We start from the raw sequence: 70872 nt of genomic DNA, 5'->3' as shown, positions 1-70872 counted from the left end.
ACAAATGTTTTAATTATAGCAAAATGGGTAACATGAAAAGGGATTGAAAAAAAGAGAGTATAAAATATGAAAGAGGTATCAGGATTAAATTTGATAAGTAAGTGAACCTCTACTTGACTTGAGAAATTCTGGGACAGGCACCTCTCCGGGGACCCTGGTCAACAATTCAGGGAAATAAACAGAATTAAAATTGGGGTGATCTTGCAGCTACTCCTAGCAATACACCTGAGATTTAAAAGTGAAATAACTTTTGTTTTTTGTTTTTTAGCTCCCGATCAAATTGTCCAAATTTCACAAACTGGGATATTTGGCCCTCTCCCCCGCAGGATCCGTGGGGCTCCTATTGGAAAGAAGTGGTTGTATTTCTTTTTGTTTGTTTTGTTTTGTTTTTTTTCTGTTTTTCAAGACAGGGTTTCTCTGTGTAGTCTTGGCTGTCCTGGACTCGCTTTGTAGACCAGGCTGGTCTCGAACTCACAGCGATCCACCTGTCTCTGACTCCCGAGTGCTGAGATTAAAGGCATGTGCCACCACGCCCAGCTGGTTGTATTTCTTAAGAAGAGTTAATGTCCACGTCCTGGAGTTACTGGTCCCAGTGTGCAGGTGAACTCGGTATCCTGGCATCCATAGATAAAGCCCGCCATCTGCAGGCTGGAGGATGAATTGCGCAGCTGCTCTATTGATATTTATGATTCCTAACACCACACCTCACTCAGGGCTGGAGGCTTTGGCAGTACTAACACTCAGATTTGGTATGATACCTTAATTGCCAAACAAGGACCTTAATGTACAGTATGGATAAGAGATCATCAATCTGGGGGTTTATTGGATACTGGCACTTACACGTCAGTCATTGCCTCAAAACATGAGCCTTGTAATTGGACCGAGGTACAGAATCTCATCCAGGTCTCTGATACAGGGACTGCTTCTTGCTCTGGCAAGGAATCTCTTCAGTGCCTCAGGCCATTAAAACGATTAGCTGTTTAAAAGCCTTGATATTTGATGAGTTAACTTGTGGGGAGGAGATCTGATGCAGCAATGCAGAACCATATTCACAGTAAATAATAAAGAAAGGCCTTTTTGATGGGGGGAGGGAGAGTTGCTGCTCCAGAAAGTTCAACACCAACATGTCTCACTCACCCGTGTCCCTGTGAGGGGCATGCCGGAGGCACAGCCTCAGTCTCCAGCACTTACTCCCTCTCCCTTGCTAAGCAGTCACTTTGTCTCTCTTATCTGTCCTGTTCCTTAGATTCCAGTCATGGCGGTGACCCCCCCACGCCTTGTAAAGCTTCACACCGCATCACAAAGTGCACACCTGTTTCTAGGGGAGCATTCTTCCTTGTGGGAAAAGTTCTGAGCTTATATGAATGGCTCAATTGCACTTTCATTATACAATCAGTTCATTGTGAAAAAGTATATACATATTATTTTGTATGTATTCCATAATTAAAATATTTTATGTGTAGTCCATAATTAAAAAAAATATTTAGCGGGGCGGTGGTGGCGCATGCCTTTAATCCCAGCACTTGAAAGGCAGAGGCAGGTGGGTCATTGTGAGTTCGAGACCAGCCTGGTCTACAAAGTGAGTCCAGGACAGCCAAGGATACACAGAGAGACCCTGTCTCAGAAAAAAAAAAAATATATATATATATATATATATGTATATGTATATATATATTTGTTGGTTTAAATTCAAATACTGAAAAATAAGGTCAGGTCTGTGTATGGCTCCAGAAATACCTCAGGGATGGCTCAGATGCTGTAATGGAAGTTTTGTTTTCCTTGTAAACTCAGTTATGTTATGTAAATATGTTTTTGTTTTAATCAAAATGATTATGGATTTTAGTGTGGGCTTTAGTGTGTCCATAGCTGATACTGCCTCTTTTGGGGTATGGTCTTTGGCAGTTGGTAATGGCCGAAATCCTGGGGCATGGAATAAGGGCGTGGTCCCAGAGAGAGAAAGCACATGTGGTGGTGGCGTATGGTGGCCTGTGGTGGCGTTCGGTGGCCCGTGGTGGCCCGTGGTGGCCTGTGGTGGTGTGTGGTGGCATGTGGTGGCCTGTGGTGGCATGTGGTAGCACATAGCAGTTTGGAGAGACTAGAGACAGATGGTGTAGCAGCTTGGACACAGACAGAAACGTTTCAGTGCAGCAGCTCGGAGCAGATTGCCTGCTGTGTTTGCTGTTGATGGAGATTGGTGTTGCTCCAGAAGAGCCCAGTTGGCCATAAACTGCAGGGAGAAGTGAAGGGCTCTGTGCCCCGTCTCCCCACTAACATTCCTCCTCATTCCCAGGGCTAAGGAATTGGTAGAAGGGAGTAGAGGCTTCCATACCACAAATAAAATGGAGTTTTAAAAAAGAGCACCAGCAAGATGCTTTTAAAGTGGGAATACTGGGGGCACCTGGTGACCACTCGCATAATCTAATTTTTCATGTCAGAAGATTTTGAATGTAAATCTATGAACAGACTTTATAATTTGAGTTGATGAAAACAAATAATCTCACCAAGTATTTCATTTTAAAATGTATACCATTTGGAGCACCTTAAAACAAAAGTTGAGGGATAGTTTTTTTTTAAGGCTTTTGGGGGGGGGGGCAATTACTTAACACCCCAGCACTTCACGCATGAATATTTTGATTACTTGTATTTCTCCTCTTCCACTCCAAACTACTTGTGAGTATAAGAATGTTCCTTTTCTCACTAGGGCACATGTAGTCATAATTTAAAATTTTAAGTTAGTAAGATAAGTTTCCATGAATCAGGATAACTATGATTATCCACCCAGGATATTTCACAGGGAAGGTTTTAGTCTGTTGTTACAGTCATGTCCCGTTGGAGAGAAATTGCTGAATTTTCTTATAATGTTGCTCAACATGCTATTTTGAATAAGACAAAGAGCTATAAACAATGACTCCGCCCCCCTGTGTTCTGAGGCTACGTAGGTGTTGTCATAAGGTGAAAAAATTCTATTTTTTTTTTTTGAAACGGGGTTTCTCTGTGTAGCCTTGGCCGTCCTGGACTCGCTTTGTAGACCAGGCTGGCCTCGAACTCACAGCGATCCACCTGCCTCTGCCTCCCGAGTGCTGGGATTAAAGGCGTGCGCCACCACGCCCGGCTTTTTCCAGTTTTTCGAGACAGGGTTTCTCTGTGTAGCCTTGGCCATCCTGGACTCGCTTTGTAGACCAGGCTGGCCTCGAACTCACAGCGATCCACCTGCCTCTGCCTCCCGAGTGCTGGGATTAAAGGCGTGCGCCACCACTGCCCGGCAAAATTGAAAAAATTCGTATGCACAAGAGACATAATAGAGGGGCTGGAGAGATGGCTCAGTGGTTAAGAGCACTGGCTGCTCTTCCAGAGGACCCAGGTTCAATTCCCAGCACCCGCATGGCAGTTCAAAACTGTCTGTAATTCCAGTTCCAGGGGATCCAACACAGACATACATACATACAGGCAAAACACCAATGTACCGGTGCACATGAAATAAAAAGAATTTTAAAAAAGAGACATAATAGAATATTTTTAACTATTAGCCTGCTTCCCCAGCATATTGGCAAAAATCAAGAAGTTAGCCTGCTTAAAAATGTCTTTGCGGGGGCTGGAGAGATGGCTCCGTGGCTAAGAGCACTGTCTGCTCTTCTAGAGGTCTTGAGTTCAATTCCTGGCACCCACATTGTGGCTCACAACTTTCTACAATGTGATCTGATGCCCTTTTCTGGTGTGTAGGTGTACATGCAAGTAGAGTGCTCATATACATTAAATAAATAAATAAAATTTAAAAATGTTTTTGGGAATACTTTACATACACATATCAAAATGTCATCATGAAACCTATTGCTTTGTATAATTAATATATGCTAGTGAAAATGTGCTTTAAGGAAAAATTATTCAATGACAAACTTCACTTCAGATTATTTTGGTAAACTTGATTATCACTGTTTCTCTGGAAATTTGTTTACCCTTCTGAAATGTACTCAGTGGACTCTCCCTTCTAGCCTGGCCACTGCTTACTTCACCGTTGCAACAAAAGATTGCAAGGCTGCACGCGTGGGAGCTGATCACACTGGCTTTGTGCTAATTGCTGCTCCAGAGCGCCACCCTCCCCCAGGCCACCCACTCCACCTTTACAGGCCTGGTCCTCTCTGTGCCGGAAACAGCTACACACACACTCCAAGCTGATCACGGTACCCATATTTTTCCAGGTTCAGCAAATCATTTATTCGAGATAGTCACAGTTCATCATCCACAGGCGTGCTCATTTGGGACTGGCTGGGCCTTGGCACACATGAACATGCAGGCAGTGACGTTAGTCGCCCCTCTGTCCTTGCATACACCTGCCTGAAAGGCCACTCATTGGCACATTCTAACTCATGAGTCTACAAGAAAAATTCACCTTACCAAAAAACCAGACGGAAACCAAACAAAAAGCCAATATAGTCCTACAACGCCCCAGCTGTTTTTTTTTAGAACACTAGACTACTTCCCTCAGGGATTAATCTCCAAGGGACAGAAGCAAACGACCTGTAAGAAATGGATAGTCCTCTAGTTCTGGAATTTGGCAAACAAAACTATGTCTATACTCTACAGATCCGTTCTCAAACAGAACATGGGGCAACACCTCAGCCTGGAGAGTGTCACGTCATGTCACACTTACAGGCTTGCCTTGCCTCCATGGGTGGATAATCAAAACTGATAATGACCCTGCCTATCTGTCTCATTAGGTCCAGCTTTTTTTTTTTTTTAACAACACTTTCATGTTCCACACAACCAAGAAACCATATAACCCTACAGAATGAGCCACTGAAAAACAGACATTGCACCATTAAATGCTATTTACAAAAACAGAGAGTGGGACTACAGGGGACAGACTATAAGACACAGCAGCTATGGTTATTTAGAGTATTATATACATTAAAGTTGAATTACTACGGAGTAGTGGCCTGTCTCCAATAGGGAGTCTCTATATCAGTATCTCAAAAGAGCAGGTGTCGGGCTAGAGAGATGGCTCAGTGGTTAAGAGCCCTGTCTGCTCTCCCAAAGGTCCTGAGTTCAATTCCCAGCAACCACATGGGGGCTCACAACCACCTATACTGAGATCTGGTGCCCTCTACTGGCGTGTAAGCTAACATGCAGGCAGAACACTGTATAAAAAAAACAAATGAATAAATCTTAAAAAAAAAAAAAGAGCAGGTGTCATCTTTAACTCCTGTTTGGTGGTCTGCTCTCAGCTCTCAAGACTCAGAAAAGGGATAGGTTAAGTATGGGGTGAAGGCTTTATTTGTGCTGATTTAGGAGTAGGAAACAACTTTGGCTTACTCAGTGCAAACTATAAATCCGATATGAAATGTATCAAGACCCCTTGGAAGAAACTTTTCTAGGTGCACTGCCACCATGCCCAGCACAATTAGCTCTTTTTAATGAGGTTGCTGGTACCAGATGCAGCAGAACCTTGGTGTTTCAAAGCCTGCGGTGGTACCACAGTGTTAGAGCCCTTCAGTTAAGCTGCGTGCTTACGGCAGAGGGTACAGGCAAATAGCTGTGCCTCGTCAGTTCATGGCCAGAACGCAGGCTTCAGCGTCCACCAAGGCAGCTATGGCTGCCTGTCCAGAAGCCATGCCTGGGCATCCAGCAGTGAATCCTGTGGGGGGGGGGGCGGGTGGGGGGGGAGTCCTTCCGGGAGGAGGGAGCCCTTCCTTCCCCAGAATAAATGACAAGTCTCACGCAATCTTTGGTGAAATAGATGGGGGTGGCCCCCTTTGTTTCATGTGAAACAAGGACTTATAAACCTTGGGCAGTGGGAGGGGTTTTGGGGGTGAATGTGTTTGATTCACTGGGACTAGGGGTGCCAGGGATACCTCATCTACACGCAGCAGCACAGTCCTAACATGAGGAGGGGAACGCAGGACTTAATTATCCCACCGGCAGCAGGGATGGTTAGAGGTGCGGAAAACGCCGTTAGTCGAAAGCTAAGGTACCAAGACATCTCACTAGCATGGGGGAGAGTATTCTAGGAATCCCCAAGTGCACACTGAGCAGGTTTCTTATTAGGAAAAGGCTGGGCCTGCAATCTTCCTGAGGGCTGTGTGACACTTCTTAGAGGACTTGGGGTTTCTCCAGATCATGTGGTGAGGAGGGAACCTGGCTGAGGAAGGGAGTCTGTCATTTTAGCACTGAGCTCAGGGGCTTTCCGGTAATGCCAGACTTCGACATTAACAGAATGGTCCAACAATACCCCAGTGTTCGCATTCTATGACCAGGTGTGGTGGCCACGCCTTTAATCCCTGTGCTCGGGAAGCAGAGGTAGGTGGATCTCTATGAATCTGAGGCCAGGGTCTACATAGTGAGACCCTGACTCTATCCATTTTCTATCTATCTATCTATCTATCTATCTATCTATCTATCTATCTATCTATCTAATCTCTCCATTCACTCTAGCTCTGGACCTCTGTAACAATTGCTGTCTGGTTTTAAAAAAGAAGCTGCTGCCTTTAATCCCAACACTTGGGAGGCAGAGTCAGGTGGATCACTGTCAGTTCAAGGCCAGCCTGGTCTACAAAGTGAGTCTAGGACAGCCAAGGAGACACAGAGAAACCCTGTCTCGAAACAAAAAACAAAACAACAACCACAAAAAAAACTGCTTGCTGGGTGGTGGTGGCACACGCCTTGAATCCCAGCACTCAGGAGGCAGAGGCAGGCGGATCGCTGCGAGTTCGAGGTCAGCCTGGTCTACAAAGCGAGTCCAGGACAGTCAAGGATAACACAGAGAGACCCTGTCTTGAAAAATGCCCCCCAAAATAAAATATAATAATAAAAAAGAAGCTGCTGTGGGGAGGGGTGAACTACATGTATCTGTGGGTAAAAGTATTTAGAATTTGGTTAGGAATTCTATTGGCTTACAGAAATGGCCATCTGCACGTGATCTGCCATAACTGCAGGCAGCCTCACCGGTCTCTGGAGGCACTCCATTAACCAGAGGATGGGAGATTAAGGGAGCAAGCTCTGGGATACAACCACATTCTGTAAGGAACCCTAATAAACTTCCTGGTTCTGCAGCTTGAACTTTGGCCTGAAAGGGGGGATTCTTCGGGTGGGGATTATACAAACAGAATCTTAGCCACTGTTGAGGGGTGGCTGGCCCAGAGGGAAATACTTCAAGTAATCTGGGGAAGACGTCGTGTATGTGAAGGAGATGGCTGATGACACCATCTTTTCCACCTCAATTTGGCCATTAGGTAAGTCAAACCGGCTCCCAGGTTTGAATGTAGGACAGCCAGGGCAGGCTGTGTGACAAACTACCGTGGCATGGCTGGTATTATCCTGGTGTTACTATTTTTCTTTTTTCTTTTATTTATTTTTATTTTATTTTATTTTATTTATTTAAAAATTTCTTAATTTAATTTTTTATTTTTTATTTACTATTTTTCATAGAGGTGATCTTTGTATTTTGCTTGTTCACTTACTGTCTATTTATTTGGGAGGTGGGCACGCGTGTGTTAAGGAGGACAACGCTTAGGAGCTGTTTCTGTCCTTCCACCGCGTGGGTCCCCTGGACAGAACTTAAGCTCTTAGATTTGGTGGCAAGCTCCTTTCCCTGCTGATCCATCTTACTGGCCCAAGCTAGCCGCATTTCCCCCTGTAGTTCAGTGTCCCATTTGCTTTATGGAGTCTAGGAGACAACACTCGATCTCTTGTAAGCCCAGAATTCCCTTTTGTTTGGTTGGGTTTTGTTTGTTTGTTTGTTTGTTTTTGAGACAGGGTTTCTCTGTGTAGCCTTGGTTGTCCTGGACTCGCTTTGCAGACCAGGCCGGCCAGAATTCCCCTTTATCCCAGTGTGAGCATCCGATGTTTTCCCAGATTTGTCTATTGGTTTCTAGTGCTGGCTTTATTTTGTGATTAGCTTAATATCATCCTGTTGGGGCTTTTCCAGGCAGCTTGAGAAATCTCTGTCTGTCCTGTAGAGGCATCTTTCTCTCTCAGCAGCATATAAAGAGGGTGGCTTCATCTGGCTTCTGTGGTGTCTAATGTTGAGATGCCTTGTAACTTTATAACGTGTGATTACATCGCAGGGGACTGAATCAGCTCTGGAAATCCCTTCACTTAATGCTGCTTGTTGTTCGTTGCTTTACATCCTTTGCAACTGCTTCTAAGGTCTCCTCTCAGTGAGGAGATGGGGGCTCCAATGAGGGTAGACACCGCCACCTCCTGGACTAAAGAGGTACTACGCTCTTATGGAACCCCTGCCATTTCCCACAATGTAATTGCCCTGTCCAACTTTAGACCCGACTCAGCTTTAAACCAAGACACCTCGGCACTGTCCAGGGAAATCCCAAGGATGCTTCTGAGTAGCCGTATGTGGGCTGTCAGAGTTAGTCAGTCGTGGTCTCTCCTATGAAGGAGTGTTGTGGGACCTGACTCTCGCAGGAGAATAGTGCGCTGAGCTGCTGGGGGAGAGAGGTCTGCAGAGCTCAATTAGGAGAAAAATGCTGCGTGATGGAGGCCACAATTCTTCGCCAGTTGGGTAGACCATCATCAGAGCAGCGTTGAGGCACGAAAGGAATCTGTGGGTGACAGGACCCACTTTCACCGCAGGACTCTAAAGATGGTGCGAGTCTCCACGTTATTGGATTAAAATCACTAATATAATGATATGATCGGTAGAATGCATAAAGCCACGTGGCACTCCGGCCGCTCTGCTTTCCTTGACACCGTTGACTGTACCCTTTCTTCCACTGTAAGCCGAAAGACAACCTTCTTCCCTGAAGTTGCTTCTGGTCCAGTTTCGGTCACAGTGGTGAGAAAACGGAGAAGCTGGTGCCGATCGTGGGCATGTGGGTATCTAAACTATAAGCTGAGCCTGTGCTTCGCAGGCTTCTGGGACTGATTTTTGAGTGGAATGTGGAGGAGTTTGCAGCTGTGGGTTAAAGAAATCTTAAACCGCTTTATGCGGAGTTGAATGGCCAAGCTGGGGGCATTAGGGGGACGAGTGCGCTGAGAGGGGACGCAAAGCGTGGAGGTCTGAGAGAGTATATTCGTTCCTCTGCTTGTTGTTGCGAGCAAATATTTGGCAAGATGCATTTTGAGGAGGAAGGGTTTATTCTGGTTGACAGTTTGAGGCAAGGCGGCAGGACCAGGAGGACAGCAGCTGGTCAGCTTGCATCTTTCACCAAAAAGAAGAAGGGAGTGAGAGTGCCCGGCGAGCCGTCTCTCTTTGATTAAGTCCTAGGCTCCAGGCCGTGGGACGTCAGACCCACAGCTAAGGCAGGGCTTCACACCTCAATTAACCTAATATAATTAGATTAATCCTTCACAGGCGTGCCCAGAAGCTAATCTGATCTAGGTGATCTTTCACGGGTGTGCCTGGAGTCTTGCCTCCTGGGTGATTCTAGACTTTGCCAGGCTAACATTATTAACCACAGCAATGCCACCTCTTGTCTACTTGATGCACAAACATATCACGTAAAGTCATAATTTTCCTTCCCTTATCTTTATAGGCTCAAGTCCATCTCATAATGAAAAAAAAAAAAAAAAAGCATTAGTCTAACATCAAAGTCCTCATAGGTTTTAACAGTTCCTATGCCGTTCAAATGTACATTGTGTAAGTCACTAGAGACTCAAGGAACTCCCTTACCTATGAGATCCTAGAAAATAAAAAGTAAGTCACATTTTTCCAATTCACAATGGCACACAATAAACATTTCCATTTTTCTTAGTTACTTTTCTATTGCTGTGACAAAACACCATGACCAAAGCAACTTATTAAAGAAAGACATAGCCGTGCGGTGGTGGCACAGGCCTATAATCCCAGCACTCAGGAGGCAGAGGCAGGTGGATCTCTGTGAGTTTGAGGCCAGCCTGGTCTACAAAGTGAGTCCAGGACAGCCAAGAGTACACAGAGAAACCCTGTTTCGAAAAACCAAAACAAACAAACAAACAAACAAACAAACAAATAAATAAAACAAAATAAAGAAAGGCATTTATTGGACTTATACTTTCAGAGGATTAGAGTCCACTGTGGATCAAAGACACGGCAGCAGCAGCAGCTCAGAGCTCACATCTTGATCCAAAATCTGGAAGCAGAGAGAGAACACTAGGAATACCGTGAACTTTTGAAATCTCCAAGCCGTCCCGGTGACACATCTCCTCCCACAAGACCACACCTCCTAATCCTTCCCGAACAGTTCCACCAATGAGAACCACGCATTCCAACATATGAGCCTATGAGGGTATTCTCATTCAAACTACTCCATCCCAAAAGGGACGAACAGTGTCATAGCAAGGAATGGCTACACCAAATCCTGCCATCCGTGCCTGGCATCTGGGGGTCATGGTGGGAACATCTGGGCTACAAAGGACTTGAGTACCCACACTTTTCCAGCTTGGTCACAGGCTGCATACATAAGTCCCCAGCCCTTGGGCCAGCTCCACTCCATGCCTGCAGCTTTCCTTGGCAGATACTCACATCCCTGGTATCTCTAGCACTTGGAATCCCCCTATACCTCAGGCCTCCTCTCCATGGCTTTAAGCAGTGGCTTCTTGGGGGCGTCTTTCGGAAACGTCCTTCCCGCCTTGCATTGCTTGGCTCTCTTGAAACTTGATGAAAGCCTCCGTGATTCCTTCAGTCTTAGAAGCCGGTCCCACGCGAGTGTGTCCACGTCCCATTCTCAGTTCCAGACAGAGCCCGGCCCACTGTGCGACACTACAGCGGCAGCTGGCCTTTACGAAGTCTTCCCTAGCAGTTCCGGTTAGTTGGGCTTCTGTGTATGTTTTCGTAAGAGCCTCCTGTTGGAAGGACCCTGCTGCTGTCTGAGGTTGCAGTCCTTCCGGTCCCCGATAGCCTTCTGAGCCGTTAGGCCCTCTCCCCAGCATGGCCTCCAGCTCCCTCTGCCTGGCTTTGTTTGCTTGTTTATCGAGGTGAGGTTTCTCTGTGTAGCCCTGGCTATCCTGGAACTCATTATGTAGAGCAGGCTGGCCTCACTGGGGATGAGGAGAGTTCACCAGGCCAGACTGCCGTCCTCACAGGAGTTTAAAAGGAAGCTGACGGCCGAAGGGGTGGCTCAGCGGTTAAGGATGTGTATGGCTTTTCCAGAGGACCCGAGTTCGGTTCCCAGCACCCATGTTGCACAGCGCACAGCTCCTGTGATTACAGCTTCTTTGGGGTCAGATACACTCCTGTAGCCCCAGTGGGCACTGCACACACATGTACAAATGCACATGCCCATGCATGTAATTGTAAAAATAATCACTTTAAGTAGTTGAGCAGGGACCTTGAGACCAGTATGGGTCTTTGGCAGCTTTGCCGAGTCCCGTGATGGGATCTTTATAAAGTAGGAAAGGCTCCGGCAGCTCTCAACTACCAAGGCAGGCTAGAGCACTCGGGAGGAAACGAAGAAAGGGGAAAACAGATCCCGGGTCCTCTCTGAATTACTCAAAACAGCAAACATGATAAGATTTGTGTCAAGTTAGAGTTCCTAGGAGAAACTGTTGATAAGAAGTTACATCTGTGCTTTAGAGGGCTTGGAAGCCTGACCAGCAGTTCATCAAAGGGTTCAAGACAGGAGTGGAAGATGGGGGAGGGCACAAGTGGCCCCTACTGTGGAGGATGGAGACACTCTGGAAATAGCTCCAGCTGCTCTCCCAGTGAGGTGGCCAGGGTCGCCAACTGAGGGCCATGCACAGTGATCAGAGCTCTGTGTTGAACAGTGGGTTCATTTGTTCTATTACTGTACAAAATACTTGGGCTTTGATACATAGTGGAGCCAAGTTTGCCTTGGTTCCTGGGCGCCCCCACCTCCAGCAAGGGGGACAATGGGCTGCGGAGGGAGGGTATGAAGACAAAGGGGAAGATTAGGAGGACCTAGGGCAGGCCCTGGTCGCACTCAGTAGGTCATAAAGCAAAAGTTAGAGGCCAGCCTGTTCTACATAGTGAGTTCCAGGACAGCCAGGGCTACAGAGAAAGATCCCGCCTCAAACAACAGAAATAATATTCCTCAATAGTAAATAATAATAACAACAACAACAACAACAACAACAATAATGATAATAATAAATAAAAATAACTGCAGGAAAGGGAATAAAAATTAAAACATAAAACTTTGTTCTGAGTCCTCTAAAATGATAAGACATATTCTTGTCATTCTTTTTTTAAAAATAAATAAATGCACTTTACTACTAGACAAATTTGAGACATTAACATTCTAGAACTAAATATCACATTACTTATGGTTTAAAAGAATTATCTCACTCGGGAGGCAGAGGCAGACAAATCGCAGTGAGTTCGAGGCCAGCCTGGTCTACAAAGTGAGTCCAGGACAACCAAGGCTACACAGAGAAACCCTGTCTCAAAAAAAAAACAAAAACAAACAAACAAACAAACAAAAAACCAAAACCAAACAAACAAAAAACAAGAATAAGAATAAGAATCTCAGCCAGGCTGTGGTGGCGCACGCCTTTAATCCCAGCACTCGGGAGGCAGAGGCAGGCAGATCTCTGTGAGTTCGAGGCCAGCCTGGTCTACAAAGTGAGTCCAGGACAGCCAAGGCTACACAGAGAAACCCTGTCTGGAAAAACAAAACAAAACAACTAAGATTTATCTCAGATGATACTCAACCTGAATCCAGTGGCCTATTGGCTCATTCTTTCAAACACGATAGCTTTACTTTATAGCTAAGAAATCAATAGCTACATATCGTTGCTATATTTGACGTTGTGCATGTCCCCACTCATATTTTGCTAATGGTGTAGATGCAAAATGGGGCAGTGATATTACGTTCTTATCCTGACTCTTGGACATTTGCCACCACAAATGTTTTAATTTATTTTTGAATGTAGAACAGTTAAAGATATCTATTGAATTTTGTAGATTTTTTTGGTCATTCTTTTGATTTGGCCTGGTGTTCAATGTTCATCAGAGACGTCGCTCTGCAGTAGCTGCCCTGGTTGGCTTTTATTGTCAGTTTGACAAGCTAGTGTCGCCTGAGAAGATGGAAGCTCAGTTGAAGAACTGCCTTGGTCAGATTCCGCCTTCTGGCCATGGCTATGAGACTTGTCTTGACTGATGATGACCCCTACAGCGGGTGGCACCATGCCTAGGCAGGGGGGTCTGCACCCTCTAAGGAAGCTGACATAGAGCAAGCAAGAGCGAGCCAGAGACGGACCCAGTAAGTAAGTAGGTCTCCTCCAAGGTTTCTGCTCCTCTTTGCTGCCCTGACTTCCCTCAGGGATAGACGGTTACCTGGAAGTGTGCTCGGAAACAAATGCCTTCCCGACTTGCGTTTGACCATAGTTTATCACAGCAACAGGAAAGCAAACTAGGACAGTTGGCTTCCCTTTGTATGTCAAGAGCTTCTGTGGTCACACTTAGTCTGTGGGCTGGGCAGACTCTCCCACCCTCCTGAGTTAGGTTCCTCAGCAGAGGAAGTGGGTAAGGGATGGGAGGCGATTCTAGCCTCCAAAGCATTCTGGAAGCGACATAGAAACAAACACAGATCTGGGCATGTGGACCAGTTGCCGTACTTTCAAGACCTGCTCAGCCCTGGGCACCATGGAGAAGGATGAGGCTGCAGATGCCAGGAAGGCTGCAGAGCTTTGGATGTCTCTCCATGGCCTCACAGCAGTGAGGCCAGTGAACCTCACAGCAGACAGCCAGCTCAGAGTCCCCAGGCTTGGAAATGTGGTTATCCTGAGGTGCCAGGCTCACCAGCCTCCAAGAACGGAGCTACCCCTGCTTCACAGCCTGACCTAAGCCTTCCCCACGAGTGTCCTTTGGCATCCCGCCACCATGACCACCTCTCACCCTGGGGTCGTGGCTGGTTGACTCTTGGCTCCCTCTGGCTTGTGGTATTCTTGGCTCCCAGTTCTCCAGGAATATCTGTCTTAAACATTCAGTTCCATCTCCAAACGATGCACAAGTCTGGTTCTCTGAGAAATGAACCTCTTTCATACAGCTGACCTATCTATCCCACCACAAGACTCACGGCACCCCAAAACCTCCTGAATTTGAGACATGTAAGGCTGTCGAGTGGGTTCTTTTCACCGGGACCATCTTGAGGCAGACAGAGAGACGGTAAAGACTAAGGAGACACGGGACAGGGGAGAAGCCCCACACCCCAGAATCTGGATAGGAATCAGAAAACTGCAATGCAGCTGACGAATTAAAACAGCTTACAGATTCTCCATTCCTATAGACGAGCAAGGATGCTAACGCAATAAACACACCATGCTTACCCAGGGTCAGAGTGCTCATGACCTCTGAGATAAGCCAACAGCCCTCTCTTATCTCTACTGCTAAACAATTTGTCTTATAAACCACCTTACAATTTCATTTGCAAAGGGAAATTCTTTAAGGAAAAAAAATATTTTTCACTTAATTTTAAATTTCAAGAAAGCCTTATTTTTAATGTATTATGAATGTTTTACTTGCTCGATGTAGTATGTATGTATGTGTGTGTGTATGTATGTGTGTATGTGTGTATGTATGTGTGTGTATGTGTGTATGTATGTGTGTGTATGTGTGTGTATGTATGTGTGTGTATGTATGTGTGTGTATGTATGTGTGTGTATGTATGTGTGTGTATGTATGTGTGTGTATGTGTGTATGTATGTGTATGTATATATGTGTGTATGTATGTGTGTGTATGTGTGTATGTGTGTATGTATGTGTGTGTATGTGTGTGTATGTGTGTGTGTATGTGTGTGTATGTGTGTGTATGTGTGTATGTATGTATGTGTGTATGTATGTGTTTGTATGTGTATATGTGTGTTGTATGTGTGTATGTTGTATGTGTGTGTAGTATATGTGCGTATGTATGTCTGGATGTGTATGATGTATATGTATATGTGTGTATGTATGTGTGTATGTGTATATGTGTGTGTGTATGTATGTATGTGTGTGTGTATGTATGTGTGTGTATGTATGTATGTGTATGTATGTGTGTGTATGTATGTGTGCGTGTGTATGTGTGTGTATGTGTGTGTATGTGTGTGTATGTATGTGTGTGTATGTGTGTATGTATGCGTGTATGTATGTGTGTATGTATGTATGTATGTGCACCATTTGCTTGCCTGGTGCTCTTGGAGGCCAAAGGAAGAACTTGGAGCCCCTGAAATTGTAGTTACAGGTGATTGTGTGTTACCATGTGGGCTCTCGGAACCAAACTCAGGTCTGTTGGGAGAGCAGCCAGTGCCCTCTGCAGTCCCACTTAACTGTTAAATCTTGCTGAATCTACAAGTGTGTTGTAAGTGACATGTTTTGGGCAGTGCAGTTTACACAGCAGCAAGCCAGGCTTGTTGTTCACAGAGCACCATGGAAGTGGAGGCAGAAGGCTCTCCTGGATTTTTGAGGCCAGCCTCTTCTACACAGTGAGTGCCTGACCAGCTAGGATAGACCTTAAAATCTTACCTTGGAGGAAGAGGAGAAATAAGTAAATAAATAAATAAATAAGGAAGCCCACAGAACCGTAAGTTCAAGGGCAGCGCGCTCTCTCTCCAGGCTTCCATCTGAAGTGTAAACCACCTTCCATCTCTCTTTAAACGCAATACTTTTATTTCACTCAGACTCTCCTGAAAGGATTTGGGTGCTGGGACGCAAGCTCAGATCCTCTGGAGGAACACTCCTGACAGCCCCCATCTCTCTGGGCCTGTGTGACGGGCCTGTGTGACTTCTGATCCTATTTCACTATTTCTGGCTTTAGGGTAGAGCAGTGGTTCTCAACCTGTGGGTCACGGCCCCTTTGTGGAGCTCAACCTTTCCACTGGGGTCATCTAAGACTGTTGGAAAACATATTTACACTATGATTCATACCAGTACCAAAACTACAGTTACAAAGTAGCAACGAAAATAATTTAATGGTTGGGGAGGGTCACCAAAACATGAGGAACTGTATTGAAGGGTCACAGCGCTGGGCAGCTTGGGAACCACTGGGATAGGCTGCTGTCAGGCTTCGTCCTGTGTCTGAATGCCAGCAACCACCACTAGATGGCATATAGGACCTTCAAGCTTGGTTTTGAATTTTCTTCTTCCAATATGCTTTGTCTTGACTTCCATATCAGGGACTGGCAGGGAGTTGGAGGGTTTTGCATAGGACTCAAGAGGAATTTTGCGCAGAAAGGGAACTTCTTTCAAAAGTTCAATGTCAACTGCGACTTTAAAATTATTTATTTATTTATTTATTTATTTATTTATTTATTTATTTATTTGAGAGAGCCACATGTGGGCTGCAGGCGAGGCTATGGAGGTCAAAAGACAACTCACAGAACTCAGCTCTCTCCTTCTACTTGTAGGTTCCAGGGAGCCAACTCAGGTCCTAAGGCTTGGAGATAAGGCACTCTTACATGTGAGCCACCTGACTAACCCAGATAAAACTTTTTTTTTAATAGTGAATTAGTCTAGAATGAAGAATCTGGACAGGAAAGGTCACTAAGACCCCAAGTTGACTATCTCAGGGGCCATAGGGACAGCCTGGCCCTCTTGAGGTATGTGTCATGCATGGCAGACAATGGAGGTGCAGGAGAGTGTTAGAGTTCATGGCAGGAGGGGGCTCACGCGCCCTGGTGGTAAATACCAATATTCTCCTCTGGTAACTTGGGTCGCTTGCTGCTCCCATTTGTAGATTTTCTGTTGCCCTCCTGTCATCTCAGAAAAGTGGCAGGAACTCTGAAAGGACTGTTTTATTTAATCTTGGGTAAGCAGTCTCATCTCTGATCTGTTCAGAGTGGAATTTTCTCTCTCCTCTTCCATCGAGTTTCAGAGGATGGGCTAGGATGGTCTGTCTTGCTTATCTGTAGACTCTCAGCCCCTGAAATAGTCTTGGATGTTCATTCATGAATGATAAATTGTGATGTAGTTTCCTGAAGTGAATGGCCAGAGAGAAGTTGCCTCTCTTCTGTCTCTGCTCTTGTGGGGCTTACAGTCTGGCCAGGAGGACAACGCATGGCAGCGCAAGGATGATGGATGCAAGGAAGCACTATCCTTCTGCTTCATGGAGACTTCCGGCAGGGGTAGGGAGGAGGGTGGGGAGGAAGGAGTCCTGGGAAGGCCTGGGAGATCGGAGGGAAGCTAAAAGCCCTAGCGTGCAAGCAAGCTTAGTGTCCATGGAAGAGCAAGAGGGCACTGGCAGCAAGTGGTACCAGGAGAGGAGGTGGGATGAGGCTGGGCAAGAACAGCCAGCCCATGCGCCCGAGTCTGGGGGGACCACTCCAAGGATCTCAGCTTTGACTTGGGGTGTCATGGGGAGCCATGTAAGGGTCTTAACAAAGTAACAGATCTTTTAGTAGGAAAGAATGGCCCAGGCTGCTGAGAAGTTGAGGGGACCCCTGAGATGCTGGGAGGCCAACAAGGAAACTGATGAAAGGGAGGGGTGCTGCACCAAAAATGGGCATGAGGGTGTGTTGGGTGATCAATTCTTGATATGACCAGGTTTGAAGGCAGAGCAGGCACAACTGACTGTTCTGCAGGCCTAGTGGGTAATTAGTAAATATTCCTTTGAATATTAATAGTATACTTCCCCACAGCCACCCAGCATCACCTTTTACTTGGCCCCGAGACCACTCCTACTGCCCCACTGTGCCCTTGCCCAGTTAACTTCTCTGCCTTGTCTTTCTAAAGCTTTCCCTGGCATCTCCAAACCTAGTGAGCTCAATCAAGCCTTCTGAGCGGCACACTTCTACCATTAGACAGGCACTGCTGGGCACTGGGCCCCGTCTATACAACTCACTTCTGTGTCATTGTGTACACCAAAGGTGCTCACTAAATGCTGCCAAGAGTGGTGACCAGGAACCTTCTGTTTTGGTCCAGCTGAGGCTGAATTCTAAGCCAGGATGATTCTCTGCCCCTCCTCCAGGAAGTTTGGGAAGCACACTCTCCCTTCAGCCCTGGCCTGGGTCCACTCGAGGCCGCAAGAAGCCTGGACATTGCCCATGCTACCTTAGAGCATGCCGTGAAAGACCTGTGTGCCCCTCCCACCCTACAGCTGAAACAATCATTTTTCTAGATTTTTATTTTATAGCAATTGTCATAGTTAGAGAAGTAAATAACACATTTAAAAACCTCCTCAGGGCCAAAGGGTACCAGAGCATTTACAAACACACGGGGTAGGGGAGGCAGGACAGGAGGGCGAGGCCCTACAGCTTGAGAACCCAGGCCCTGCCCCAGACTTGGACACTGCCGCGAGCCACCAGGACTGTCCTGTGTGCTCAGGGAGCGCCACACAGGAATAGACCTCTGTTCACAGGACCTGGTGGGAGACTGAGGCCCCACTTCCCATCCAGGGAGCTCCCTACATCCCACAAGCCAGCTCCAGGGGGCCCCTGGGAAGCACCAAAGGACAGGGGCAGTGTGAGGGACACGGAGACTGGGACAGGTGTCAATAGATCTGGCCTGCCCTGGAGGGTGAGACGGTGACACACACATACGTGTGCATACACGAACAAACTGTACCTTCACAGAAAGGGGGAGGTTTCTTCTGTGGTTTTTGTCTTCTAAGTCTCCATGTCTACGACGTTATTTTAGTTTTTTGCTATTATTATTTTTTGTTTCTTCAACAGTGACAAACTGAGGTAAAACGTCTGTAACCAACACCTCTTCTAAGGGGCAAAGGATCCCAACCCAATCGACAGAGACAGTACCAGCATGGGTAGCAAGAGCAGGGGCTGACCCAGTCTGAGTCCTGTTAGGGTCAGGCTGGCTGCTGCCTCTAAACAACGGGGCTGGGCTATGTACCTAAAGTCTCCTCTGAGGACTACCATCCTAGATACTACAAGGGAGAAGCCTCCCACACAGGATCTCAACAGAGAGAGGGCGCACATGGGATGCGGGATGTCTACTGTGGAATCTCGCTTCCTGGTTATTGCAGATCAGGGTGGAGGGGCCTAAGGCAAGAGAAGTAGCGGCTGGGAAGGGGAGCCCAGCGGCTCCAGGTGGGCTAGGGCAGTGATGGGGGCCTTCTGGGATTCGCCTCTTGGCAGGAGGAGGGGTTTGCTACTTACCTGGCATATGTGGGCCCTGTGTCCACTAGGGAAGTGGTGCACCCCAGGAGAGTGGGACCAGGCCCTGGAGCAACCACAGTTTGTAAACTGGACTCAGGCAGGGCAGGGGGACCTATAGCCCTTTGTGGTGGGAGTGGAGGGATGTATAGAGAGGTGGGGGGGGGCTCCAGGCCGAGGGGTGGTTGGCGCCCCTTTTAGCTAGCCAGCCTGCCAGCCAGCCCCAATATGGAACCTCCTTGAATGACCCAAACTTTGGGAGGGATCCTAGGAGAGGTAACCCAGGCTGGCCAGTGGGTAGGGCCAGGCAGATGGCGCAGCTTCCCTGTGCTGAGGTTATTGCAGGGGCTCCTTAAGCCTCCACATTGGGTAGGGGTTCCCCAAGGAGAGCTAGGGCAGGGTGATCTCCTGTTTTGCTGCCTAAGAGCCTGAGCCAACAGCAGGTGTCTCCTGGGATTCCCTGAGGAGTGTGGTAAAACACAGGCTTGGCTCTTGGCAGCTGCCTGGTGAGGTGTCTGGACACTCAAGTCACCTGACACACCCTCACTCCTCTCACTTTGGTGACTTGCTGTCCCATCCACGGATCTCTCCTGCAAGGGTACTGGTCTAGGATATGACTCCAACAGAAACCCAGGAGCAACTGGCACAATCGCGTCTCTGCTTGTGGAGTGCTCAGGGACGGAGCAGCCGGGCTGTGCATGTGCTCCCTTGCCCTAGGGACGCAGGAGTGCAGGAGCCTCCCGTTCCTCTGCCATCTGCTCCCCCACTCCCAGGAGGGGAGCTTACTGGACTCTGTTCCCAATAGCCTCGGGGTTGCAGTAATAGCTCTCTCCCTCCTAGGTTCAAAGTCCCCATCAGCAGGTGAGGGGGTGTCACTAGGTATTTGGGTCTGTTCCTGCACACCACTTTTGCTACATGTAGGGGGCGTGGCCTCTCCCTCTGACCTCCCCAGACAGTTTCTAAGGGTCTCATGCCCGTATCTGGCCAACACCAAAGCCCCCTTTCTGTGCCCAGGTTTGGATAGAAGATTGTAGGGTGATCTGCCAAGGGGTGTGAAGCGCCAGGAGTGTCCAGGTTCCAGAGCTCAGAGTCTGGCCCACAAGCTCCCAGCCTTCGTCAGGGGCCTCAGCTCCTCTGGGCTGAGGCCGGCCATATGCAGGGTCATCTGCTAGCTAAGTCACCAGCCCACCACCGACCCGGGTGTCTGGGCCTCCTAGTCTACGCTACTCCCTCCCGCCACCTCCACGTGCTCCTTGTCCCCGGTACAGGTTGGAGAGCACGGGCTTCCCCCACAAGTGGCTGCGCTGCTCCCGGTGGCTCAGACGCAGATCTCGATGGCTGTGGCCAGCACCACCTGCCCTTTGCTCTTGTCCGGGCGGCCATCGGTCCTGCCTGGAGGCGTGGGCGGGGCCAGACCTGCCTCTGGCACGGGGACTGGCACGGGCACTGGCACCACCGGCCCCGCGCTAGGCGGCGAAGGCCGCGAGCCACTGCCACTCTCTGTGAGCACAGTGCGCTTGAGCGGCCCTGGAGCCTCGAGGCGCAGGGGCCCAGGCAGGCGGTCCCCGGGCGGTTTGCGTGCACGATGCGACGGCCTCCGCCGCAACTCGGACGTCAGCTCGTGCTTGAGGAAGCGGAAGACCTCCTTGGCAGGACCGCGCCGTTCAGGCTCCAGGGCCAGCAGCCGCTGGAACATGCGCAACGCGGGCTCGGTGAAGCGGCGCCACTGCGAGGGCAGCCCTGGCAGGCGACCCCGCTGCCAGCGCACGAATTCCTCGAAGAAAGCATCGGCGCCCGATGCAGCCTCCCAGGGGAAGTTGCCGGTGAGCACACAGAAGATAAGCACGCCGAATGCCCACACGTCCACACCCGTGTCCACCGCGAAGCCATCGGCGCGGCCCGCCTGGCACACCTCGGGCGCCGTGTAGGGTATAGTGCCGCTCACACGCTTCACGCGGCAACCCACGCGCCGCGTCATGCCGAAGTCGGCCAGCTTCACACGGCGGCACTCACGGTCAAACAGCAGCACATTCTCGGGCTTGATATCCCGGTGCACCAGCTGCCTGCTGTGCATGAAGTCCAGCGCCAGCCCCAGCTGCTGCACACAACGCTTCACTGTGTCCTCTGGGAGCCCCACCTGCAGAAAGAAGGGATAGCTGTTCTAGGGTACCTGCCCTCGCCCCAGTTCCTTCTTTCAGGTTCTGTCATGGGCCCACTTGGGGACCACAACTTCCCTGTTGTTACCTGCCCACTTGGTGGCCACAACTCTCGTGCTATCCTTTGAACCTGCCTTGATCCTAGTGCCTGCTTGTCGTCCCAGCCTGGTGGGTACCCCTCCTGTTCCTTTGCTAGGTGGCCTTTGACCCTGAACCTTACCCAAGTGGAAAGATCCTAGCCAAGGACCAGAATCCTCCCTAGTTTGCTCGAGCACCACCTCCTCTGCCTCAATCCTTATTCACTGGCTTACTTACTATTTGTAGTACTAAAGAGGAGAAAACCCAGGCTTGCATGTATGCTAGGCAAATAAATACTGTACCACTAAGCTACATTCCCAGTTTGTTTTGTTTTTTGAGATAGGGTCCCACTGCTCAGCCCAAGCTTCCTGCTTCTGCCTCGCTCCCAGTTGCTGGGACTACAGCAGGCATGCACCACTGCACTCAGCTTACTGACGGATCAAGCGGTCGGACCCCTTCCAGGATTTCACGCTCTAGCAGCCCCGAAGCCCATCTCCCCTCTCTCTGCCGCTACCTCAGGTACCTGAGGAGGGATGATGTCAAACAGGTCCCCAGCAGGTGCATACTCCTGGGCAAAGACATAGCACTCCTCCGTCTCGAAGACCACATCGAAGACCTTGATGATGAAAGGGCTGGATGACAGGCTGTTGGTGATGCTCACCTCACGCAGGAAGTTCTTCAGCTTTGTCTTACTCTTATTCACAAATTTCAGGGCCATTTTGGTGCCTAGCAGGGCCACAGAAACATCAGTGAGACCCTCTCCCCACAGACCCCCTCCCTCCCTCACACCTGGTCAGCGTGATGTCCTCGTGGCAAAGATGGAAAACTGACCTAGTAAAGGGAAAAGACTTATCCACATCCACCCGGCAGAGTGGGGCTGTCCTGGGTCTTCTACCATGCAGTCCTTGATGAGAAAAATAAGCCAGGAAAGCTTACTGCCTCCTGCCCTGAGCTATTTCCTGACATACTGTCTACTCATCTGTTGTATAAGTCTCCCCAGCTAGAACATGGCTCCCCAAACATAGGAACCTGCCTCGAGCCAGTATCTCCAGAATTCACCACACGACAGGTGCTCAGCAAACACTTGCCAATGGGTGAATAAGAGAAGCCCTTGTGGGACACTGGTCCCCAAAACTGGGCACATATGCAACAGCAATAGCAATAGAACGCTACACATTCTAGGCCCTTCCCTCCGTCCTTCACGCTCACATCACATGCTCATCAGTGACCCAATGAGATCAAGCAATTGTTCCCTTCTTTCCTAAACGGAGGAAGTGGCTTATGCTGTCCAGGGTCACACAAAAAGCAGTAAGTCATTCTCATGCACGTGTTCTTCCTGTTGCCTTAGTGATCCCAGAGGCCCCTGCTGCCCTGCCAAGTATAGAGTTCTGTGACTTTGGCTGCCTTGCTGAACATCTGGGTCTGTGTCCTTAGTGGAGAAACATGTCCAGACCTACCCTAGAGGGCCATCTCCCTACACCCTCTAAATAAGTGTCCTGTTCCCAAGGATCTGTCCTCATCTCTGTTCAGCTCCTTAGCATGAGGTATCACCAATGTTTTCCAAGCACTGCTTCCAGCAGTGTCCTTGTCCCTGGGCTCATCTGTCTCAAAGGCACCCAGATGGCCCCAAAGTAGCCTACCCTCAGTTTGGGCACTTTGCCAACTCGTCCTGCTCTGCCCCCTTGCTGACCCTCTGTCCAGGCATGTCCCCACCCCAACCTTAATATCCTGCCATCCTACCAACACTCACCTGTGCCCTTGTAAGCCACCAGGTCAACCTTCCCATAGGTCCCTTTACCCAGCTCCCGGACGAGCTCATAGTGTTTGGTGACATCACTGGCAGCCAGTGTGCGTAGGGTCAGCGCCTGCATGTCCTCTGTGAGGAGAGGTACACCTGCACCTGGTACCGGGGCGGCCCCCGGCCCACAGCAAGGCAGGGAGTGGAGCGGTTCTGGCTCAGGGCAGCCCACGCTCATCTTCTCCCTGTTGTGGGGTACGGCATATTGAGTGACAAGCAAGCCCCCTGCTCCATCTACCGCCTACCTCCCCGGCACCTGGGAAATTCCCAGCAGGGCCACAAGAGATGCTAAGCATCATTCATCTTGTCACCACCCCCCAAGTTTCTGGATGGTCACTGTCCCTCGTTAGCGCTGTGTATCACAGGCCCATTTGTCTCACACTCTAACCCACACAGTGCCCAGCAAGCACACAGGTTTCTGTCACAAAGCAACAGCCACACATATGCTCCCATTCACAAGTCTCGGGTTTCTGTTGTGGGCGGTGGGGGGAGGGGTCAAACCTGGAGTTTTGCACATGCTAAGCATGCGATCTGTCGCTGAGCTACAGCCCTTTCTTATTCACAAGTAATGATGAAGCATCTGCTGTTTGCAGGTATATATCAGACAGAGCCTCTGGGGACCCAGCACTGTACAGTGCATGAGAATCCCTGCCCTTGAGATTTATGTACCAGGAAGACGGACACTAAACACAGAGAACAACAAACAAATGGCATTTTATAGTCAGAGGCAGAACGGGCTCAAGAGCACAGACGGGGTCAGTTAATGGCAGCATCTGCCATAACAAATACCTCAGCCACACCATGTCACCCGACACAGGCGAGAGTGCCAGTGTGGCCAAACAGTGACAATGCATGCAGCCATGACCAACAACCTCCCTGGGTGACAGCACAAGCCAATCCTCTCTGGTACATACAGCCCTGGGACCTGCCTGTCCTCCACTTTATGTCCACAGCTGGGATGGTCTTCGTGGACACACCCCCATTGCTGCTGTATGTGTCCACACAGACCATCGTCCTAGGGTGAAGTCCAAGGCTAGAGACTGTGACAGTGAAACCAACGCCCAATTTTGGGCCTTCATTTTTTGTTTTCCACCTTATGCTTTGCCTCATTTTTCTGTGGTTTGACTGGGGTTTGCTTGGTCTATGATAAACTACATATTTAAAACACGATTTGATGAGTTTTAAAAATGAATATTCATGAATCCATCACTGCAATCAACATAATGAGCATATCTGTCATTCTAAGAGTTTCCTTTTGTCCCACTATGAGCCTGCTCTGTCTCCATCCTTATCTTCCAGGCAGTCGTCCAGAACATTCTCTCCTTTGCGCTCTCTCTCTCTCTCTCTCTCTCTCTCTCTCTGTGTGTGTGTGTGTGTGTGGTCAGTACTCAGGCCTGTCATCCCAGAGACTCCGCCCACATCAGTCATCCTGAATCCTCTGCTCCCTGAAGGACACATCAAAGAGCTCCATCTAACATGAGGCATGACTTCCAAGCTACTCAGGCTGGGTTTGGCCGCACACCCGTGCTTATTTGTACATTTCACCCTTTCTGGACAAGAACTGCAATTGCCAGCTGAAAGCTGGGGGTGCTAGGAGCTCCCCGACTCACTCCATGAGCCCGGGGCCAGCCACTCCCTTCCAGGTCAGGCCCCTTCCCTTCCTTTTAGGCTGCACGACCCAGCCTCCCACTTTGCACGGAGAGGAGGAACATCAGGAGGGAACTTCCTGGCCTCCCACCAGCCACAGGCGGAGTTCCATCTGCCATCCTCAGGAATGGCTGGGATGAGCGAGGCCCCCTCCCTGCACTGGCTCCCACCTCTTCTACTTCCCCAGGCTCCTGCTCTCTCCATTCATGAACCAGCTCTGTTCACAGACCCTGTTCTCACAGAGCTGTCCCGCCCCCAGCTTTAGCCTTTTCTGAGTTTTATTTTGACTCTAGATGCCACAGCATTATCCTGGGAGTCTCGTCTGTGGCATGACAATGCTTTCACCCCCCCCCCCCCGAGGGTGGCGGGAGAACCAGCTCTGCCTCCCCTGACTCCTTACACAGCTGGACTCTGTAGCCGGTGTCCATAGAGGCCAGTCCCAGGCTAGGATTTTACCATAGCCGTAAGGGCTATACTGGAGAACTGGGGAGGAAGGAGATTTTCTCTCAGCGTCAGGGCTTCCAGAACCTCCAGCTCTGTCAAACGTCCACCAGCCCCCTGGTGAGGAGGACAAGCTAGCAACCCATGACTGGCTTCATTTCAAAAGGGGACACCAATGTTGAGGATGTCTTCAGGCCACTGTCCCTAACTGTTGAAGGGCAGTGTGGAGTTTTTCCTGAGGGTTTCTGATGAGCACACAGCCCTCTTGATCTGGAGCCTTCCCTAATCACTAGGGAGACGCTGGGCTGCTGTCCTGACCCGCTGACATATGTACACTCCTGGTGACAGAGACAGACAGCCTAGTGTGCAGGCATGGGTACTTTCAGCCCTGCTCAGTCTCCTCAGATGATTTCCATGTCCTCTGAGACTTCGAGTGGCAGCTACAAGAGGCCTTGTTCCTTCCAAGGGTGCCTGCCTGCTGGGCCTTGGAAGTGGCTCTGGGCACTCAAGCCAGTGTGCTCTGACCACCACCCCACACTGCCTCTGCAAACTTTAGTAGCTGCTACACAGGCCAGTGTTCCTAGGCAACCTCTACTTTCCACTTCTTGTTCCCCTTCCTAGCCTCCCCTGGGTCCCTCTCCCCCATGAACCTCTGCTTCCCCAGTAGGTGCAGGTCACCGGCACTGGAAGAGCTTACATCTCTCCATGCTTCCCCTGCTAAATGTGTCCGAGTAGATGTCTCAGCTGTGCCCACCTGTGAACAAGCCAAGAGCTCCTGAGGACAGGAGCCAGACCAGACCCCAACCCCACCCCTGCATCGTCCCTTAAATTTCCTGGGTAAGCTTTAGGGCTGCCCAGCCTTCCTCTTCCTGCAGCCCTGTTCTCCACAAGGTGTCAGCAGGAGACAATGTTGGAATCCACATGTCTGTCCCTGCTGCCGTGTTGTCCCTCAGGTACACACTGCTCTGACCCAGTTACCCATCATGACTTAGAGGCACAACGGGGAGCTACAGAGATGGCAAGAGCCCGGAACCATCTTGACCTTGATCCTACGTGAGCTATTTCAGCTGGGTGACCTACAGCCAGTCCCGGGCCCCAATTTACACATCCACACACCAAAGAAAACAAAAACATTAACCAAACTGAACCTACTGCAGCCAACTCGTCATGTGGACACAGCTAATCTTCTTAACTCTACAATAAAGTACTGTTATTACATGATTAAACGAAGCCCCGAGACCAAATGGCTTGCCCACAGAAAGGCAGCCAGCACTAGAAGTTCGATCTAAATTCCACCCTTTGAATCAGTTCTTTCCTAAGACAAGCACTGGGAACAATACACCCAGATCCTGACGGAGCTGGGTAGAGTCTCAGCCAAGGACACCCATGTCATCCTCACAGCTCCCGTTTGCTCCTCGCAGTGATGTCACGTAGCTCCTGGTGTACATGGCAACCTGAGACTGAGTGAGGCACGACGTGCCTAGCTCCCGAGTAGTTGGAAGGACAGAGACACATCTGACAGTAGAGGACTGCTGTCCTTCGGGTTCTGAACGCACTCTTTTGAATGCACTCAGCTGCAGACTGCAGGTGGCAACTCCCAGCACCAGGAAATAGTTTGCTCCATGCAGGTGCTCGTCAGGGCATCCACCCACACTCTGGGTGACTGCTGTCTCAAGAGACCCTTTGGGTGGTACACTTTCAGGGTGTGTCCCTACTGGCTCTGAGACCCATCTGTGCAGTGATCCGGAGCTTTCCGCTACCCACCAGGGTGCTGCGTTGCTGTCCTGACCATCTGATATGTGTACACTCTAGGAGAGAGAGATGGACATCCCAGTGTGCAGGCACAGCAGTCCTGGCTCTGCCACATGCTGGAGGGCCACCATAATGGGGGAGGGTTTCCCAAGCAAGAAGCAAGACTGAACCGCCTACCACTTCCTGTTGGCAGGCAGCCTGGTTTGGGTGCCACCCTGTGATGCTACACCCAGCACAGCGCCCAGCTCACAGTGCTTTAGAACTCTCATTTCTCAACATAAGCAGAGACAAACGCACAGAGCCATACACACATGCAGCGGCACCAGCCTGGCAACATTTTCCTTGCTACGTCCTCACAAGAACCCCAAGGAGAGGGCAAGGAGCTGCCTGTGCTTTACAACAGCAGCTTACCTCACATGTCCGTGAACACGTTAATGATTTCACTAAATGTACAGAATGGGGCAGCCACTGTCACGATTGAGTGATGTTTTCTGTTCAGCTAATAACAGAGGCTCAAGAGTGTGAGGACTGGTCTGTGGCTATGGCAGACAGCCAGCTGCCAGCAAACAGTCTCCTCTTCTACAGTACAAAGTCACACCCGTCAGCTTCCTTCATGTGGCCATGTGGCTGGCTTCCCCCACTGGGACGAGAACACAAGTGACATGTGTTACTGCCAGCTCAGGACTTTTTCCAGTTGCAGAGACCTTCTGGATACGGGCTTGAGCAAAGGACCCCCACGCCCTCAAATGTGGTAGAGCTACAGTGGAGATGCAGCTCAGGTCTCCCAGGAAGGGGTGAAGATTACCCACCCTGTATTGTTTTGTGTGTTTTTACTGTGTTCCACCCCCGAGGCATGGCTTGCCACAACAGCTACTGCTATTCTCATTAAGTGCTATGCAACCAGCAGACATGACAATGTTTTGCACCTGCCTGGAACATGGCCAGACTCCTCAGAATGGTGACAGAGACCAAGGACAAAAATGCAATCACAGGAGTGAGTGGAGGGTGACCCATCTGCAGAGAAGAGGGCTTGCCCTATCCTGTCTGGTGGGAGAATGGGGCCAATGTATTTATCAAGCGTTCATTCCATTCTGAGTGCTCTATGCACCGTGGGCTAGATTTCAGTCAAGTAACCTTCACAGCAAGTGATGTGTACTTAATAAAAATAGCCCCTCTAAGCCCCACAGTGAAATCTAAATGCCATGTGTGTGCCCCCCAAATCGCCCACGCTGGGTTCAAACTCTTGTTCCTTCTGCCTCAGCTTTCTGGGTATGAGAATTACGGGCCTGTGCCACCACACTTAGTTCTAACTGCCATTTTAAGAGTATTAAGTGAGACCTGGCCAGACATCTGGGAACACGCCTTTAAGCCCAGCACTTGGGAGACAGAGGTAGGTGGATCTCTATAAGCTACACAGAATCAGTCTCAAGTTACTTAGTTGAGGAGAGACCTAGGCAGGGTAGATGGCTCAATGGGTAGAGGTGCTTACAGAGAAAGTCTGGTTTGATGCCCAGAAAACACTTTAAGGTAGAGAGAGAATTGACTTTATTCACAAAGTTGTCCTCTGACTGCCACATGCACACTACAGCACGTGTACACCCGCACATAAATGTGTGTCATATACACACGTACCACATACATGCCAATACTAATAAGTATGATTTAAAAAAAGACAGACCTTGAAGACTAGAGGGCCGGGTTCCTTTCAAGGGCTCATCCCGGGCTTTCCCTGTTTCTCTTCCACCTTATACCATGGGATGGATGCCTCTAAAACTGAGAATAACATCTCCACTCATTATAAACCACTCAGTCCGGTCCTCTGTGGCAGCAGCACCAAGCATGCCAGCTTTGAGTCCATGTGTGCCCCCAGCAGCTTGGTTTGCTTGGTGCATGTGGCAGAGCTGGATTCAGATCTGGGGCTCCTGTCCTACGGGGCTTCTCAAGGCAGACACAGCACAGAAAAGCGCATCCTCCATCCTGGGGGTGCAGCAGAGACTAGAGTCTATGGGGGAGGGTGTGAGAAGTGAGGCAGGGCCTAAGGATGCTGGCCAGGCTTTTCTTTTGTTTTCTTACCCTGAGTCCTGGAACTTGCTATGTAGACCAGGCTGGCCTAGAATCTGGGGTCCTCTTGCCTCTGATTTATAGGAGCTGGAATTACAGGAGTAAGCCTCAATGCCTGGCACCAGCTGAGCCTTTCTGATCCTCACACAAGAGTCCCAAGACCTACATTGTGTCCCAAGCAAGGGCAAACACCACAGGGAGCACCCTACTTCTCTGGATGTGGCTACCCAATGCCCCTGTGTGGTAGAATTTCAGGACTGAGTAGAGGGTAGCCCAGTGACCTCATCCCCCTCCACCAGTCAAACGCAAGGGAGCTGCAACTGTATTCTCCTGGCTTCCGTGACGGAGCCAGCTCTCCACACGTCAGTCTTTTCTCTTCATGATGCCTCCCTCAGACCTTCCTGAGACTCAAGTCAGATGAACTCCTTTTCTGTATCTTGCACCTGTTTCAGTTAACACATGTAAGACAATGGGCCTGTGGCATTTTCATACGTGTGTCATTGTACTTTGCCCCACACTCCACCCCAGTCAGACTGAAAGTCAGGTCTGACTCAATTCTTGCCTTGTTCATACAACTGCAATGAAGTTTTATTTGTTTGACTGTTTTTTTGAGACAGGGTCTTGCCAGGGTGGCACTGAATCCACCATCTTTCCACCTCCACTTCCCAGGCGTGCACTACATCTGGCCTTGTGCTAGGGTCACAGGGGTGCACCACATTCGGCCTTGCTGTGCTGCTGTCTTAGCCTGAGTTTCCCTTTCTTTGGGTAGCAGCCGTGCCCTCTGCCCATGCACTTCATGAGAGTGCTCTCCACACTGTGATTAGGGACCCAGGCCTGCCTGACCCATGGGTCCATCATTCCATTGGCCTCAAGATGGACCTGTGCCCAGAGGTGACTCACCGTAGGCAAGCCCTGGGACTTCTCCTGGAGTTGTGGACGATCAGCACCCTCCACTCTGGGTGTGAGACTGAGCCACAACTGTTAGGACACAGAGCTACAGCTGTTAGGAGCTGGCTGGCCACACCAAGGAGGAAACCTGCCTGACAGGGAAGCAGCAAAGCTGTGCTGACAAGGTGTGCCTAAGGCCAGTTCTACTCCTGGACACTTACTTCAGGAATCAATGGATTTCTGTTCCAGCTTTATTAAGCCAGTTGATTGGGTTTATATAACTCTCAAGCTAGACTCCAGACAAATGTACCTAAAACACAGGGAGGAAGCCACAAGCTCCTTGAAAGCCAGCCCCTGCCTTAATCATCTTACTATTCCCAGCACTGAGCCAGGGGGTGACAAATGCCGGTGAATAATTCCTTACGTGTTTGGAAAGTTGTGACTTTTTATATCTTGGCTTTCCTGAATGTGACCCTGCAGGCACACAGTTATTTTTCCAGCATCACATGAAAGAGACTGCTGGCCCTATTCTACAGATGGGCAGACTGATGGCCAGGGGGGCACAGGTCAGGGGCAGGCTGAGCCAGGAGCCACCAGGATGTCTTTGGGAGTGAAATTCTGTCACCTTCTAACAGCCTCAAGCTCAGGAGGCATGAGGAGAGCAGCTACGAGGAGCCTTGGTGACTGTGGATAGACAGGCTGGAGGTACCAACAGGAAGTGAAGTAGTCGAATCCTTAGACTGTATCATAGCATGGGGAATAGCACTGACCCCGATTTACAAATGAAGAAACTGAGGCACTGGTGGTGTCTTTTTTTTCTGTGTTTGAGAGGAGAGCTCAGGAAAGTGTTGTACCTCCAGCCCTTTTTTTATTTTAAAACACGAGTCTTGCTACATAGGCCAGGCTGTCCTCGAGTGTTTGACCCTCCTGCCTCAGCCTCCCAAGGGTGGGATGCTAAGCATCGGCCAGGTCCAGCTTGGTCACAGCATTATAGCAAAACCCTCCATCCGGGAAGCAGCAGTGTCCGGCGCCATCATCCTGCGACCCCAGCTTGCCCACCACCTTACTATCTCTAAAGTGAAGTGGTAAAAATTATTATTTATTTTTGCCACTTAATCTCTGTGGCAACACCTTTACAGAGCAGGACGCAGAGGCTCAGAGCAGTCAGTCTGTTCACAGTCACACAGCCCATCAGCCACGGGGCCAGGACTGAATCCTTTCTCCTTGGGCTCCACATCCTCTTCTTTACTCTTAAGTCTTCAACTCCGGACCCCGGGTCTCCCTCCAGACCACATTCAGCACCACCTGCCTGGACAGCACCGCCTGAAACTAGCTCACTACCTACTAGGGGAAGGGTAGGGGAGCCACCAGCCAGGGATGGGGACACTACAGAGCCATTCTCCAGTGCCCACAGCCAAAGATCTCATAGTGGACACCCAAGATGTGCCCAGCTTTCTACCATTGCTATAGAGAGTCCATGGCCTTGCTCAGAAGTAGGTGACACTCAGTGGATGCAAGCGTGTCTGTATACAGCCTCTAGAAACGCGCTTGTGAGTTAAAGGGTGGGTGGGTTTGGATTTTTTTTTTTTTTTTTTTTTTTTTATTGGCAGAGTCCCAGACCGAGCTGCCATTCTTCTGGACACCCTGCCAAGTAAGAAGTCTGCTTCTGGAAGAACACAGCAGCGGTCACCAGTTACCCTGCCCCCTGGGCTCCAGGTCACCTGATACAGCCAGACAGTCAGTATACTGCCCTGACAAGGGGAAAACAAGAATGGGTTTCCCATTTGTGTGCACTTACATTAAAAAACTCCAGAAGCCACACATTAGTGATGGTGCTTGACCTTGACCCAAACTGGCTCCCAACTTCCAATCCTTCTGTCTCACCCTTCACAGGAGTCAGGACTGCAGGTATGTGCCACGGGGCCAGGCTACAGTCTATTCTAGAAACAGCATCCACGGAGTGTCACTCCCATCCCCACTCTCTCCACTGGCCTTGTCCCCTGTGACTTGCTTCTGTGCCCCACCCCCACCCCAGTTTCTCTGCTGTTCCCAGGCAGTCATATCCCAGCCTGGGGCTGTTCCTTCTGCCTGGACAGCTCTCCCTTCTATGCCTCCATGGCTCTTGCCTTGGTGTTCTGCTTGGGTGACACCTTCTGAACCAGGGCCACATCCCGCCCCTCCTTCCCCCGCACCTCGCGCTATTTCTCCCCAGCAGAATGTAGCACCTCTGAATGCGTTACATAATACTGACTATGCTGACATCTATTAACTGTGTCTTTCTCCCACTCGAACTGAAGCGCCCAGAGGGCAGGGGTTTTACCGCCTGGTCTTGTTCACTGTGGAGTCCCCAGTGCTGACATGGCACCTGGCACAAAGCAAGTGCTTAGTAAACATCTGTTGAATGGGCAACTGAGTCTCTTGGGGAGGTGAGGACTGGGCCAAGAGAAAAGGAAGGATGAAGCTTTACTAGGCACAACCCTACATGGTCTGGGGAGCAGAAGGAACAGCTGAATGAGGGACGCTAGGTGGCAGGTGTGTGCAGAGGATGGGCGGGAAGAGGGCAAGAAAATGAGAAACCCGCCCTGACAGCGTCAGGACCCCATCCCGAGGGATGCCACGCCTTACGGGCTATGCCCGGCAAGGTCCCCTCTGTGCCAGGACAGACATCCTAGTCTGCTGACCACTGCTCCTGAAATGGTCTCCCTGAAGGCTGACCCTATGCCCTCCACACTGGCTTACCCAGGACCACAATCTGCCTGCACTTGGGACTCTCCTGCTCACTGCCAGGGCATCATCAAAGCAATATGCCTGTTTCACACCCAACACTTGGGGGGTCAGGAGCCGCCAGGAAACCAGGGGATCCTCGACAAGTCCTCTCCTTTGTTTTATCTTCTGAGTCAAAGTCTTGCTGCTAAATAGCCCAAGCTGACCTCAAACTCAAAAGCTTCTGGTCTCTTCCTGAGTGCTGTGTGTATGGCCACCATGCCTGGATTGCCCCAGTCCTTGACAGTCATGTATAAACCATAAAGTACTGTATTCTGGTCCAAAAACAGAAGGAAGAAGAGGGTATTCAATGCCTCCTGGCACTGTCCTTTCTCAGCAATGTGACCTTGGGTAGGTTGTACCCCTGCTGATGCCTCAGTGTGCTCGTCGGTAGGACAGGGCTAAGGGTGCCCACCAAACACAGTGGGCTACCATGACAACTAAGGCATTTCTTGCATGCCTGGGGTGAAGTAAATACTTGGTAAGAATTGGCCAGATGGAGGGACCCGAGGCCAGTTATCCTGCAGACTGTGTGGGCAAATTTGCCCTTCTATTCCACACACAGAGGCCATCTTTCTGCTGCTAAATCTTACTCCTGAACCAGTTGCATCTGGAAAAGTCTGTGGTCATCGGACTCACCTTCCCTATTCACCAGATCTGAAAGTAGAGACTTATGAGACATAACCTTCCTTACTGTCCTTACTACCAGGGCTGACTGGAGATCGCTGTGCTGTGAGGCTCCAGGGCTGACATAGTGATTCTGTCTGGCAGGCCACCCCAACCCTAGACAAAGCGTTGGTAGCTATTTAAGTTGGTGGCTCTTTTTTTTTTTTTTTTCCTTCCCCTAGACAAGATTTCTCTGTAGAGCCTTGGCTGTCCTGGACTCACTTTGTAGACCAGGCTGGCCTCGAATTTACAGAGATCCACCTGCCTCTGCTTCCCGAGTACTGGGATTAAAGGCGTGCGCCACCACCGCCCGGCCTAAGCTGGTGACTCTTAAGGCCCCCCCAAAATTAATCGCCTGGAAGATGCAGGCAGTCTAGCACTCAGGGCTTGGTACAGAGTGGGGGCACAGACGTCATCTGCCATTGGCGGATTGGCCAGTGGCCTTAGCTAGGCTGGCCTCAATGAACAAATGGCAACTGCTAGAGAAAGAGAGAGCTCAGTGAGCAGAGGCTCTCTGGAGAACTGAGCCCCAGCCCCAGGTCCCCTCTGAGCTACAGAGGGACAAACAAGTCTGTAGCCAGCATAGCAGCCTACACCAAGGCTCAGGTGTTCACTACCGTTCCTAGCCATAGGTCCTGTGCAAGCTGTTTGTCCTCTGAGGCTCAATTTCTTCCAGTTAAATAGGCGTAAGAGCTAAAGATGTGGCTCAGCAGCAGAGCACCTGTCTAGCATGCCTTGGGCTCCAACAAGAGGAAAATGGGTATAGATTGGTTCAGGTTCAAGTAGTATTTATAAGAGCCACCACGTACAAGCCACTTAAAACAGCTTTAGATACACGGACTCATTTAAACCTCAAATGCCCTTGGGAGAAGCTATTTATGTCCTATAGCCAAGGAAACTGAGGCTCAAAGAAAAAGATTAAATGGTTAGGTCTCAGGTCACACAGCTAGTCATGGCTTAGAGATGACCTGTGTGATCCTAAAACACTTCATAAAGACATGTTGTGCACCCACTATGTGTTGGGCACTGCCCCCCGGATCTGAGAATACCTGCAAACCGTGCGGCCCAGGCTTGAGCGCTTACACTGTGCACTAACAGTGAAACAGACACGTGTCAGGCAAGGTGCCATCCCAGGGGAACTGCCAGGGAGCAATGGGGAGCAAGCTGCCAAGTATGGCAGGACAGACCTCAGGGAGAAACCAAAGCCCGGACACACACACACTGTGCTGGGACAGCAGAGGGCACAGGGCAGAGGCCCAAAGTGGGACTACGCAGGCGCTGAGGGCAAAGAGGCGAGCAGGTAGGGGTGGGGGAGGCAAAGGTTGGGTTGGGCTGACTGGGGAAGGGTGGTCAATGTCGTGGAGGAACTAAAAGACATGACAGGAAGTGGGGTTTCCTCTCCGTAGCCTAGAAGTCCTCAAAGAGGCTAGGCCTTGTTCCCTGAGGGGCAAGGCACAGCATCTGTCCCTGACCAGGGTCTTGCCTTGAGACTCTACAGAGCTCTGGGACAAACTGGTGACCAGTGAAATCCCAGAGAACATCAGATCCCAGCCTGTGCCGTGTGTATGAGATAAAAGCGACCAGAATCCTTCCTGAAGCCTGACCCCCAGGGTGGAGAGAGTGTTGGAGAAGCCCTTCACCTCAGAGCCCATTTTTCCCCCCTTTTTTCAGACAGGGTCTTACTATGTAGTTTTGACTGGCCCCGCGTTCACTATCAGACCAGGCTAGCCTCAAACGTAAGAGATCTGCCTGACTCTGTCTCCTTAGTACAGGATCAAAAGTGTGCATCACTATTCCAGGCCAGAAGTCCACTTCATCTCTACGAGTGGAGCTCCCATCCCTTTCTGCTCAGGGCTTTTGAGGACTGATACTAAAGGCAAGCCTTCGGGGTACCACAGTTGCTATTCATAGCATTTTATAGATATCTATTCACTCAGCCCTCCCAATAGCCCCATAAGATAAGCGCTAGGATTTTTTTTTTTTTCTTGCAGAAGAGAGATCTGAGGCACAGAGAGGTTAGGGACCTTGCTCTAGGCCACACAACTGTGCCCAGTGGGTAGAGCTGTGCTCCGTCTTTGGGGATCATCCTTTCTGGTTTGACAAGTGGAATGAGGCGAATCTATGATATTCTGGCCCAGCCCTGCCCAGTCTCCCACCCAGAAGCCCAGAAGCGTCTGGTAGATTTCTGGAACCCTCTTGTGACCGTTCAAGCTGCAGAGAAGGAGTGCGAGGCTGTGGGAAGTCACAGCAGGTCCCCTGACTGGGATCAGCTCATCTGCATATGGCAATAGAGGATGGGAGAAGACCCCGCTGAATCAGCCTGCCTCACCCCCACCTGCTGCACCGTGGCGGGCACTGGGCACTCCTTCTGCAGAAGGCAAACACAGGCCCCGAGGACTAACTAGTGCAAGGGCAGGTTAGTTGCTGGATAGGCAGCTGGTGCCAGGGCAACACCAACACTTGGTGAACACGGAACCGGGCGCAATGTGGTGTTGGCCTCGAGGTAAAACAGAATCTTGTCCAGAGCCTGGCACTGCGGAGACAGTAAAAAGCTGCTTCACTGGCACCTTCCAAGCCGGACATGGAAGGTACGGCTTCCTGGGTGGGGGAGGGGCCATGAGAGGCAGGGGTATATGGCAAAAAGAAGGAAGGTGGGGGGGGTGGGGGGGCCAGGAAAGGGGACTTTGACCTTTTCGGGCCTGGAGGCTCCACCTCATGGGGCAGAAAGCCTTTGGCTAGCTGTCACTAAGACCCTCTCTTGGAGAGAAGCAGGGGACAACAGGAGTCTTCTTTCCTCGGACCCAGAGCCCCAGCCCACTGTTCTCTAGGGCAGCTCCCAAAGGAAGCTCAGCCAGCCCCCTGCAGTGCCCCTTTAAGAAGACCTAACAGTCTCTGGCCCCATTCTATGTGGCAGACCCTGTCCTAAGCTCCTTACTGGCTTTAGTTCACTCTACACAGTATTATCCCTATTTTATAACTAAATAAACTGAGGCCCAAAGGAGGAAGTGCATCCCAAACCGAGGGGAAGTCCAGAGTCGGTGCTCTCCACATGGTACTCTGCCATCTCTTTAGACCCTAGGCTACAGCTGACCTTTGTCCTGGGAGAGGCCACACCTTCCAAAGCCAAGGCCAGTGGCTGGGGCCTAGTGCTGGCTCCGGCTTTGGCCCCGTTACTTGGCAATGGCTATCTGTGTCACAGGGAGGACTAGGCTACTTTGCCTTGTTTGCTGCTTTGGAGATGGAAGCCTTGCATACAGTGGGCATGCGCACATTCCTCTGCCCAGCGTTCAACCTGGGCCACGTGTTCAAAGCACAGAACTCAATCTTGGCGAGCCTTCTGTGGGGCCAGTCTGAAGACCTGGCTCTCCTCAGTACTGACCCTAACAGCCCCTGACGGTCACTCTGTTCATCCTAATCCAGCCTTGGGGGTGGTAGGGAGCACGTGTTTGTGGGCCACGAACGGTGGCTGAGCAATCTGCCTCCCAGCTTCCAACCCACCCCGCAAACCTGGAGGTCAGGCTCTAAGTCCGCATCAAAAAACGAACAGGTCAGGAGTTCCTGGGGCAGCTGAGGGCATGTGCCCTCTCCAAAGAAGCTGGCCATTAAAAGGATCCCCAAATCATCAGCATCTGCATGTGAAATTCCCCTGTCCCCCAAATTTGAGCACCAATAACAAATGCAGACACATGAAGCATACTGATCAGCGAAATGGGGCTCCAAGCTGTATTTTCCAAATGCTAAGACCCCTGTAGGTCCAACAGTGCTGGCGCGGCCAGAACAAGACAGCCCCAGACTCCTGAGGCTGTGAGTGGTCTCACAGCACAAGGAGACATATGCCACTGTCTCTAAGCTGCCCAGCTACCAACCACCCAGACTGGGCTCTCTACTATGTGCCCATCGAAGCCAGAATCAAAAGGGTGGTAGAGGTAGAAACAGCTGCCAAGCCATCCTAGAGTGGGGCTCTGGGTCAGGGGAATTTTATATGACAGAGGACTAGAGACGTGAAGATGAGCCAGGTGTAGTGGGGGTGCCCAGGGCGTAAACTAGGGCAGGCTGCAGAGAGCTGGGCTGCCAAGCTACTTTATTAGGACTACTCAATGGGGAGCCACGGCAGGTTAGCAAGAAAATAAAGGCTTCCTACTGGTCCCCTTCTGGCCCCTTAATGGCTCTCTCTGGCTCTAGTCCTTTGGACCTCTGCTTTCCAGCCTCTGCTTCCACTGCCTCGCCTGTGGGGTGTGTGACAAAGCCCTGCGCTCAAACCCACTGCACAGACATAAACTTCCAAGATGGCTTGGACACACCTAAAGGCTTCTGACCGCCTGACGTCAATCTGTATCCACCATGCTGGCTGCAGAGTGTGTGGTTCACTGTGGCTCTCTCTGGGAAAAGCCACACGGGCTTGATCAAGGTCACCCAGTCTTCAGGGCGACTAGCTTCCGCACATCCTCTTCTGGGGGTGACTGCCTTGACTGTCCTTGAGTTTGCAGGATCTGCGGGAGTGCTGACCCAGGCTACATCCTCACGCATGGGGCAAAGCCAGCAGCAGGGTGGAGTGGAGGCAGTGGTCGATGGGAAGGCATCAGTTGAGTCCAAAATGGGGGGGGGGGGGGAATCAGGTGTCTCACAGATGCGGGGGGAGGGGGGCCCAAGGTCCTGACAGCATGGTCTGGACAACACAGAACAGCCCACGGGTCATCAGGGAAAGATGGGTGAGAGGCTTAGACTCCAAGGTTGAAACTTCAGACAAGGTAGAGGTTTCCAATGAATGAATAAAAAAACTGAACAAAGGAACTTCTAGAGGTCTCTGTGCCCCGGGTCCTGCCTTCACCAGCCTGCCTACTCACCCAGTACCTGACTCTGCACCAGTGCCTGTCTGTGGAAGGCTTCTCAGGGTACAACACCAGCAGGGTCTTCCAGCATCCCCTGGGTCCTGGGGCTCAGGACTTTGTTGAGGGCCTCTTGATTGTAGATGCTTTGGAAAACTTAAGCAAGAACCCGGGCCTCACCCCTTCATTGTGGAGGACACAGTGTCCCAGCCCCGGACTTAGCCCTAGGTATTCCCAGGGTCAGGAAAAAGGGAAGGGACTCGGGGTTGCTGTCCTTGGGACTTAGAGGGACAGAAAGGTGCTCTGACCCGAAATGGCTTCTTCACCAGGGGTACCTCCCTTCCCCAAAAATTAGCTGCTCACTTTAAGAGGGCTTACCCTCTCCCTGTTCTGCAAGGAACACAAAGAGCCCCACTGAGACCTGAGTTGGGGTACAGGAGGAGTGAGAGAAAAGAAGAGATTTCCACGCGTTCTCTCAAACACGCCCCTTCTCTGCCCTCTCAGACAAAGGCACACACCCAGCTGTCACCCAAAGCTGCAGAATGCCGGCACCTCTCACCTGCAGGTGCCCCACATTTTCTTTCCTGGGGGTGGGGGGCTCACCAAGAACTATGCTTGACCTTTGGGGGAGGGATATCTATATAACTCTTTATTTCTTCAAGGACCTTAGGTCTACCGCCCCAGGCTTGCTTTATGAGGGAGAATCTCCACGCTCTTCCCCCCTCTCCAGGGCATCACAACTACTCTTCGCCGGGGGTCCGGAGCTGTGCCCAAATCTCAGGGTTGAGGTGGAGGGTGGGGGAAGGGAGGGGAGGAGGGGGCGGCTCCTCCAAGCGAGACACAAAGAGATGTCCTTCAGCTTCTGGCTCCATGGCGACGCTGAGGAGGGGGAACGCGCGCTCCGTACTTCCTTCCCCACCTGCAGAGCTCTGGGGACCTCGGTGCCACTCACCTGCCGCCCCTCACCTGGGTCCCACTTACCTGGGCTGGGGCCGCGGGGACGCCGCGGCAGGGGGCCTGGGCGCCGTGTCGGTCTTCGTCAGCCCGGCCCGAGAGGGGCTCAGGGCACCACCACCACCATGAGCCGGGGACGCGGAGGGCGTCGCAAGGGGCTCGGTCGCCCGGGTCCCGGGGTTTTGGGATGCCCGCGGCTTCCCGCAAGCAAGGAGATCTCGCTGTTCTACGTTTGAGGTTCCTGTGTGCCGGTGCAGCGGGGAGGGCTAAACCGCCCCGAGGCTTGATCTCTCTGTCTTGAGGTGTGCGTTTGTAGCAAGCAGATCTTGGGGGGGCCCGGGTTGGAGCGGTCGTTGCGCGCTGGGTCCCGGCAGCCGCCTACGGGGTTTTGGGGGTCACTGCTCAGCCGCTGGGGGGCTCGGGCGCCGCCGCTGCAAGCAGCCCGGCCCTACGGGCTCTTGCCCCGGCCTGGCGCGGGCAAAGGCTGCGGCTCCGACTTCGGCTCCCGCTCCGCCCGGCGCTCGGGCTCCAGCACCGGCGCCCGCCCGGGCTGCGCTCCATCGCGGCCTCGCGGCTCCGCCTCCCGCCGGCGCGTACCTGCCCGCCCGCTGCTCCGCCCTCCACCTCGCGCGCCGCCGCACGCGTCTTTGTCCGCTGCACCGGGTGCGCGCCGCGCGCACGCGCACTCCCACTGCGCCCTCCCTCCGGGAGCCGGGAACCTGGACCTCCCCCCCCACCCGCCTCGCCGCGGGAGCCGCGCGACGCCCCGCCCGCTTTCCGGCCACGCCGGGTCCTAGCGCCCGCCCTTCACCGCATCAAGCTTCCTTTCTAGGTCAGAGCCCACGAGGGGGCTAGAACGAGGTTAGAGAGGGCTCGGGGGAGTCGCAGAGGGTCATCTGGTCCAGCTGCTTAGTTCCCGAGGGGCCAGACTGTCCCAGACTATTTCAGTCTATGCTTGTGGGGCGGAGCCTGGCTCTGTTTCAAAGAAGGAAACTAAATCCGAGCCCTCCTATTTCGAATGCCCACATTCATTCAACTACCGGTCCGTCTGTTCACCCGCCTGTCTGCCCATTCATTCTTCCATCTATCCATCCGATTTCCACGAGACCTCAGGCCGAGCCTGCGAGCTCTACTGTAGGGAGGCGGTGAAGATTTACGAACTAGTTGGGAAAAGGTGTATAGGCAGAACGGGAGAAAGGGGGCGCCTGGCTGACGAAGGAGCTGTGCAAAGCCACCCGGGTGCGAAGAGCTTTGTTCACTAACCGGAAATTGGTAGCCTGGATGCAGGTGGGGCGGACAAGCGGAGATGGCGACTGAGTGGAAACAACGCGTCCTTGCGGAGGCCCGATCTCTCTTCTGTGCCTCATCCCTGGAGCACACGGTTTTCTTCATGGAAAAAAAAGCCTCCAACACACCCGGAATCTACCCCTCCTTTTAATCTCTGATCAGATCCGCTTCCCAAGCGGACTGCTTCTAGAACTTTTAGAGCCCGGTATTGCAAGCTTAAGTAACCTTAGGTGGAGCTGGAAGATGGCTTATTAAGTGCTTGCAAGCGTGAGGACTTGAGTCCAGTCCTCTCGCACCCACATAAAAAGCCAGTGACACCTGTAATTCCAGGACTAAGCAGAGAGGCAGGATCCATGGAGCCAGCCTAGTCTGATCAGTGAACTCCAAATTCAGTGAGAGACCTAATCTCAAAAAAGAAGAAAGAGGGCAGGGGGTGGGATGGGTGGGGGGAGATGGGGAAATGAGAGAAATGATCCTCAGGACTCACAGCATTGCTGGGCAGGTACAGCAGCCCCAGCACTTGGGAGGCACACAGGCTGTAGCAAAATCCGTGAGCTCTGGGTTCAAGTAAGAGACCATATGCTAATATACAAAGTGGAGGACAACTAAGAGAAATGCTGCACGCAGCCTCTTTCTCCGGAGGCACGCACGTGCGTGTGTACCCACATACATGCAAACATACGCATATGCGCACACACCACACATACATACACCGACAAAACATAGAGAGAGAGGAGCTGGGGAGGGATTGAAGAACGCACCTGATAATGTCAACTTCCCGCCAAGCTCGGGTATGTGCCTGCCGGCGCACACACACATACTCCACACGCACCTACTGCACACATCTCTCTCTCTCTCTCTCTCTCACACACACACACACACACGCACACGCATGCTGACAGGAACTAGAGATGGATTTAGTTCTGGTATGTGGAAGGCCCTGGACAGGATCCCCAGAACTGGAAGAAGGGGGGAGGGGGGAAGCCGATGCACAGACTTTTGCTTGGGAACATGCACTATTGTGCTACTTTACCTAAATTCAGTTTTCTGGAAACCCAAGTCCTTTGAGCCCACCAGCTCTGTTGAATGCAATGTTGACTGGGTTATATCTCTAACGAACTTGCCAAGCACTCCTTGTGCCCTCCAGGGTAAATAAAGCCTACCCGCCTTACCACAGCAGTGGTTTGAATGAAAACGGGCCCCAAAGGCTCACAGGAAGTGGTACTATTAGGAGGCGTGGCCTTGTTAGAGTAGGCGTGGCTTCGCTGGAGAAAGTAAGTCAAGAGGGATGGATGGGCTTTGAGGTTTCAAACGCTCAAGCCCGGCCCAGCGTCACTCTCTCTTCCTGCTGCTTGCTGGTCCAGATGTAGAACTCTCAGCCCCCTCTCCCGCAGCACAAGTCTGCCGCCATGCTTCCTGCCTTGATGATGATAATGGGCTAAACCTCTGAACTGTAAGCCAGCCCCAATTCAATATTCCCTTTATAGCCGGGTGTGGTAGTGCCCACCTTTAATTCCAGCACTCAGGAGGCAGAGGCCAGCGGATCTCTGTGAGTTTGAGGCCAGCTTGGTCTACAAAGTGAGTCCAGGACAGCCAGTCCTGTTACGTGAAGAAACCCTGTCTTGAAAAAAACCAAAAATGTTTGTTTGTTTTCCTAAGAGCATGCAGCTCTTGGTGTCTCTTTGCAGCAATGGAAACCCTAATAAGACAACCTGTGTTCAAGGTTGTCAGCATCCAGTGCCTGCTTACCCTGTCACTCCTGGGAACCTCTCTTCTCCGTTCAGCCTTAGCATCAGCAAGTTCTGGAATATCCACTTTCTTGCTTTTCCACATTTGTGCATTTGGTCCCTTTTATCTAATGACACTGCTCCGCTTGCCTCCTGTTTTCCACACAAGCTACCCTCCAAAACAATTCTTTGGCTGCCTGACCTCTTCCACAGTGTCATACCCACGGCAGGGCTTTCAAGTTGACCCTGCATTCCTACTACTTGCCAAGTGAGCTATTAGGGCTCCAAACAAGCAAAGTGAGAATTTCTGTGTGGGTGACAGGGTGTAAGAGTCGGGGACTGGGAGAGAAAGGGCGTCCTCCTGTGTCTGGTAAATGAGTCCACAGACAAGAGCTCAGAGAGTATTTCCTCATTCAGGGAAACCGGCTTTGACATGTTCTTGGCTGTGGTTGTTGTTATAGCTTGGCTCTTAAGTGTTCCCCCAAAGGCTTATGTCACAACCTTGGCCCCTGGGCTGCAGAGATGGCTCAGTGGTTAAGAGCATTGGCTGCCCTTCCAGCGCAGTTTCAATCCTCGGCACCAGAGAGCAGGTTACAACTATCTGTAACTTCAGTCCCCAGGGACCTGATGCCCTCTTTTGGCCTCCCAGAGTGCCATGCACACAAGCAACGCACAGACAAGCATGCAGGCAATACATTCATACAGAAAAATTAAACAATTAAAAGTATCTTTTAAGACAGAAAGGAAAGCTTGGCCCTAAAGCTTTGTGCTATTGAATGGTAGGGCCTCAAAGGGAATTGTGGGACTTTTTTTTCCCCTTGTCTTGTTCCTGGCTGTGTTGTAAATAGGCTTCCTTTGCCACCCCATCACACCATTCTACGCTACCTTGCCACTGGCCCCAAATCAACAGGGTCAAACAAATGTTTAAAGCCTCCAACAGTTTGGGCCAAAACAAACCTTTCTTTTTTATAATTCTATGACCACAGTCGTTTTGTTATAGCAACAGACATCTGACTAACAGTTGTCCAGAGTTACCCAGCTCAAGCCTTCCTCCTGAAAAACTTCCTTGATTCCTCAGCTGGGGCTTTGGTTGCCCACAATGCAGTTAGAAAAGGCTTGCCAAAATGCCTTGTGGGGAAATCCCTTCCCAGTTATTCTCTCAGAAATGTAGAGTTGGAAGTCCTGCTTTCCAAGGCAAACGACCCTTGCAAGACATACATACTGTCCTTAAACACAAGCTAGGAAACTGTGGGCTCACAGTCTCCTGAAAAAAAAAAAAAAAAAAAAAAAAAAAAAAAAAGCAGAATCTAGGTATCTGTTGATTAGGAAAGCCAAGCAGCTGGGCAGTGGTGGTAACGTATGCTTTTAATCCCACCACTCGGGAGGCAGAGGCAGGGGACTCTCTGAGTTTGAGGGCAGCCTAGTTTACAGAGCAAGTTCAAGGGACAGCCAGAGCCACACAGAGGAACCCTGTCTTGAAAAACAAAAACAAACAAAAAAGAAAGAAAGAAAGAAAGAAAGCCACGCACATGTAGTTGTTAGGACTAGGGCATGGGTCTTGCCACTGTGTCACCCATCACACCCAGCCCAAGCCTTAGTGGTCAGGGCTTCATTTAGAACCTGTGGGGGGGGGGGGAGGGATGAGTGTTTGCTGTGACTCCCCAGCTGCCTGCAGCAAGGTTGAAGGAACATAGCTTGTTTCTCTCACCTTCCTCTCCACAGTTTCCACATAGGAGGAGGCTCTTGGGATCCATGGAACTGTGCAGTGAGAGTGGTGAGAGGTGGCCTGCACTTCTGCCACTGAGACGGTGTCATTGGCACTGGAATCAACCACTATCAGTAGCAGCAGCAGCTGGGACACCAACCTACAGTTCACAAAGGAGTCTCCCATTCGTTTCCTGGACACAAGTCTCCTTTAAGAGCAGCATTCTATCCAGGGCTGCCCATTGCTCGTTGGCTTTATTAGAAGCATTCTAGGCTCTTGTTACCCGGTTGTCACCCTCCTGAGCCTGTCCTTCAGTTGTTAGGTCTCTTGCAATCTGACACTTCTGCAAGCCTCCTCTAGTTCCCTCCCGGAGCACTTTCTGCAGTAAATTGCTTGTGTACCTGACCCCACCTTGGCCTGTGTCTCAGAGGCGGAACTAGCTCAGTCTATGTGGCCAGAGGAACCAGGCAGCTGACTAAAATGCTACAATCCTCTGTCCTTGATGCCTGGAAATGCGCCAATCAAAGCTGCAATTTGAACAGTAAAACACAAAGACAGGACTTAGCCATGGTTTCCACAGCCACACAGAATGCTGGAAAACAGAGAACTCGCCTCTGTCCAGACACACTGCTCTTGTCGGTAACGAGTCAGTTTTGTTTTGTTTGAAACGCTGCCTCGCCACGTAGCTCAGGCTGACCTTAAACCCACCTTCTTCCTGCTTCTACCTCCCGGGTGCTGGGATTACAGGGCACAGCACCCCACCAGCCATGTCCCGGGCAACTAGGGACTGCTCCTTGCACAAGAAAACACTGGAGGCCAGGAAACCCAGGGTCTTCTGATCACTAAGCTCCCTCCCTCCCTGTAACTAACAAGTTTCTACTTCTTGGGGTGTGCATTGAGGGGGTGGGGGGTTAAGATTTGGGGAGGAATCACCCAAGTCTGTGCTCTAGGAACCTGTACACCACAAAATTCAACCCAGAATCTGGGTAATGGTACTAGATAAAGAAAGTGACCTCGGAAGAGCTTGTGTTTGGTATATTGGTCATCTCCATGCTATTGAGGGGGGTGGGAGGGGGGTTGTCAGGGCATCTCAGGCTCCTTCATTTGTTCTTGTCCTTGGCCTTATACAGAAGCAATCCTGAGTTTTTGGCCCATGTGACTGTGGTACTGTTGTACAGGAAGAACCCCTTCCCCTGAATGGCCACCTTATGACCAGAACACTGATGCTGGCGACCAGCTCACGTAGCTTAATGGATCAGGGATGCTGCTGGTAATACTGGTGACTGAATAGTTCAGGGAACAGATCAGGTTTAAGATGACAGATATGCTGTCATTTGGGTGCACAGCTTTGGAAAGTACAGGCAACTGGAGCAGAAACGGCCAGGGCCCCTGAGGACAGAGCCAATCAGCTGCGCTAAGTCTCAGCAGAACTCAGGCAGGTCCAGAGAGAACAGGGCAGCCAGAGTGCAGTTGCTGGGGGCAGTGAGTGGGTCTCTGAAATCTCTGTTTGGAATGCATCCCACGGGAGCAGCAGAATGTTCCAGCAGTGTTCTTGTGCTCTCTGGCCCATGTGAAAATACAACTGCGACCGTGGGTGGCCAGCGGGAAGCCACTGATGCTGACAAGTGCTGTGTGATGGCAGTTGGAGCAAAGGCCTGCTTCTCTGTGGTTCTGCAGGCCTGCTGTGCTTTGAGGCAGGAACTCTGCTCCTTGCTACTGAGCCAGCCAAAGGCAGATGAACGGCTGTAATGTCAGAGGCGTGGCTGCTTACGGAATAAATTCAAGATCTGGGATTGGGAGGGAGGGGTCCGACCGCGAGTCACCTTGATTATGGTTCTTAGTAAAAATAAGGGATGCAGAGATGATAAACTGTTAGCATTGGCTTCAGTGGTATTTTCCACTCACCCCCAACTACACATTTTTCAAAGCAATTGAAAACTAGTCTGTGAAAGTTTTGATAACTGTGATTCCCCCCACCCCACTTAAAACAGAGTCTCAAACTGGGCATGGTGGCACATGCCAATAATCCCAGTACTCCAGAGGCAGAGGCAGCCAGCCGGGTCATCTCGAGTTCAAGGCCAGCCTGGTCTACAAAGTGCAGGACCATCAAGGCTACACAGAGAATCCCTGTGGGGGGACGGGAAAGGACAGCAGAGTCTCACTGTATATACCAGGCTAAACGAGAACTCACCATCCATCCTCTACCTTAGACTCTCAAGTGCTGGGATCATAGGTTCCTCTGCCTCCTTCCCTTCCTCCTTCCTCTCTTTCCTTCGTTCGTTGGAGACAGAGTCTCATACAGCCCACACTGGTCTTGAACTTGCTATAAAACAGAGCATGAAGCCAGGCAGTGGTGGCACACGCCTTTAATCCCAGCACTGTGAGTTCAGAGGCCAGCCTGGTCACAGAGTGAGTTCCAGGACAGCCAGAAACCCTATCTCAAAAAATAAAATAAAATAAAAACAAAAATAAAAATAAATAAAACTGAGGTAGGACCCCAGGTGTGTATCACCAGGCACGACCTTGAACTTCTCTACTCTGTGAGCCTATGGTCCCTATAGCCAGGTCCTACACCTGCCTAGGATAAAGCCCAGTAGGGAGGCTCCCATCCTCATCCTTAGTGCTTCAGAGGCTGAGGCAGGAGATGTGCCGCTTGTTCAAGGACAGCCACGACTATGGAGTGAGACCCTGCCTCAAAAATCAGATAAAATACAAACCAGACACTTACTCAGGGGGACCTCATGCTTTGAGAAACACCAGGAATGGGGAGACATTGGCACTGCTGGCCCCTACCGCCCTGCCATCCGGTCACCATGGTGATAGATGCTGTACCCTTCAGGCTAGGATGCAGCTGTTGCTCTGAGATGAGGGAATGAGGAGCTGACGGGGCCCAACCCCAGCTGTGTTTACTGCATCTCTGAAGTCCTCCAACTAAGACATAGATGCTCAGTGCTCACTCAGTCCCTCCTCCCAGAAAAGTGACCCCTGGGAATCTCTTACAGACATTTGTAAGGGACCGAGCATGTCTAATACACATCCCTGGAGGCTGTGGGGAGGGGTGGTGGTGGTGGTGGTGGTGGTTTCAATGGTGTCCTAGTTTGAGTTCTCTGACACAGACCCTGAGCCTAAGAGTTGAGCAAGTCCTTTCTTTATCTGGTGGGTGACCTCGGGGAGGGGAGTACAAAGAGAGCAGGAACAAGGCATGTGTCCTGGAGCCTGTCACCATTTCAGAGCAAACACACACGGCCGACACCATTGAGACAGTGTAGGACATGCTGGCTGCATCCCAGAGGCAGGGATGGATAGGAGCTGCTGGGGTGGGAGTAGGGATGGGGGTGGAACCAGAAAGCCCTCAGGAAAAGAGATGAAGATGCAGGAAAAGCTGGGAAGGAGGCCAAGGACATCTGGGTGGGGCCTGGCAGGGACTGCCTCACTTGCCCGCATTTGGAACTTTCCTGAGCTTGGCACGATGCCACACAGTCGAAGCGGCACAGTCTCCTGTTACCTAGCATCTGTCCCACACGTTCTGTTCCCAGACCCCCGGTCCCCTCGGGAACCTATGTTCTTGGTCGTACCCTACCTTACTCAGGGGATCTGATAACGAGGGTGCATGACTCCTAGGCTGGTCTTGGGACCTCGCCCCACCTTTTCCTAGCTACAGGGGTCCTTTCTGAGATGGGTACCTGCCCCCAGGCAGGCCACAATGAAAGGTCGAGTGTAAGCCTCCAGTGGCCCCACCAGGGAGAGCTCTCCAGAGCATGACACCAGCACAGCAGGTATAGAACCAAGGTGTGTGTGTTGGGGGTGGAGGGACAAACCTCATGTCCCTGAAGACTTGGACTTTTTAGTTCTTCGACCCAGTAAAGTCCTCTTTGAGTTTGAATTTCAAAACTTGAGTCTCTGTTACTTACAAACCCAAGGCTCTCTGTGCTGTGGGTTTCTTTCTTTCTTAGTTTGTTTTGTTTTCTGAGACAGGATTTCTCTGCGTGTGGCCCTGCCAGTCCTGGAACTTATTTCTGTAGACCAGGCTGGCCTTGAACTCAGAGATCTACCTGCCTCTGCCTCCCGAGTACTGGGATCAAAGGCGTGTGCCGCCACCGCCTGAATGAACATGGGTTCTAAAATGGTTAAAATCTGGAGTGAACAAAACACTCGCCCATCTGCCCAAGGTGAACACCACTTCCCTATTCTCTGTAACCGCTTTTGAAGCAGAGCCTCACGACGCAGTCGAGGCGAGCCTCAAACTTGATCTCCCTGCCTCGGCCGCCATACTGTTTGGATCACAGGTATGTGCCACTGTGCCCAGATCTGCATACCTTCTCCTTTCTCCCAGGCCCAGGATGCCCCTGGAATACTCCAGACCATAGACAAAGACACGGTACTCCCCTTGGCTATCCCCACCCTTCCTTCAGCCCCTCAAATTCCCACCCACCTCTAGCTCTTCTCAAGGCCACGTACTTACGTAATAAACACAGATTCGTGGCAGATTTGTTCTATACAATATTAGCGCCTTCCTACCCGGACAGGCCTCTTTGTACCGGAGCTTTCCCTTTATACCGGGGGCATAGAGAGAGGAGAGGCTGCTCGGAGCTTTTGTACAACCTGGGACTCAGACCCATATTGCCTCCAGGGTCCCAGGCCCTGGCATCTTCTCATGTTCCCTAGCCCAGCCACCCCTTAGCCCTCCTTACCACCCAGTTCAGGCTCATCCCATGCCATTTCCCCTCATGCCATCCACTGCCCTGACCTGTTTTCATCTCTGCCTTGTGCTGCTGCTACAAAAGGCAGAGAGTCCCAGTGTCCTGTGAGAGGGAGTAGGGCCTGAAGTGAAGGCCTGGGTGCTGAAGGCATTCAGGCAACAGCTGCCACATTCCCAGCCTGCTGGGGGCTTGGCTGAGCCAGGACCTGGAAGAGACAGGCAGGGGTGGGAGCTGGAGGGAGCTGGGTGGAGCTGGGCCTGCAAGCCCTAATTAAGTGAGTTAATTAGGGGGGGAGGAGAAGCCTTGTGGGAGTTAATAAGCTTGGCTAATTAAGTGGATCCTAGAGAATGGCTTGAATTCTACTGGCTGGGGAGATAGGCGGGTTTAGCCAGAATGGAGGGCAGAGGACGAGATATAGGAACCTCCTAGGTGTCGCCAGGACTTGTCTGAGGCTACACTTAAAGTCTGCAGCTAGATCTAAGGACACTATCTCCCCCCCAAACCCCTACCTCCCCCCACCCCCTCAGCGGATGGTCTGAAGCTCCCGGCAGTGTCTGCAGCCCTTGCTGAAGCCATCACCATTTTGGTACATGGGCCTGAGGTCATTACTGAACTCTATCTTGTCCCTTGTCACCCATTTTTGAAAAAAAAGCTAGACCCCCACACCCGGGCATAGTGGCGCACACCTGTAATCCCAGCACTCAGGGAGGTAGAGGCAGGTGGATCTTTGTGAGTTTGAGGCCAGCCTGGTCTACAAAGTGAGTCCACAATAGCCAAGGCTATACAGAGAAACCCTGTTCCAAAAAAAAACCCAAAAACCAAAAAACAACAAACAAACAAAACAAAACAAAAAAAACAAAAAGAAAGAAAGAAAAAGCTAGACCCCCCCCCCTTTGAACATTTCAAGAGATAAGGATAGACATCTGGTCCGTCCATGATAAGTCAGGCCCACACTCCCTGTGATGGCCAAGGACCATGGCCGCCAGCCACTGAATGCCCCACCAGTCCCTGTGGTTCAGTGGGCCAAAGGTTCTTGCCGAGTTCACAGCTGTAACAACACAGACCCAGAGAGGAACCCCGTGGCCTGCTCCAGCTGGTTCTCGTTGTGCTGTTTAAGCTATCAGGCACAAGGCAGATGCTAGTCACCTCAAGGTCAAATGCTTGCCTGTTTCTCCCTAATGTGGGGGTCCAAAATTACCCCAGTACCAACAGCTCCAGTGGCCAGAGAGGATAACCTCCACAAACGCACCTGTGCCACTTACAGGCGCTGGGCCGGAAGCTGACCTGCTTCCCTCCCTGCTCAGAACGCAGGGCAGAAGCCTCTCTCCTAGGATCTTCTTCCTGGTGGGTTTCACTTCTATTTAATACTACACTCCCTTGGGCATGGGGACAGTTGCAGGACAGGTGCCTAGGTACACCCTGACAGCGATCCATCCCAATCCAAGCCCCAGTAGAAGGGCCCCATCAGTCTTCGGTCACAGAGTCAAAGAGGAACAGAGGGAAAGCGTCAAGAGACCAACCACAGAGTGAGTATTCAGCACCAAAGGCAGGCTCCGTGCTTCTGTGTTACAGGCCCAGCAGCAGCCTGCAGCATCCCGCTTAGTCCTGCCTGGACCACTTGGTTACACCCATTGCCTCAGCTGCATGCACTCATCTTCCCGCCCAGCAGGCAAACACTTCCCTTGTTTGTTTTGTCGACACAGGGTCTCGATGCCCTGGAACTCACTATGTAGACCAGGCCTGGCCTTCAACTCACAGAGATCTGCCTGCCTCTCCCTCCCAACGTGCTGGCATTAGGATCTGCACCACCGTGTGCAGCCAGGAAAATACATCTTTACCCTTTTGTTTTCTTCTGCAGTTCTGGGAATCAAACTCGGGGCCTCTGACATGGCAGGCAATCACCCTACCACTGAGCTATGGCATACCCCCAATATTTATTAAGTCCTCCTGTTGTGCGCTAAGCACTGTTTGCAACTAATGTCACAGAAAAGTCCCTGCCTTTGCAGAGATTCTGCTTTAGTGACAAGAGAGACTGGCAAATAGGACACAGAAGTAAATGGCACGGGGTCAAGGCATTAAAGTGAAAAGTGGGGGGCAGGAAAAAATGGGGGTGGCATGCTGGGAAGCCCTCAGAGATGGTGGTCTTTGAGCTGAGACTTGAATGAGGTGAGGGAAGGGACATGCAGACAGGGGGTATGGGGGTGTATGGGGGTGGGGAGGGGAGTGAGGGGGGGCAGGGAGGGCCGGGTCAAGGAAACAGCTGATGTAGAGGCCTCGCAGTCAGAATGTGCTTGGGGCACCTAGCATGACAGGTGCTGGGGCTGAGGCAGCAGGGGCAGTGATTGGTGATGGGGCCTCAGGTTTTAACTCTGGAGGTAGAACTACTGAAGGGTTTTAAGCAGAGAAGAGTTGGGGTGTGTAGGGAGACCAACAAACTGTGGGAGGGGGGGCACTCACAAGGACCAGCCAGAAAGCTTCTTGCTTCAGATGGAAGGGGGGGCGGGGCGGGGGGGGGGCACGTGGTAGTGCAGTGGCCAGAGGTCATTCATCCTACATTTGTGGCAATGTGTAACCTGGGTGTGTACTGAGGTCCCTGTGCTCCCAGATGAGCACTGGGGAACCCAGGAATGTTAAACACCCAGGGGTGTCTCTTCCAAGGGAGGGGCTGTATAATCTGTTTTCTACCCAGAAGGCTGGGAGCAGATATGATTAACAGCCTGGTGACTTTTGTGCTGTCTGTGTGGCTGAGACCACACAGGATCCTCCCCCAGACCCTCATCAGGAGCTGGTGGATCTGTAGAATCCATCTTTATGAAAGATGCCACATGGACTTCACAAAGAGATCCAGTGCAGTCATGTCTTAAGCCTCATTGTGCACATAGGATTGAGTTGTCACCAGAGGAAATTTTTTTTTTTTCACTAAATTGTGCTATGTTTAAACATGCCTAAAATAAACAACCGAGGGTCAGACTCTCAATGCTTGAACTAGCACCGGCTACTTAGCTGTGCTGAACCGAGCGACCTCCTTGCCTCCTGTGCGTCATCACTCTCCTGGCTGTGGTGGTGGCCGAGACCTGAAGGTGGGCTCTGTGACAGAGCCCTTGACTCATGGTGGAGGCCCATCTTCACAGGGCTGTGCCCAGGGTCATCGTGCGGGAATGTGGACTCGGGTTCTCAGTGCCTTCTGCTTTCCAAAGAATGGACATTTTGACCTAAGGATGGAATGTCCTGGGTCTTAAGTGTTGGCTCATTTATTTACTTATCTGCATATATATATATATATAATATAATATAATATATTACTTTTTTCTCCTTTGAGTCAAGGTCTGGCAGTATAGACCAGGCTGCCCTCGAACTCAGTGTATAGCCCTGTAGTAGCTCAGGCTGGCCTCGTACTCACTGCTCTGAGGCAGCCTCTCCAGAGCTGGGGTAATAGGATGCCTTGCCACACACACACATCACAGAACTTTTACATTGCTCTGCCAAGGCCGTATAACACAGAAGTAGTGGACCTGGAGTATATGATTTCAAAATCTGACCCTGTCCAGACAGTCAGTAGAAAATGAAGCCACCTAGACGCTCTGCTCAGACGCAGCAGATGGATAGGCGGCACAGTCTCCCTGTGGGTCCGGTAACATGGGGAGCAGGAACTACTTCTGACATGGACCCTGGTGCCCACTCGTGGATCACTTTCTCCTGGCGAGGTGGCCTTCCCAGTTTGCAGAGGAAGAGGATAAAGACAGTCCAGATGGGCTTGATAGGCTGAGGTCAGAGTTTAGGGGAGGAGGGCTCCCCCTTTCTGAGGACTAGAGGAGCAGCGGAGGGGGAGTGAGAGAGGGAGAGTAGACAGAGAAACAACAAGGGGGGGCTATGATTGGGATTTAAAAAAAAATCAAAATAAATCAAAAATTAAAGAAAAAGAAGCCAAGGTTGAGCAAACAGCGCTTGCAGGGCCAGGCCCTGCAAATATGAGCACAGCACTCCCTCTAGTGGCCAATAGTCTTCAGTGCAGGACAGCGTGGGAGCAGCCCCAATCCCCACCCTAACACACTATCCGGTTAGAGGACAGAAGAGCGCATTTACATCCTGCACTTCCCGTCGCCCAGGACATTCAAGTCCAAGTCCGGGGTCACCGGTCCACTCAAAGCCCCTTCCCTGGCTGTGACTGAGCAGTGCCGGCCCCAAGGCACCTTGTTGGCCCCGCGTGTGTCTTTTTTCCCTGTCAGGAACTTGGTCTCTGTCCACTCTGTGGTCCTGAAGCCCTGCTGAACATTATGACATGCGGGGAGCCTTCAGATGTTCTATACTAGGCCGTGCCCCAGAGCAGATGACTTCGTTTACACTTGCAAGATGTACAGCACAGAGCGCTTCAAGCCAGCTCGATGTGCTGTCCTTGTGTCCATCCACCCAAAGCTGCCATGGCAAGGCATAGCGGACTCTTAGCAGTTTCTTGTCTCTCCTCAAGGTATGACTCTTGCCTCACTGGGAGAACACAGGGATCTGGGGTCTGAGTCACTACACTGACTCCTGATACCATGCTACCACAAACCCAGCAGCCACCCTGAAAAAAATCAGTGTAGAGGTCCCTCAAAACCTGAAAACAGACACCTGTGTAGCCATGTGTATCACTGTACTACACGCAACAGCCAAGATAGGGAACCCACCTGGGTGCCCATCAACAGGGTAATGGACAAAAGGTAAAACTGTATTTTTAAAAAGGTAATATATATGTCACAGTGAAATCCATTACTTTGTATACCAAGCAACAATAGTAATAAACTAGACAAAAAAACATGGAGTGCTAAAAAAAAATGATGGGTGAATAAAATGTTTGCTGTGAAAGCATGGGATCCTGAGTTCAGATCTAGAACCCATGTAAAAGCCAAATGTGGCAGTCTAGGCCTGTAACCCCAGCACTTGGGACAGAGAAGAGAAAGACCATGACAGGGGGCCTTCCTGGCAAGCCAGTCTAGCAGAAGTGGTCCGCCATAGGTTCCGTGAGAGACCCTGTCTCAACAATTAAAATGAAGAAGACGTATAGAGGAAGTCAGACAGTGTCAGCCCCAAGTCTCCATATGTATGTGCACAGAAGAGCACATCTACATAACCACAAATGCACCAAATGCACCCAAAAGGAAAGGGAAGGAAGGAAGGAAGGAAGAAAAGAAAGCTATGGTCTCTATATGCAATAGAGTATTATTATTATCAAGACAAAAAGAAGAATGGATGATGTCATTTCCTGGATAAAGGATGGCACGGGAGATCATCATGTTAAGAGAAACTGACCTGGCGCGGAGAGGTGACTGTCACCTGTCCTCTCTCATATGTTGAACCTACTTTTTTTTTTTTAAAGGATATGAAAGAGGGGCATCTACTTAGGAGGAAGAAGGGAATCAGTAGGAGAGGTGAGAGAGGGCTGTAGAGCCTGTGAAAAAAATCAAAGTGCATGATATGATGTGCGAAATTAGCAGAACGGAACTCATTGTTTTGTATAAATAATATATGCAATAAAAAGTCTTTTTAAAAAAACAGATGAGGCTACAGAAATGACTCAGAAGCAAAGAGCATGCTCTACTATTGCAGAGGCCTGAGTTTGGTTGCTAGCACCCACAAGGAATGGCTCCTGTAATTCCAGCTCTAGAAGGATCTGGCACCTCTGGCCCCCTTGAGCACTAGAATTTATGTGCACACTACACACACACACATGCACACACACATAAACACACACACACACAAACACACACACATCAATCAATCAATCTCTCTTTCTCTCTCCCCTACCCAGAATTTGAAATAAAATACATTAAAAAAAATTCAAGGCTAGAGAGATGGCTCAGTGCATGCATAAAAAAATAAAATAAAATTTAGAGCCAGAAACCCAACTAGCCCTCTCCAAAATTTTAGCCTTGTCTCACTCACTGTGCACAGAGCACCCTTCTCAGGAGCACCCCACTGTGCACAGAGCACCCTTCTCAGGAGCACCCCACTGTGCACAGAGCACCCTTCTCAGGAGCACCCCACTGTGCACAGAGCACCCTTCTCAGGAGCAACCTCACTGTGCACAGAGCACCCTTCTCAGGAGCACCCCACTGTGCACAGAGCACCCTTCTCAGGAGCACCCCACTGTGCACAGAGCACCCTTCTCAGGAGCACCCCACTGTGCACAGAGCACCCTTCTCAGGAGCACCCTACTGTGCACAGAGCACCCTTCTCAGGAGCACCCCACTGTGCACAGAGCACCCTTCTCAGGAGCAACCTCACTGTGCACAGAGCACCCTTCTCAGGAGCACCCCACTGTGCACAGAGCACCCTTCTCAGGAGCACCCCACTGTGCACAGAGCACCCTTCTCAGGAGCACCCCACTGTGCACAGAGCACCTTTCTCAGGAGCACCCTACTGTGCACAGAGCACCCTTCTCAGGAGCAACCCCACTATGCACAGAGCACCCTTCTCAGGAGCCCCCACTGTGCACAGAGCACCCTTCTCAGGAGCACCCCACTGTGCACAGAGCACCCTTCTCAGGAGCACCCCACTGTGCACAGAGCACCCTTCTCAGGAGCACCCCACTGTGCACAGAGCACCCTTCTCAGGAGCACCCCACTGTGCACAGAGCACCCTTCTCAGGAGCACCCCACTGTGCACAGAGCGATCTGGTGTTACCAATCCCTTCTGCTGAGCCATCACCCTTACTCTTTTCCAGGTCTGTCCTCCTAGACTCTGGGGTCTTTCCCTATTAGCCTTTTATTCCCACTGTTTCCTCTGCATACAGAAATAAAGCCAGGCATGGTGGCACAAGCCTGACCCTGAGGAGACTGGGGTAAGAATATGGCAGGTTCAAGGACAGCTTGAGCTACATATTAAGATGTTGTATCAAAAATAAAAATATTAAAGTTCACCAGGCATGGTGGTGCATGCCTATAATCCCAGCATTCAGGAGGCGGAGGCAGGTGGATCTCTGTGAGTTCGAGGCCAGCCTGGTCTACAAAGTGAGTCCAGGATAGCCAAGGCTACATAGAGAAACAAACAAAAAAAAATTAAAGTTGCATGTATGAAATACACTTATACATTGTTGTTTTATTTATGAAATACACTTATACATTGTTGTTTTGAAACAGGGTCTAGGCAACCTCACCTCTTCTTTCGTTTATTTCTGCGGATATTTTCAGTGTCTTTCATAGTTACAGTGAATTTTTTTTTAACTCTCTGAACACAAAGCCCATAGCTTGTTTGAAAGTTTTTGTTTTCCTGCATACCCTGTTTCCTTGCTTGCTTTGGTTCTGCTTAGATTCAGGATTTTCTCAAAAAATGGGTCCCCTATTTCCTGTTCATTTCCAAGGCCAATATAAACTATGGTAGTGTCATTCCCCAGGGATATGTGTGTGTGTGTGTGTGTGTGTGTGTGTGTGTGTGTGTGTGTGTGTGTGTGTGTAAATATTGACTCCATGGCAAAAGAAACTTTCTGGGAAAACAAAATGTCCTATGCCTGGATGGAAGCTTATTAGAGCTCATTGCTTACAAACTTTGAATTCACCGTGAGTAAACTGTGCACCCAATTTTTTAAAAAGTAAAATTTATAAAATTTGCAAGCAGTTGGGAAACCCAGTGCTTGCAGGGAGAGGGGTGCTGGGTGACAGAGGTTTAGCGTAAAAAGTTTGGGCTGAGCCTGGCCTGGTGGTGCTCGCCTTTTAATCTCAGCACTTGGGAGGCAGAGGCAGGAGGATCACTGTGAGTTCGAAGCCAGCCTGGTCTACAGAGTGAGTCTGGGACAGCCAAGGCTACACAGAGAGACCCTGTCTCGAAACCAATCTCCCCCCAAAAAAAGTTTAGGTTGGCCACTATGTTTAGATATTGTTTCCTCAACTGGTCAGAGTTACTCCACGGCACAGCACGTACTTACTGAACATCCCTGAGGCTCAGGGTTCAATTCCCCCCACAACCAGAAAAGACTGATTTAACACAGAAGGGCCGTGCAATTTGAAGGCCATAGCAACTAAGTAGGGGAGAAGAAAGCTAGAACAAACAGAATGTTCACCAACACTCACAATCATCTCACTGACAGAAGGATGGGGTGAATGAGAGCCTCCTTGAGCTCCTGGATGGTCAGACCGGAGCCTAGTGACTGGCAGCAACGTGGAGGAAGAAGGCCCGGCTGATCAGGAGGGGCCAGGGCCTCTCATCTTTGCACAGTCTCCCAGGTGGGTGCAGAGTCCCCCATCTAGACCCTCTGTCTCATCATCTCTTGGGAGTAAATGTCTAGAATCTAGATGGTTCTTTTTACATTTTTTATTTACTTATTTAATATTTGGAGGCGTTCTGTCTGTTTGTACATTTGCACACGACATGCATGTCTGGAGACCAGAAGAGGTAGTCACATCCCCTGGGAATGGAGTTACAGATGCCTGTGAGCCACCATATGGCTGCTGGGAATTGAACCCATGTTCTCTGAAAGAGGAGCCAGTGCCTTAACTACTGAGCTATCCTCCCCATCCCAGCCAGATGATTTTTGTTTGCTTGGTGGCTAGTTGGTTTGGTTTGAGGCAGAGTCTCTCTGTGTAGCCGTTGCTGGCTGGAACTCTCTCTATAGTCCGTTCTGGCCCCAAACTCACAGAGATGTGCCTGCCTTTGCTTCCAAGTGTTGGGATTAAAGGTGTGATTCATCACATCCATCTATCTGGATTCTTCTTCTTCTTCTTCTTCTTCTTCTTCTTCTTCTTCTTCTTCTCTTCTTCTTCTTTTTCTTCTTCTTCTTCTTCTTCTTCTTTTTCTTCTTTTTCTTCTTCTTCTTCTTCTTCTTCTTCTTCTTCTTCTTCTTCTTCTTCTTCTTCTTCTTCTTCTTCTTCTCCTTTAGTTTATGTGCATTGGTGTTTGTCTGCATGTAAGTCTATGTGAGAGTGTCAGATCTTGGAGCTACAGACAGTTGTGAGCTGCCATGTGGGTGCTGGGGTTTGAACCAGGGTCCTCTGGAAGAGCAGTCAGTACTCTTAACCACTGAGCCATCTCTCCTAGCTGGAGTATTCTTAAGCAGACCTGCCGTATCCACTGGAGCTTCGAGCATCATCCTCCCTTCTAACCAGCCAGCAACTTTTGGAGATCTGAAAAGTTAACTGTAGTTCCATGGGCCTGTCTGCTCAGCTTGGGGCTGTGTCAGGGATCGCTTCCTTAGTCTGTTAAGTCAGTTCCCACATCTGCTGCCCTTGTCTTCCTTTTCAGCAAGTGCTTTCCAGCTGATGTGAGCTGTGATGGGTGGAGGGAAAAGAGAGAGAGAACACTGGGTCCCAATGCCCCCACACAGCATGTCCTACAAAAATGTGACGTCCTCATGCCAGGCCTACCTCTTTATGCCACCACGTCCCAATCTGGGGACCCAGTTGTTTACACTTGGGCCCTCAGGGTACATTCAAGATTCAAAATTTTAAAAGATTTACAGGCAAGTCTGTCCTGCATTGCCCACTACTTTCTTTGAAATGTTCTAAATAAACTTATCCTTGAAAAAAAGAAAATAAGAAAAAGAAAAGTTTGCCAGAGGCCAGTGGGATGGCTCAGTGGGTAAAGGACCTCGCTGCCAACCTCATGACCTGAGTTTGATTCCCAGGACTTACATGTTGGAAGAAGAGAACTTACACCTCTACGTTGCTCTCTGACCTCCACACTCAACATGGTACTTTGTGCCCCACCCTACCCCAGAAACAAACAATTGAAAAGATAAAATAAAATTAATCCCAGCTATACCTTATACTGAGTAAGCCAGAATTTTTTTTTTCGAGACAGGGTCTCTCTGTGTAGATTTGGCTGTCCTGGACTCATTTTGTAGACCAGGCTGGCCTCGAACTCACAGCGATCTGCCTACTTCTGCCTCCCGAGTGCAGGGATTAAAGGTGTGTGCCACCATGCCCAGCTGAGCCAGAAATTCTTATTTTAATTTAATTTATTTTTCATTTTATCTTCTCATAAATTCTTAAAAAAGAAAAAAAGGATGCATGGTGGTTCAGTTCCCAAAGCCCATGTCCTATGGCACAACTGCCTATAATTCTGTAACTCCAGCTGGCCTCCAAGGGCACCCATACATGCATGGAATACACTTACACAGACATATACACACAAATAAAAATAAAATTATTCTTTGAAAGAACCTGTGCATAGGTTTTCACCTTGGAAGCTCAAACAGCATTTCACAGGCCCTGAAGGGACCTGGAAGGTACTGACAAGAACATCATGGCGGAAGTACAGAAACACCTGGATAGGCCCGTGTGGCTTCAGGCCACTGATTCAGTTATGAGAGGCCCCAGCCTGATGACCTAACCCACGGAGAGCACTACCTCATCTGTGACACCACAATTACGTTAAATGTCTATCTTTTGATATTATTGACATAAGTCTTTGGGGACTGAACTCCTGTGCGAATTCTTGGGACAAACCATCTTCAAAATGTCCTAGTAGCCATCTTCTTCCCTTGACCCTGGCCTGCCCACAGGTCACCCACTCTGCATATCCCTCCGTGATCTCAGCACTGGTGTCCTGTATTCATGCTGGCCCAGCAGCCATTGATTTGCCCAGAGCATCCCCAGGCATCTTTTAAAATGTCAATCAGATTTCATTGTTCCTCCCACTTAAAAGCTTCCAAAAGCCTCCCTGTCCCGCCTAGTACAAACGCCACTCTCCGCACAGGCTACCAGGGCCTAATTGACCTGGCCTGTTCCCGTCTCACCAGTGTCGCTGTCCCACCTTTCTTCTCCTCCCCACACCGGCCTACCAGAGTGAGTGCTCACGGCCTGCCAGTGGCCTCTGGCCCTTTGCCCCTCTGTTCTGTCTGCACAGATGGCCAGGCCCCTTTCCTATTCCAGGTCTGGAAAGCCAGCTTCTCAGTTGACCTCCCACAAAGTGTGTCTCCCACGTATCGCTGTTCATTTTCTCCCCGGTGGGTTTGAATCTGGTGATCATGTTAACGTATTTTACTTAATGTGTTGTCTATGCCACGTTAGCCCTAAGCCCAGGTCTGCAGAGCTGGTGTTTTTCATTTGGCTCTTAGCTCTCACCACGCTAGATGCCATCCCACTTTGCTGAGTGAATGAATGAGCATATTGGCACCTATTATAAGACGGTCTGTCTTCATACATAAAACTATTCCACTTTCATAATGCCCCAGTGAGATGCTTGTTGTACTGGACTGCCTTTCCCAGCACCCTTTGCAGTTAGCTGTTATAGCCAATGCATGTAGAGGCAAGTTAGTTAAAGAGGTTGTCTTCTGCTGTGTCTCACAAAAACCTTGGGTGAGCCGGGCTCGGTGGCACACGCCTGTAATCCCAGCAGCCAGGGAGGCAGAGACAAGTGGATCTCTGTGAGTTCAAGGCCAGCCTGGTCTACAAAGCAAGTCCAGGACAGCCAAGGCTACACAGAGAACCCCTGTCTTGGAAAAAACAAAAAACAAACAAACAAAAACTTTGGGTGATGTTTTAAATTTAATGGTTTTTTTTCTTTCTTTTTTTTTTGGTGTTTTGAGACAAAGTCTCTCTGTGTAGTCTTGGCTGTTCTGGAACTCACTCTGTAGACCAGGCTGGCCTCGAACTCACAGAGCTCTGCCTGCCTCTGGGTTGTTGTTGTTTGTTTGTTTGTTGAGGAAGAACACAGAGCCCGCAATCCTGCCTCAGACCCCTGAATGCTGGGCTCGCAGGCGTGAACCACACCTGACTCCTCCACTCTCCCTTCCTTGTCTACCGGTAGGATGTAGATTCTAGCAGTGGATTCTGAGGTTCTGGGTTATGCCTGTCCCAAGATGGAAGGATCCAGGGTCAGAGAAAGGCTGCTCGGGCAGAGCCCCTTTCACTAGACTCTGTTATATGGCTATCAACTGTAAAGAATATGGAGCAGTTGTGCGTTCCGGGCTCACGGGCACAGCAGCTGCCTTGCCCTAATTAACACATCGCAATGGCACGAGCAGGTGGTTGGTGTCACTGTCACTGACATGTGGCATAGTGTGCGTCAACCCACAGCGGAGTCCAGGGGCATGATGCTCACATTCTCATTATAGCGCACAGAGTTGCATGTTCACACAACCGCCATTTGTGGCCACAAGGCAGGGAGCCTCATCAGGGCAGTGTGTGTATCTGTAACCCTGTTACCTCTGTGACTGACTTCAGCATCCCAGCCCCAGCAGGCTCCAGGAAGTTTGTTCAACCTACAAATGAGTGAGCAGGTTGCTTATACCCCTTACAGCCTCTCTGTCCCTAATTTGTCTGAGAAGAGACCCAAAGAGACCTCAGGGTTACACGGAAAAGGACCGTGGAAGAATCAGACTGGCCTATGGCTTTTAAAGATGGCGGTTGGGTGTTCTAGAGAGACCCTGGCATGGGAGAAAGGCTGGGAGAGGTGGGGAGGGATTTTGGTGCTCCACACACTCTCTAAGTCCAAGGTGACCTCACCCAGTCCCGCTGCCCTCCCAGCCAGCTCTGCCTGGCTCCTGCAGCCTGGCTGTCCACATCACTCAGTATTTTTAGCCTCACCACCTGGCACCTGTGGTCACCATCTCTGCCCAGCCTGGCAGTGTCCCCTCCCTAGGCCTTAAAGAGCCAGAGTCTGTCAGCTAGAAAGTATAGCAACTCCTACCAGCATAGGCCATTACATCCCAGAGTGGGAGACAAAGGATACCAGGAACTCCCAAAGCTGCAGGTGGAGGAAAGATGAGGAAGAGAGGGCAAACGATCCTGGCCCTAATGCTGGAGCCTCGTTCTGGGCTTCCTGAGTCACTCACCAGCAGGGACTGATTAGCACACACACAGTGCTCCAAGACTTGAAGACAGGGGACGTCAAGGCAGGGCTCGCAGTGTGTGCTGTTGACAGTCAGCTCAGGGCTGAAAACTAACCTGAAATTAACCTTGCACATTAACCTAAGTGTGCTAGGCTCTGGGTTCCATCCCCACTGAGAGGGAGAGAGAGAAAGAGAGAGAGAGACAGACAGACAGACAGATAGACAGACAGACAAAGAGAGACAGAGAGAGACAAAGAGAAACAGAGAGAGACAGAGAGAGACAGAGACACAGACACAGAGAGACAGTGAGATAGAGAGAGAGACAGATACAGACACAGAGACACAGAGAGAGACAGGGACACAAAGAGACACAGAAACACAGAGAAGAGAGACAGAAAGACAGTCACAGAAAATGATGCCATTTGTGCCCATTAAAGAACAGGGGGAGAAGCTGGGCAGTGGTGGCACACGTCATTAATCTCAGCACTTGTGGAGGCAGAGGCAGGAAGATCTCTATGAGTTCGAGGCCAGCCTGGTCTACAAAGCTATACAGAGAAACCCTGTCTTGAAAAAAACAAAACAAAACAGCTGGGCATGGTGGCACATGCCTTTAATCCCAGCAGAGGCAGGCAGATCTCTATGAGTTCAAGGCCAGCCTGAGCTACAAAGCCAGTCCAGGACAGCCAAGGCTAACACCTTGTCTCAAACAAACAAACAAAACAACAACAAACAAGAAAAAACAAAACAAACAAACAACAAAAAGAACAGGAGGAAACCATGTGGGCTCCTGCGTCCGGGACCAGGTGCAGGCCCTATCTCCCCGTGTTACCTCATTTGTTCTCTCAGTCCCTCACCAAACACTCCAGGCCTCCACAGTGAAAAGAATGGCTGCACTGGAACTGTGAGCCTCTGTGGAGGGAAGAGCAGTCCCTCATCTAGACTCTTCACTGCGTCTCCTAACCTGCCTGTTTGGCCTTCAGCCCTCCAGAGACTGCTCCAGGTACCTACAGACCAAGTGCTCAGCTCAGACGTCCAGGCCTCTGTGATCTGACAGTACTGTTTTTGCCATCCTCACCCCATCCCTATCCAGTTATGTTTCCAAACCGTCACCCTTGTCATCCCACAGGCCACCGATACCTTCTCTTGGGCCTCCCGGATTCCCCACAAGACATCTTTATTTCTAGATAGACTTGGCAGAGTGTATGCTATGGTGCCGGCAAGCAGAGGTGGTGCATCTTGCATCCCGACTTCATGGGCGCTGTGTACCCATTCCCACTAGTGTGCCCTTAGTCTGTGCCCAACCTATCTGCTAGCAGACCTCGCCAGACCTGTGCCAGGATTCCAGGCCCCAGGTGAAGCCTGGCACTCTGCCAGTGCCCAGTCGTCGTCTCGCACGGTCAGCTGGCAACCAGGTCAGAAAGCATCCTCCCATTTCACAGATGAGAACACAGAGGCCCCCAGCAGGGAAACCACAGATGTAGGGATCCAACATAGTCACAAAGGGCACCTGGTCCAGGATGGAGGAGCCTGTCATTTCTCTCATCCTGTTCTTTAATGAGCATAGAAGAGACCCTCGCTTGGTCCCCGTGTCTGCTTCTCTCACAGTGGCACTCACTCAGGTAGGCTGGGTTGGAGCAGAACCAACCCTGTCAACTTGTCCATGCTCAACCACAGCCCAGGTCACAGCTTGGGTGATGCACTTAGCCAGAGCCAGGGTTTCCCTGAGGGTCAGGGTGAGGAGAGCCGGGAAAGGCATATCAGCCAGATTCTAGGGTGTGAACCCCACCTGGCACCACGCATAGCTCCTCTCATCACAAAGGCACACCAAACTCATGTGGCTCCCGAGAACCTGTATACACAACCACACTCACTCCCCCACAAACACACAATCCCAACCACAGAAACCTTCATCTTCTCCCTCCCTCCCTCCTTCTCTTTTACACACATATGAGAGCTCACAGATGCACAGATGCGCACATGTGCACATACACATTTTCGCTTATTAATCCAACAAAGACTGAGCACCTGTTAAATGGCAGTGTGACGCTAGAAGGACAGGGGGCTCTTGGGTTGGAGTGGGCTGGTGGCTTCTGGAAGGCCTTCCAGGAAGAAGAGGCACTTCAGTTGGGCCTGGGTGGAGGGGAGCCAGGATATTCCTGGTAATACAGGGGAGTGGAGTGATACGGGGCATTAACTTCAGTCACACAGGTCTTGAATGGCAAGTGCTGACTTTCTGTTGTAGAAACGGGGGGACCATGGAGGTCTGTAAGTAGGCCACAATGGGAGTAAAGGGACAGCAAGTCAGTCTAGGGCCAGGATGGGAGGAACGGGGAGAAGGTTGTGGTGACAGCTAATGAGCTCAGCAGGAACGTGGTCCAGCTGGGCAGACAGGTCCCATAAGCAGCATCATTACCAGGTACCTAAGTTCCTAGTAGAGGGCTGCACAGTGGTCCTGTCAGCCCACTGCCCACCCCAGGACTGACCTCTGCAGTGGAACTTCTTCCAATTCCTCCTCCTCTCTGTGGAAGCAGACCAAGCAGAAAGCAGGTACATCATCAGCTCCACAGCCCAGGGGCCAGGCAGGAGGCAGCCGCAGGACAGGGCACGGGTGACTGTTGGTGGCCTCCACAGCATCATCCACAGCCAGGACGCGGTTCTCTGAGCCAGTGTGCTCCAGGGTCAGCAGCCTGCCGGCCTCAGGACCCCGTCCCTGCCTACCTGCCACCTGCGCCTTCTCTCTCAGATTACCCGTCTCCTCGGTGGATGGAAGAGCCTGTGGCTCTCTTGGGGCTCCTGTCCTGAGGCACAGGGGTTCCAGCTACGGGATCCACACTTTGGACAGCAGCTAGCAGCTGCCTGGGCTCAAGAGGTGGCTGCTAAGGGACAGAGGTCCTATTGCTGCCTCTGGAGGAGCCCTCTGTACCTCAGCTGTCCACTCTGCTGATGTCTGCCAGAGGCAGGGCTATGAGCACAGGCCCACAGCTGATTTGGCCTCTGTCTCTCTGTCCAGCAGTTTGTTCGTCCTAGTTGACCAGCAGGCACAGAGGTGGCGGTGGCTGACAAAGTTTCTTCTCCTCTGCTGGAGTGAGTGGTCCAGTGGCCTGTAGGAGAGCCAACTGACTGACACTTGAAGCCTGAGGTGAGGTGAGGGGAGGGTGGGTCAGGTGAGGCTGGCACAGTGTCTACACTGTCGCCAGGAAAAGTTCTGACCCTCGAAGTCAGGTGCCCCTTAGCCAGACTGGAGGCTAGCCCTGCTCCCCGCTCCCTCTGCTCAGCTCTGGGCTCAGCCTTGTGGTAGCTCTAGATGGCTGGGCTGTGGGTATTAATAGCTCCACATTCACGCTGAGAAGCCTGGAAGTTAACTCCTTCTCTGCCAGAACTGCGAGGCTGCAGCTGGCCACTGTGAGGGAAGCAAGGACCACGCCTCTGCTGGGAGGCTGGAGCGCCTTGCCGCCTCCGGTAGACACTTCATAATACCTCCTGCCTGTGAGCCTGTGCTGCGCGGTCCCCGGGGCTTTGTCAGATTTCCTGTGCCACCTGGACCCTCCATGCACAGGTAGGGAGGATCTGGGTGTGACTCAGAGCTCTGAGCTCCAGGGAGCATCCTCAGGAGCTCTCCAGTTCACACCTCAACTAGCCAAGTCCCTTAACCTTCCCAGAAATCGTCACGGCCGCCGCCGCAGCCTCTGGGTCTAATTGCACGGCCACTTTGAATGGGAGCCAGAGATGAGGGCGACCTTGTCTAACAGTAACACTCAGCTTGGGGGTGGGTACCACAGTGGACCTTGTTTGCCTGTTTCCTAACCATCTCTGTGTGTCTATCAGTCACTGGGTGGGCGGAATGCTCAGTCAGGAGAGGCAGAAGCTCCTCCTCCTTTGGTGGGCTTGTACTCCCTAGGTGGCTGAGGGGCTTATGGCTCCTCTATACAGGGCCAGTGAATTAGAAAGGGTGCTCCCTCCAGGTAACCGCAGAGCACCTGCCTGCAGTGCGGAGCTAGGCTGGTTTTCAGCCCACCCCCACCCCCCTCGCCTGTGCAAAATTTGACAGCACACGCAACCATTCCTAGTGGTCCTGGGAGCAGAGGAAATATAAGATCAAGAAATTCAGGTTGTGAAAAGGGTGTGTGTGTGTGTGTGTGTGTGTGTGTGTGTGTGTGTGTGTGTGTGTGTGGCTGATGTTGGAAAAGGCTGTTTGAGAAACAACCCTCAACAAGGTGACATCAGGGCAGCAACCTGAAGGAGAGGGAACCAACCCTAAGATCCAGACTCTAGGGAGAGAACCTTCCATGCCAAACACAGGAACCAGCTAGCACCTGGGAGGAGAGTGAGAGGCAGGAAAAGTCTTTAAGCTGTTTTGTTGTTGTTGTTGTTTTGTTTTGTTTTTGGGGGGCTCAAGAGTTGGGGCAAAGCTTGCAGACCAGACAGTATGACGGGGCTGTACAGAGCCTTACAAAACAGGAAGAGATAAACATTGTCAGAGGTGTAGGAAGTGTTTGTTCTGAGCTACTCTGCTGCTCAGCGTAGGGTGATGAAGATGGAGGGTGGGTGGGGAAGATGAAACAGGCATGTGGCTTGAGGCTGAGGACCTGGGGAGCTTGGAGGTGGGAGAGTTAGAAGCCTCGAGGGACCATCTGATCTGAGTCTCACTAGCTGGAGGAAGAGGTCTGGACCTCCTTGGCCAAGAAAAAAAAAGGGTGCTGGCTCCTGAGCAACACACAAGAGCATGCTGGGGGCTGGGAATCCAGGTCTGCCAACCAGTGTCTCTTTCTACATGGCACACCCTAAAGGGAGGGCTTTTCTTGTTGAGTAGCCTGAAGGGTTGGCTCTTCCTCATATCAATCCTTCCCTTTTCTCTTCCTCTTCTCTTCTCTTCTCTTCTTTTTCTTTCTGACACCTCACTGTGTCGCCCAGGCTGACCTTGAACTCAGGATTATCTTGTGTAGGGTTCCCTCAAACTGCTGAAGGGGAGTTTGTCTGCTTTCCAGCTTGTCTGCTCTGACGGCCTGCTTTCATCTACTCTTCTGGATGGAGCACCTTCTCTGAATTGGCCTGCCCAAAGCAGGTGCTTCTTTCTGCTTGCTCGAGATTGAGCCGGGAAGATGATCTGGGGCCTCACACAGGCTCTGCTGTGGATCCACTGTGTGTTTTTCGATTTCTGTCCCTGATTAGAACCACAGACGACAGGCATATCTAGAGGCCAGATGATCCAGTCCCTGCACTGCATAGCAGAGCGGAGTGTGTTCAGAAAGGAGTAGCATCTCCCTTAAGGTTGTGTCACTCGGGGCTTCCCTTTCCTGTTCAAGAGTCAACCTGAGGTCTCTGGCTATGCAGACTCCACAGGGTGTCCCCCCAAAAGGAGTATGTGGAATGGGATGGGACAAGAGACAGGGTGGAAGGAGAGAGCGAGCCCATGCTACAGTCCCTGAGGTAGGAGTCAGAGGGGTCAGATTAGCTCTGGCCTCTGGATGTCCCTTCCCCCCTCCCCCCAGGCCCCATGAGGTTGTCATTTGTAGCTGTTAATTATTCACGAAGCTGTGCTTTGCCTGGTTTTAATGCACTCTGATGGCGTTCTTTAGCTAATGGGGAAAATCGATAGGTTTTAATTCTTAGTGGCTGTGAAGCTCTGTCTGTCTCCTGTTTGGGTGACTGAGCCTGGATCTTGGGTTAGGGGCAGGGTGTGACCTTCGACTCAGGCACAAGAACCTAAACCTCAACCTTCACGTTCCTTCTCCTACACGTTGCTGCCTTCTGCCTCCAGTCTGGGGACAGAGGACTGTGGTCACTATGGCACTCCAAACTGCCCCAAACGTCATGGAAAGGCCAAGCCCTCTATCTCAGTCACTTGTCACCCTCCAGGATGGATGATAGCCATTCTAGTCTTTGAGTTAGACCTATGGATCAGATAGGGCACCAGTTTTGTGGGCTGTTGTCACACCAGCAGCCCTTGACCTTGGAGTTGGGGGACCTGACGGGAATGTAGCTCCTTCTACTCCCCACTCAGGGTCAGGCCTGGTCTACCTTCTGGGGCACAGGGAAGCTGGTCTGAGCCCCAAGAGCTATAAACACAGACCGCTTTGTGGGCAGTGACACGGATGGATACACAGGCTGACAATCTTTCTGGCAGGACCGAGAGTCAGCAGCCATCAGGATAAGCACATCCCATTCCTAACCGCACCCTGTTCCTGAGTAGATGCCCTTCACAATTCCTGTAATTATCTAAAGAACAGAGCCACCACTTGCACTGTGTGTGTGTGTGTGTGTGTGTGTGTGTGTATGTGTGTGTGTGTGACTTGCTAATTAGACAAGTGTAAGCCTTTCAGATACATGACGGTAGTGATAATACTGTTCTTTTAAAAAAATTTGTTGGTGCTTTTAACACATAACAAACCTCAAAAAATGAGAAGTCTCTCGATAGGGGTGGAGGATGGGGCTGGGGTGTGTTCTGCCTGTTTCCTGATGGCCCAGAGCCCACGTCTGCTGGTTGGAAGGGCTCTGACCATCTAAAGGGGCTGTCTTCTGGGGTCTGAACCAGGTGCGGTGGTCTCCATGACCTGGGCTTGAGGAGTGGTGATGGCCAGGCCCCATGTGGGATCCTCCTAAAAGCTTGTGCATTAAAAGTGTGGTTCCCAAGGTAGTAGTGTCCCATGGCAGGGCTTCTGGGAAGTGACTGAATCAGGACCCTGCCTTCTTCAGTGGCTTCCTAATACAGTGGCACTGCTGGAGGTGGCGGGAGTAAGATGTGGGGCTCTGTTGGAGGAAGTAGGTCACTGGGAGTGTGGCCTGGAAAGCCCTAGTCTGTGGCCCCTTCTTGTTTCCCTAAGTGCTTCCGGCCCTCCACAAGGTGTGTAGCTGTGCTCTGCAATGCCGTCTACCGTGCTGCTCTAACTCAGAAGGAGCTAGGGAGCCAACTGACCACGAGATGAAACCTCTGAAAGCCTGAGCCGCAGTGAAGCCATCTTCCCCTGCTGGTGAGTTGGTTCAGTTGGTAAAGGCACTGGCCACATGACAGCCAAGCCTAACAGCCTGATTTCAATCCCTATAACCTACAAAAGAGTGGACAGGAGAGAACCAACTTCACAGAGTTGTCCTCTGACCTCCATGCATGTCATGGCATGCACACACACACAAATATAATAAATGCTATTTGTTTATTTTTATTATTTATTTATTTATTTTCAAGACAGGGTTTCTCTGTGTAACCCTGGCTGTCCTGGAACTCCTTCTGTAGACCAGACTGGCCTTGAACTCAGAGATCTGATTGCCTCTGTCTCTGGAGTGCTGGGATTGAAGTCATGGGCCACCATCACCTGGCTATTATTTTATTTATTTGTTTATTTATTTTATTTTACTTTATTTTTTTTGTTTTTTTTTGAGACAAGGTTTCTCTGTGTAGTCTTGGCAGTCCTGGACTCACTGTGTAGACCAGGCTGGCCTCAAACTCACAGCAATCTGCCTGCCTCTGCCTCCCAAGTGCTGGGATTAAAGGCGTGCGTCACCACGCCCTGCTCTTATTTTATTTTTTAATTTAAAATTGATTTATGTATCTGATCTTTTACAGGCAGTTAAGCGTCGCCAGGCATGGGGGCTAGAAACTGAGATCAGGCCTTCTGCAAGAGCAAGAAAAGCTTTTAACTGCTGAACATTTCTACAGCCCCTTAAATTAACTTCTGGTTAATTAAGTAATATTTTGAGACAGGGCTAGTGCGGAACTCATGGCGATTCTCCTGTTTCGGGGCCCTGACTTCTAACCACCCCCAACTCAGTGTTGGTAATTCAGGTATAGAGGAGCACCAGGGGCCCTTAACTGCTGAGCCAGGCACAAACCCTGTTCTCTCTATGTCACTTCTGCCAGATATTTGGTCACAAAACCCTAACACACCTCCCCAACCCATCTGGCCCTAAGCTGGCTTCTTCCCTGTCCCTTCAGGACACAGCGGACAATCCCAGTTTGACCAGAGGCTTTTGGGGCACAAGCATCCCACTGGAAACTTCCTGGGGGTTCTCTTCAGGACTCCTTCACACACACCCATCTTCCCTTCCTGCCCTTGAGTGTGCAGAAGGCTGAGCGGCCTTTATTCGTAGTTATCCATGTAGGACCCCTCCCTCATTTTAATCCATAGTTTGATTCCCCCATCCCACCCACCATGGATGCTTGGCAGGAAAAAGCCACTGAGGCTTTCTCCAATCCCTACCTTGTGTTACCACTGAGAAAATTATATTAGCCCCAAAACATGGTAAGCTTGGGTTGCTGTAAGCACACGGCAACTGACCCCATACAAAGCCCTTTCCTCTCTCCTCCCACCTCAGGGACCTTGGGGACTCAGACAAAGCACCTTCCTGTTTGGTGCACTCAAAGCTCACTATAACCCAGGCGAGCCTCTGGGAAAGAATCTAGCTTGCTCATAGTTGGAAGAGAGACAAATACTGTTGCAACCAGGGCTCTCAGTCTCTCTGTCTGTCTGTTTCTCTGTCTCTGTCTCCTCTGTCTCTGTGTCTGTCTGTGTGTATGTGTCTGTCCCTGGCTCTACACTTAATCTGAAATTTGTTATTATGTAGCCCAGGCTGGCCTCCAATTTGTGATTCATTATATAGCCCAAGCTGGCCTCTAATTTGTGATTCTCCTACCTCACTCTCTTCAGTGTGTGCTGCCATGACCACCATAGTCCTCCCCCTGCCTTTTTTTTTTTTTTTTTTTTTTTTTTTTTGGATTTCGAGACAGGGTTTCTCTGTGTAGCCCTGACTGTCCTGGACTCACTTTGTAGACCAGGCTGGCCTCGAACTCACAGCGATCCGCCTGCCTATGCCTCTCAAATGCTGGGATTAAAGGCGTGTGCCACCACACCTGGCTCTCCATCCTTTCCCTTTTATATAAGGGTGGTTAGATATTCCTTGCTCAATTAAAAAGAAAGAAAGAAAGAAAGTCCTGTTCCTGATCTCTAAAGACCTGACTGGTGACTGACAGCAGTGTAGAAGGGAAGCCAGCTTCCTGGAAGAGGTCTGACTTAAAATTTATCAGAATATGGCTTAAGCATCGTGGCAAGAATGCCAACATCTTCATAGAAGGAGCTTGTGAACTTTCCCACATAGACAAAAAATTATACCCCAAATCAGATTTGGTCCAGGTTTTATCACTGGAGAGATCCTGCCTCTCTGTGGCAGTGTAGAGGCTGGTGGTCCTTTTACCTTACGGCACCTTGCTCCTGTTCCAGTCCTTAAGAAAGAAAATGGGGGCTGCACAGGGTGCTCTTGTACTTTTGGCTGTTTCTGTCAGCTAGCTGCAAAGGAGACTAAAAAAATCAGTTCCCAGCTACACAGCCAGGGGGAACTGCAAACATCTGAGACAGAGGTGGTGTTACCCAAAGGAGGGAGGCAATCACACAAGCAGCAGTCAGGAGAGCGTACATCAGAATGGAGACCCTGAACCCTCCTACCTGTTCCTGCCGTGTGTATGGGGCTCTAGGGAGTAACTAGTCCCTGGACCTGGAGGACAGGGCTCTAACATTTAAGGGTTTTAATACAAACTCTTGCTATGAAATCTTGGACAGTTGGAAGTTTTTATGTGGCTGGCCTCTAACTCATAAAGATCCACCTAAAGCCTGGTGGTGGTGGCTCATGCCTTTAATCCCAGCATTTGGGAGGCAAAGGTAGGCAGATCGCTGTGAGTTCGAGGCCAGCCTAGTCTACAAAGTGAGTCTAGGACAGCTAAGGC

The 70872-nt window shown here is 50.7% G+C and overlaps 1 protein-coding gene across 4 annotated transcripts; it reads right to left on the bottom strand.

Annotated features, from left to right (window-relative positions):
• Positions 1–20060: 20060 nt before the first annotated feature.
• On the bottom strand, positions 20061–64251 carry Sbk1 (SH3 domain binding kinase 1). Of its 4 annotated transcripts, none has more exons than XM_051145207.1 (4): positions 63647–64251; positions 22957–23189; positions 21730–21932; positions 20061–21109 (listed from the first exon to the last, which is right to left on the bottom strand). In XM_051145207.1, the coding sequence occupies exons 2-4, from the start codon at positions 23180–23182 to the stop codon at positions 20291–20293; spliced, it is 1248 nt and encodes a 415-aa protein (XP_051001164.1). In that variant the 5' UTR covers positions 23183–23189; positions 63647–64251; the 3' UTR covers positions 20061–20290. The 4 variants fall into 4 exon arrangements, with proteins under 4 accessions (XP_051001164.1, XP_051001163.1, XP_051001162.1 ...); XM_051145206.1 differs by lacking the exon at positions 63647–64251 and adding an exon at positions 43725–43826 and having other exon boundaries at positions 21730–21929; positions 22954–23189; XM_051145205.1 differs by lacking the exon at positions 63647–64251 and adding an exon at positions 43725–43826.
• Positions 64252–70872: the final 6621 nt, after the last annotated feature.

This window comes from Acomys russatus, chromosome 5 (assembly GCF_903995435.1).
Source record: "Acomys russatus chromosome 5, mAcoRus1.1, whole genome shotgun sequence".
Taxonomy (NCBI): domain Eukaryota; kingdom Metazoa; phylum Chordata; class Mammalia; order Rodentia; family Muridae; genus Acomys; species Acomys russatus.
Note: the sequence above shows the minus strand (reverse complement) of the source record. Positions and strands in the feature narration are given on the sequence as shown.

Bases quoted from the DNA above. Each gene is read 5' to 3' on its own strand.
- Sbk1 (XM_051145206.1), bottom strand. From the start codon at position 43,747: ATGTGGAAACTGTGGAGAGGAAG. The intron at 23,190-43,724 runs GTGAGAGAAACA...ACCCCACAACAG, and splicing joins TGGAAACTGTGGAGAGGAAG to GGAGAAGATGAGCGTGGGCT. The intron at 21,110-21,729 runs GTACCTGAGGTA...TTCTTTCTGCAG, and splicing joins TTGACATCATCCCTCCTCAG to GTGGGGCTCCCAGAGGACAC.